This window comes from Thermobia domestica, chromosome 15, assembly GCF_964235325.1.
Source record: "Thermobia domestica chromosome 15, izTheDome1.hap1.1, whole genome shotgun sequence".
NCBI classification, from domain to species: Eukaryota; Metazoa; Arthropoda; class Insecta; order Zygentoma; family Lepismatidae; genus Thermobia; species Thermobia domestica.
The window spans coordinates 162432430-162504518 of NC_137468.1; positions in this window are offsets into that span (position 1 = coordinate 162432430).

The following is a 72089-nucleotide window of genomic DNA, read 5'->3' on the forward strand; positions in this document are numbered from 1 at the left end:
TAAACTTAAAAAAAAAAATTTAAAAAAAACAGGAAAACTCTGCCAGACCACTGTGATAAAACAAATAATGAAGACTGTACTGACATACAACCCGAAGTAGATGTTGGAGAATGCGAAAGTTCTACTAAGTGTAGTGCCTCGGAGGGCGAAAGTGAACCAGAGGAAGGTATTGCCTCTTTTTCTGAAGGCCAACCTTATAAGATGTTCAACGAAAATCATCCGTGTAAGTAGTGTTACTTGTGTTACTACATGTTGCTACTAAGGTATAACATGCATGTTTTTACTTTCCAAACACTGTTTACTGTACACAAATATTTGATAATCCTCTCAGTTACTCAAGTATTCAATTATATTACTCGAGCATTCAATAATCTTAAATTAATTAAAACTCATACGCGTTCGTCTTTGTCAAATCATATTCTGGAATCATTTATGCTTATGGTCATTGAAAGGGAAGTTCTGCAAAAAAAAATCTCTAATGATAAATTATCGGTGAAATTGGGAAATCTTCTGTCTTTAGAAAAGTACTGCTGTAAAAGTTGATTTGATAAATGAACTTCATTATTCACGTATTTTATAAGAATTTCAAAACGTATCAAAGACATGACTGACAAATGCGTTATCACCTCTATGTAGTCAATAAGTATGCTAATTTTTACATCAAAAGTTCGTGCTGTTCGTTCCGTTTTTCTTTCTTGATATTGAGAGGGTGATTCCTAACTATCGTTAGTAGAAAAAAATATTTTTGGCTGTAATGATAATATATGGTGGCAATGTTCCAATTTAATTAGTGTTTAAGAAGTCAACAAGAAAATATTTATCAAACTCAGCGTGCTTTATCAAAAATGTTTTAAAACCGTTTCTCGAAACTTTCTGTGGGTTTCAAAATGTTACTTTCTTCTTTCTCACCTCCATAATTGGATGGTTACTCAATGTTCTTCATTATATATCATGTAAACAAATTTACAAAGATAGACTATTATTTTACGCGATAAAATTAAGTTTATTATAATTTATTCACTCATTTGCACGTACCATTCATGAAAATTAAATTCCTCACAATTTTGAAGATGGGATCGTATCATATTCAGATTTCTTTCAATATCAACAGTCGCTGCTTTGAAGGAACATGTATGATTCATTGCAGAGATTTTCAGACTATAGAAAATAAAGCGAAATAATACTTGGCTATAGATACGCAAACACGGGGGCGGGGGTTTAGCCATCCAAGTCTCGAGCTAAGGGTTCATTCCTAAAAGGGCAATCCTGACTCCAGACCAATTCGGTATTCATCAAGGCCCTTGAGCATCATTCTCCGGGTGGGCCCTTGTACTCCCAGTCCGCCTCTGCTATTCACAGTACGTTTTTAATTTCCGCAAAAATGGTGAACCATTCTTACTTTCAGTAACAACTATTTAATTTATGGCGTTATAAGTGGCAAATAGATCAGATCACTTATAACATCTAAATTGCAACTTTGAAAAACCATTGGATACACTGCAGCACTGAGATTCTCCGCTCTTCTGTTCTCCGTGCTGGCCCAATAACTACGGTAAACACACCACTGCAGCCCCCAGCCAAAATCGGCACTGCTATCCTGGTCAGGTAAATAATTTAAAAGTTCATAGTGCCCTCTACTTACTGATCTAACTACCTCTATTATTTTTTGAAAAATTTTACATAACAAACACAAAACGTATTTCCAACCTAAAATTTTCATTATTCATTATAGTAATTAATATTTTACACATGTGTATTAATATTTTACACATGTTTTTAAGCATGTGTTATGCTTAGAAGTCCTATTTTAGCATTCATGTCTCGTACAAACCTCAAATTTCATTAAGATATGTTCAGGCATTTAGGGAAATACGAGTGTATGCGGGTGAAGAATTTTGCAACTGTTTATAGACGTAACTAACATTTATTTGTTTATTTATTAACGTAGACACAGATACTGTTTTGAAGCCATATTTACACTAAAAGCATTAACAACGGGGGATAAAACGAAATTATCTGACAAAGTCGGAGAGGACTTAAACTTAACGCTCTTTCTCAACATATCTGTGATGCAAATGAGAAAATAAATCTAAATAAAAGTTCTGAAGTGTTTTCGGCCACAAGATTCAAGCTTAGCCCCTCAAATTGCTAGGTCAACACTAAACATTCGGCCGAGCCAACAGTTTTTGTTAAAATTATTCGAAAAATTTAAAATCTTTGTTAGTCAAATAATATGCAAATCGGGTGTAAAACGTTTTATGTTGCAGGAAGTAGCAGGAAAATAGGAGTTGAAAATTCAGAAAATAATTGGGATTCCTAAAGAATTAAATTTCAATACTATAGTTGAAAATTTAAAGCTAAAACTTGTAGATTCTGTGAGAATAGAAACATTATATTCACTTTATACTTTACTGATATTATTCAGATCTAGGACACTTCGCCAAAAGTTTAGAATTTAAAACTTTAGAATTTACTAATATGTATATGAGTACAAAGCAGTTGATTCAGGGATAGGCCGAGCTTCTGTTGTTTATGGTTCTACCTTTCAGAAATTATTTAGATATTATAGGATGGCTGGCAAATACTTAATATATGTAGATAACACAACATTACATGAGGTTATAAATACTTAACAAGTTCATAATAAAAAATATAATAATGACACATTAACATGGTATTGTCTCAATTTTCAAATACTCTTTCAGCTGTTGTTTTAAATTTGATAAAAGTTTGTAGTTCTCTGATACTTAGGGGAAAGGTGTTCCAGGCCTTAATACATTGGTACCTGATACTTTTGATGCCATAATTTAATCGTGGTTTTGGTTTTTCAAGTTCATTATTTGTCTTTGCACGTGTGCTGAGTGATTTATTTCAATAAATTGTGTTGAAAATATAATTGCATCTTTCCTGAGGATTCTGTAATTAGGCAATTTATCCTATAAAAATAAAGTTTATCTAATTTTAATATGTTCAGTTCGTGGAATAGCGGTTCTGTACACGCAAGAAAATGTTCATTTTTTTATTATTGTGTTCCTTATTTATTACTCTCATTGAAGAACAAGGAGCTAATATTTAAGCTCAGCACTTAAGTTTCCATACCAGGCTTCGATTCCGTATGAAAAGTATGGGTGGATAATATATTCTTGCGATCGATTCCGGAAACATTTTTGATATTTTAAACAATAACCCAGTGTGTACCGAAACTTTTTTTCCTGATTTGAGAACAATGTTTCTCCCATGTGAAATACTCATCAAACCAAACACCTAGGCATTTTAAGTTTTCAACAACTGTTACTTTTTGAGAGCTTATTGTAATAGGACAGTCATTAATGTTTTGCATGTCTATTTCCAAAGAATACGAATTTAGTTTTATCAACATTTAAAGTTAATTTATTAATTCGAAACCACTGTGATAATCTATCCAACTCAAAATTACCGGACTTCTGTATTGTTTTAAGATCTGGCCCTTTCATGAATGTAACTGTATCGTCCGCAAACAAACAGAATTGGGAATTTTTCAATACACATGACAAGTCGTTAATATATAAAAGGAATAGTAATGGCCCTAATATGGAACCTTGAGGAATTCCACAGTTTACAAGTGCTGTGGTTGATGTGTGTCCATTCACATTAGTGTATTGCAACCGATTCTTTAAGTGGGTTTTCATAAGATTGAAGGCGACTCCCCGTATTCCATAACATTGTATTTTCTGCAGTAATACTTTGTGATTTACGGAATCGAACGCTTTTTTCATATCCTCAAAATAATCAAGAAAACATAATCTAAGATATAAAAACCTCATTATGGTGCTACAGTTGGATATTAGAATTTTTAGTACTACTTTTGGGCCTTAAAAAGATTTTGTGGTTATCCATCCTTTTGGGCTAAGAGCACGCTGAGCCATGAAATATGTTATAAATATATAAATATGAAATATAGTCATACTCACTCGCAGAATTAACATTGACAATGCCGAGTACAAGTTAGTTGATTGTTCCTTCGATGCTAAATAATTTTGGTTTTATCCAGATCAATTAATGCTCTGTTGTAAGTTGGCGATGCAGAAGCCGGTGAAAACGCAATGAATTCGATCCCCTGTTTTCACATAACCTATACTGTTTATATTGACTTCAATTTGCTTTGCAGTAAATTGATGGGAACTATTATATACTCTACTGAGAAGATCGATCGTTTGTTTGCACACCTGCATTGCTTTTGAAAAACTGTACTCCACGAACTCCCAAGTTTTGTTGTAGTTATCTATAAACTATAAGCACAAAACGAACTCAAAACAATACAGAAAATTCATCTCTAATTTTGCAACATAAAGTTATTCCGCCCACTTTGGAGGTTCTTTTTTGATCACTTCCGACGGTGCAGAAAACATGGATATAATTATGCCTAAAAATAGAAATGTAGATAACCACACCTGTTTCTAGTAACAATGTTGTCGTTAAGAAACGTGAATCGACAGATGTTTTAAAATAATACAACGGTGCAATACAAATGAAATAAACGATTGATTTTCCAATCATAATTTAAATGCATTTCATGAAGACAAAGAACAAAGGAAGTTCAAATTTACAGTGCAATTCCACATATTCAAATTCAGATACATTTAAAGACAATACATTATAAAAAATGTTAAAATAATATGTAATTATCTAGTGTACGTGAAGTAGGTAAAACAAAATACTTTTCTAAACGAACTGAGTATCTTTAATAATGCAAAGGTTCATTTGCAGAGACAAAAAGGTATTAATGATTTTCTATCTTGTTCCACGCCATCAAGTCAGGAATGCCATAATGAACCACTCTTCGATTCGTCTTTATATCATCCCATCTATCGGTCTAATTAAAGACCTTATCCCCAAGAGTTTTGAGCTACGATTCTAAGAAAAGCTTCTCTGTTACTATGCTCTACAGGTACTCCAGTAGTTCTTTCAGAAAAAATGTACCGGGGGGGGGACATACTTAGTATTCGGAAGGGCACAGCTTGTATTTATTATTACATTATAGACATATTATTTTGGTGTTCTCCGGAGGGGGCACTTTCAGAGCTCGGGGGGCTGTGCTCCCCCAAAACATCTCTGAAAAAAAAAAAACATGTTATCAATCGATGTGTGTTGTGACACACTGGTGTGTCACGCAGTCCTCTAAGGTGTGTCGCGAAATTTTAGAATTTAAAAATCATGACGAATTCAACAATAATTAGCTTTACCGAGCGAAATAGCTCAAGTGGTAGAGCGTTGGCTTCGCATTCGGGAGGTGGTAGGTTCGATTCCCGCTGCCGACCATCCTGACGGGTATCCCAGGGTTTTTCTCAGTCCTACCAGGCAAATGCCGGGATGGTACCTACTAATCAGGCACTGGCAGATACCTTTCCAAATCCTTTCCATCTTATTGTTGTTGTTAGATACCCAGTGTAAAATGGCGTCTGAGCTGTATCTGGTGATTGTTAAATAAATAAATAAATAAAATTGAGACAGACTGTACCAGTAAACACTTTCAGCGGCAACAGTAATGCTCAGTGCTATGTAAAACCATTATAAGAACTAAGAGAACCACTGTATTCCTCATCAGGGTTAAGTTTCAAAGTATGTTCTATAGCAGGCATGTTCAAGTGAGAATAGGGGCTGAACCAATTACAGAGGACTTACTGGCGATGAGGGTCCTATGAATAACATTTACACAAGAGTGAACAGCCTCAGGGGTGTAACTACGGAAGGAGGGGGCACAAATGGGGCCCTGGCTCACTAAACGGAGTTCGATTGTTAGGTATTTATTTAAGCAAATGACGAATACTTATAATAGAACAAATAGAAGTGTTTTATTATTATTATTATTTTGGTTTCATGAATATAAAACCAGTTATTGACTGAGTTCTGTTTATCAGTTTATATATCGAATTTTACGTCTTAAACGACTATTCACATTAAGAATTCACTAAATAAAAAATCGAAACTCTAAGTACTCTAAATTGTTGTTAATTTCAATTAGAAGCTTATCAGGCCCGCAACCAGCCACAGAAGTTTGGGGGGGGGCATGAATATGTTAGAGGGGGGCCAAGTCATTAAACATTTTCTTACCAATAGCAAAATTGTGTTTTTTGTATTAAAAATAGCATTTTGTGTCAAGGTCTGGATTGGCCACGAAAAGTTTAGGGGGGCCAGGCCCCCTAGCCCTGCTCTGGTTGCGGACCTGAAGCTTATGTACTAGACTCAGTGGTGGATCTAGGCCGGGACCGGAGGGGTCTAGGCCGCCCCAGTTGAGTGACAAAAATAATTTAGCTATTATTTATATAGAGTACAACACCTCAAATCCGAACCCCGGAAATCCGAAAACCCGGCAAATCCGAACACGTTCTCAGGGGAAAAAATTAACTACAGCTAGAAAATGAAAAAAAAAGATTTAATCACACAAATTTAGTTTTTTTTAAGGTTTTAACATTTTTAGACTTAATGCTTAGTCAAAACGTTATAAAATACAGTCAAGTTTAGATAAAATAGGAAATAGTTTACGTCTACTTACGTATTTCAAAAAATCCAAAACAATGAAATCATTTTAGGTTAACTGGATTACGATTCACATGAAAAATTACAACACAAGATTAAACATACACTGATTTTTCACTTGAAGTCAGTTATCTCTAACTGTCGAAGATTAGAAATTCAGTGACGAAATAAGTACGTAATATTATTTCCCGGGTAATCCGAACCCCCCGAAATCCGAACAGGCTTCAGCCCCAATTAGTTCGGATTTGAGGGGTTGTACTGTATTTTGAAATGATATAGGCCTATCTATGCTTGAGTTCTTGCTTCTGAGTCTGAGTTCTTGCTTCCCCTCCCCCAGTTTTTACCAACTAGATCCGCACGGACTACACTTCTTAAAAACGAATGCCCACATAAAGTCTTTCTATATAGCCTATAGTATCGGAAATTTGAACATTATAGAAATTGTTTCCTTTCCCCATTAGAAGAGGAATTGTCGAAATATGTATTCTCTTATTTTTAATTGAGAGTTGAAGTATTGAATTCCAAACCTCCATCTTGAGTGAATCCTTGTTACACTTGCTCCCTTTTCTTCATTTATCAGCGGAATTTTCGAAAATACTGAAATACATGTTCAGTTATTTTTAATGGGAAACTCATATGGCCAGTTTCATCTTCCTAATGTGAGACACTTCATTCTTGCAAAAATGACCTCCCTTAGGATAAGCTCCTTTAGGATACGTATTTCAAAATATTCTTTCCTATCCCTTGTTTTCATGGCAAAAGATGTGTCATGTCCAAAGTTTGTTTCTAGCTATAGTACTATGACGTTTATATTGATGGGTGAATCACTTTTTCTCTTTTATAAGCATAAAAAATGAAAGAAAAAATGAAAACCGCGTCAACACATTATAATAATTACGAACTTCATAATAATACAATAATTAGTATAATATTGATCAGTGCAGGGTTAAAAGTGAAGAGGAACGCGGGCGGGCGGCCTCCTCCAACTTCCACAAAATATCTGTTCGTCCCCCCACTTTCTAAAAAATACAATGGGCAAAGATAGGCACGAGGGACGGCGTGATGCCACGCACCCCCTACCTTTTCAGATCCACTTTTACGCCTTACACACACATTATACCCATACATCAAGCGTTATGTAGTGTTACCGGCTCAAATATGGGTCATAAATGGTCGGTCAGAATATTTCATGGGCTTTTGTGACATTAATTTTAGCATTTTCTTTCTATACGTAGAGGTTTATTTGATTTGATTTTGAGTTTAGGATCATTTCAGCAGCGAGGCCATATCAGGCGTGGACCTATAACTTAACGTGGGATCCAAACCGCATGAGCTCTTACCGAATCGTAGGAGAGATAGGTAAGAAGGAAATTACATTCTTTCCAGTTTTCTTCAGTTATTCCACAGCATTGAAATACAGATGAAATTTTGTAAGAAGTACTTAATTAAACCTCCTGGTGCTATAGCTATGAAAGACTATGTCCAATCAGATGGATCACATTCTACTGTGTAATGAATAACAAGCACATTGGCTCCCAGGCACCTTTATTTCTGGATTTCCCAGTCGAAATTTCCGACCTATTAATTCATGAAGCCTCATGATGATCAGAGCAGAAAAATTTAGTGTTCTAGTGAGAATGGAACCAGGAACCATACACGCCGAGGTCGCACACGCTAACAAAGCAGCTAAACAAACCCTAATAATAATAATAATAATAATAATAATAATAATAATAATAATAATAATAATAATAATAATAATAATAATAATAATAATAATAAAAATTTAAACATCCACTTTCTTTTTAATGCTCTCTATTCACACTCGGAGATGGTAAATTTTGATGTACATGGTAACAAAAAAAAAAAAAAAAAGAGCTCTAAAAGGCTAAATAGTACAGCAACTAACTTATTAAAATCTTGTGTATTGTAAAAGATAGAGCATATGGGAAGTAAATATTTTTTTTAAACATATCTTTTTTTTTTTTTTTGTAGAGTCATAACATCGGAGTCACCAATGAAAACACTATATGAACCCAGAATCCATTTCGGTATCACTGTACGAAAGAGGAGGGGGTGACTTAAGCTTAAAAAAAATGAAATCTTTAAGTTTTACGTCCCACGGTTATGCCTGCTAGGCTAAAGGAGACGGTGATGATGAGAAATGAATAAAATGGTGAAATGAAGAAAGTGGGAGGAAACGGGAGAACCCCGAGAAAACCCATGAGCACGATGTTTGTCCACCACAAAGTCTAAGCGCCCTGCCTATGCCATTGATACTGAATATAATCATCATATTTGTCAATCTCTTTTACCGAACTGGATACACATACAGTAATTGCTATTTTATTAACCTGCTATACTGTTTCAGAACAGTGTCTAAGTAGTCCTATGTTTTCTTCGATTTTTCTCCATTTTTACTTTCGAGCTACGAAAGGATGATCGTGAAAAAAAGAATCAAATTCGAGATTTCAACGGATTTATAGGTTTCGTGGCTTATATATGCCGAAAAAGGTGATTTTTAGACACCTGTCCGTTTGTCCTGAAGTACACTCAACAGGAGGTCATATTATTCAACGTATCTCAATCAAATTTTAAACCAGGGGCGGCAGTGGCTCAGTAAAACGTTCGCCTGTGAGGTGCTTCGGGTTCTTGGTTCGATCCAAGCTCGCGCCAAGTGAGCTTTGTGGTGGACAAACACAGAGTACGTGGGTTTTCTCGGGATTCTATCGTTTCCTCCCACTTTCTTCATTCGACCATTTCATTCCTTTCTCATCATCACCGCCTCTTTTAGCCTCGTCGTCATAATCGTGGGACGTAGAACTTAAAAGATTTTAAAATTTTAAACCAGGGGTGTCGAATTTTAATCCTACCCCTAAAAATAAGAGTAGGTTACTAGAAGGTGAAAATCAAAAATTCTATTTTCTCGAAAATGGCTCTAACCATTTTGTTTGTATTTCATAAATCAATTATTCATTAATAATTCCAGGCTCTGATGTAAGTCGTTTCTCTGCGAAACTCGAAAAGGTACCCCTGAAGTGAGTTTTTTTTTTTCTGAGAAATGATTTCTAAGGAACGACTCAGGCGATTACGTTCATATTTCGTAAATAAGTGTTTCATTAATAACTTGACAATATGGCATAGCTCTCTTAGCTTAAAAGAATATACGAGGGGTAGTTTGTTCTTAGCATGAGTTTTTTTTTAAAGGCGATTCAGCCTACACTGCAAAAAAATAAAGATACTACTTTTAGACACAGTAGGACATTTTACACATTAGCGACACTCTTTCAACACCTCCAGATTACACATATTCAGCCCTTTTAGATACTGTGTTTTTCAAGTTAGGTCTCATATGTATTTGCAATGCGTCATCACTATGTTTTGGAATTGTTTGCCGAAAAGAAGTGTTTTAAATATGTTGTACTAAATACTGTTGTTTGAGAATTAACGCTTTAGGGCACGCGAAGCACACTTTATAAACAATATTTCATCAATTTTCTCCCTCAACATCTGTACTAAAAGTGTTCAAATTGTGTTTTATTTTTTACAGTGTATTTTGTCCATACTTCATAAATAAATAGTTCAATAATATCTCTATAATGTTGCTTAACTCACTTCTTATGAAAACATTCACAAGGGGTAATTGAGTTTCTTTTCAAACTGTTTTCAAAAAAAGATTCAGCCGATTTTGTTCATAATTCATAAATAAATAATTCATTCATATCCCCATAATTCTGCGTTAATCACTTTCATTAGAATATCCACAATGGACAGTTTACTGTTGACGGTGAGTTCTTTTGGACAGTTTTGGAAAATACGACTCATACAATTTTGTTGATATTTTGTAAACAAGTTTTTCATTTAATAAACCTAACATGCGACATAAGTCATTTCGTTCGGCAGTTTATGTGCCGAGTTTCGTCTTCAGATAGTTCGTGAGATAGTAATTTTTACATTAATTTTGATCTCCATGCCTTTCTTTGGATATATATGATAACCAAAGTGATGTGATAAGAAACCCAGTTTGAGGTAGGTTATAATTGTATTCAAAACTTCGTTTCGGGGGAACGGGTGGCTCAGTGGTAGAGTGCTTTCCTCTGCTGCGTTGAGTGTTTCGTTCGATCCCTGGCCAAGTACGTTTGTTGAAGATTGCATCGTGTCCATGGGTTTTTTCAGATGCTCCCGTTTCCTCCCACATTAACATTCCACCAACTCTTCCATCAACATTCATTTGCCTTAGTCATCGTCTCCTTTAACCTAAAGGGTATAAACGTGGCACGTTAGACTGAAAGGAAACTTCATTTCCAATGGTTCAGCTGTTCTTCTGCTTTTCCATTCCAAACAACCGCCATCAGGATTCTGCCGCCTACAATGGGACAATTTGTCCATGAAAACTGAGCATTAAATGCGCCGGTACAGCCGTCGGAAAGTTGTCTTGCCGAGCAGTCGGCAAACAGCCGTAAAGGCGCAGTAAATGCGCCCGCCGCTGTCGAAAAGAGGCCGGCATAAGGAGTCGGCAGAGAGTCAGAAAGACGCATTTCCGACTGTTTTGCCGACTCTGACGGTCGGCAACAGTTGACAAAGAGTCGGCAAAGAGCATTTTATTTTACGATTTTCGACCGCTTGTCGCCTCGGCAAAAGGTCGGCAACTTTGAACAAGTACATCGTCGTGCCACCGTCGACGGCGGCATTCCCTCTTTCCGACCGCGATTTTCTGATGGGGACGTACTGTCAGGTATACATATATGAGGGGTGTTTCCTTTCTAATACATTTTCTTATATTTTCGGAAATTCAATTTTTCTGTTTTTCGTTTTTCGAAAAAGTTTTTTTGTTTGTTTGTTTTTTGAAGATTTTTCGTTTTTTGAAAAATTTTTCGTATTTTTTTCTCATTTTTCGCTTATCGTTTTCCGATAATTTTTTATTTTCCGTTTTACGAGAAAAATCTTGTTGTTTTCGTTCTTCATTAAGTTTTCTTTCAAACAATTAATCACCGCCCTTCATTTCGTTTCTCTTTAAAAACTCGGAGAGAGAGAGTAATTATGTCGCAAACAATCGATGAAACTGATCCGATCATAATAAAAACTACAATAGCGTTAGACCTGGATAAACTTCGTAACCAAATGTAATATTATGGTTTGCAGGACTAAAGTTCCCGACTTTCTGGACATCAAATTTGGATTTGGATTTAATGATAGAATATTTTATAACGCATATTATAGACGAAACTAATGTAATCAGGACAAAAATTTATGTGGTTGTGAACTTCGATGTATTTAGTACGCGCATTAAATATTATGGTTTGTGGGCTTTCGGTTCCACAATTATTGTCCATCAACTTTGGGTTTTAACTTAATGACGTCAAGGAATTTCATTAAAATACGTTTGATTAAACTTGTCTGATCTTCAGCAAAGTTGGCGTGATCGTAGACTTGGGAAAAATCTACAGGCCTCTTGTACCAACAGAGAATAACTTTTGTTATTGCATATTTTCTCCTTACTCTATCTAATGTGACGTTCACGAACAATATGATACTCCTCCCGCATACACGATCCCTCTTACTTCACAGTTGTACGAACTGTCCTATTTGGGTAGGGGATAACGAATCTACGCAATTTGACTGAAATTTTCCAGACTCTGGTGGTAAACTACGTACAATGCTAGATTCTACAATGAACTAACCTAAATGTGCATAACTTTTTAAGTATTTGACACCACAACCTTCCTGTGAATTTATATCGAACATTTGAGAAAATGTACGCGCTCACTTTGCACCATTTTCGCAAAACGTGAAACACAAATCTCAATTAACAGCTTTTGTCGACACACGAATTTAACTTAAAAAATTGTCAATTATGCGTTCGTTACAACTTGCCACTCACCTTCATCTTTCCGACGTGGAACCCCACGCAGGCTCTCATACAGCGCGATCTATCCTGACTTACATAAATAAAAGGCAACGAACGATGTTTTTCTTTTACCATGGATCTATATATTGAAATATGTCCCGCCTCTGGGCAATATTGTAGTTAAACAAAGCTTAAAGTTTAAGAGTTCATCATAATTTTTATCTATATATCATTAACTTTGTATTATCACAATGAAAATTTTGATCAAGGTATATTACAGTTTCATATTAATAGGTTGTGTAATTATTGTAAAGCACCAATTTTTAAGTTTACAAAAAATTCGTTTGTCTTAATTTTCTAGAAAACTACTAATGAGGATTTAAACTCGTCACGTCATTTTCTTCAGTTTGATCACATCTATCAAATGGCATATATTTCTCATTTCTGGATATTTTCCCGTTAAGCGTAATCTATATAAGGTAGGTGCAGGTTGTAGCGTAATTTATAAGCATACATAGGGACCTCGGTTCGTTTAATTAAGACTCCATGAATACCTACTATGAGACTTTATTTTGTATATATTTTTTTCCAAACTGCCAATTAAACAACAAATATAATATATTTTTACCTTTCTGTCTCTCTCTCTCTCTCTCTCTCTATATATATATATATATATATATATATATATATATAATATAAAACCAATTAACTAACAAACAACAAGAAACATTAAAGCTCAATATTCTTTGCCCAATAGGAGTAAAGTTTTATTTCTCACCGTAGTTAACCTTAAAGGAGCAAAATTTTATGCAATATAACAAGAACCAAAATTTTAATACTGCAGTAAGTGCACGTTTTGATTATAATGATTTTATATAACTTAATAGAATCTAACCAATAAACACGAAGTGAGCAAATATATAGCAAAAATATAATGAATTGCTAAAATGACATGTACTACGCCGTACTATCAAATTTCCGAACAAAGTGGCCAAAAAATATCAATATTCATTCCAAGTTTTTAGCACAAACTTCGGATTTCCACTAATCGTAGGAGAAAAATAATAGGTTTCAATTTCGTAAACTTTAACCAAAATAAATAGCCTCCTAAGCTATTGAATATCTTAATTTGAGCTTTACTCCATTTTCAATCTTTTCAATTTAACTCATACTATAGTAATCTAAAGGAGTAAAAGGAAGGCACGTCTTCCTCTATGCTTACCTGTCCGAATAACTAACTAGGGAACGCCCAGTCGAACAGGTTTACGGTTCGGCCAACAGATGTCAGGTCAAACAGTGACATCTTAGTCAAGTCTTAGACTCAGCTCACTCTAACGTTAAGTATGAGAATCACCTAACCAAAGCGAGCATTTACCGTCACAATAGCTGGAATTCAATTTCTCTCCAAAAAACATTTACATTTTCCTTTCTTTTTTGAGACCAACGAAAATTCACACTACATAATAATGTGCCTCCCGCATTTAAAAATTTTTTTGAAAGTTCTTCAGATAGTGAATTTGAGTTGAGATTATACAAAGTTCATGTTTTCACTGTAACTCGAAAAAGAAAAATAGATCTCTCACTTGATGTTCTCCCAGGCCTGGATTAATTACATACATACATATTCTTCTCATTCGAGATAATTCACTGGACTCAATTTACGGGATCTTCAAGTTTGATCTTTGCATTTGCTCCTTGTACCAAATAGACAGCAATGACAATAGGACTGGTTACAGCATGACAAACGTCGTGGACATGACAAATCTCGAGAACAATATGTTCCTGCAGGATACATAAATAAAACAAACAGTATTTTGACAAAAATATCCATTAATATACACTATTTACATAGGTTCTCTATACAGGCTCTGAATTTTCCATTCTTTATTTTCTTAACCTGAATTATCATTGACTGCACCATGTGACATTCTAGGAGGGTAATACTTTTTAATATACATAACATGTCGCTTAAGCTTCTTAGTGGGATCGTCCAGAGATTCCAACCAAACAGTGTTTTTTGTTGGATATTTCAAAATACGGAATGGGCCAGAATATTGTAACGCTAACTTTGGATTGAACTTTTTATCCAAAGATGCCTTCATTATTCTTTTCACGAGAACAAGTTCTCCTACCGGAAAAGTACGAGGGATTCTCTTTTTATTATATAATCTTTCCTTTCTAAGCCACGCCTTTTCTATGTTAGCCGTGATAGTTTTACTGAACTCTTCTTTATTCGTAGAGGATTCAACTATCCCTAGGTCTAATAACCATATAACATCCATAGGGTTGAACATTTTTCTCCCCAAAAAAATCTCACTAGGAGTTCTTTTAGTTTCTGAATTTATACTAACGTTCATAGTGTATTGAACTTGTCGAATGAAATCAACCCATTTCGTTTGGTTTTGATGAATATAAGATCTTAAAGTTAGACGAATAACCTTATTCTGTCTTTCCACTAAGTTAGAGCTAGGTGAATAACTAGACGTTGTTACGTTTTGAATACCCCTACTAAAAAGAAAGTTTTTAAAGGTCGTAGACATGCAATATGATCCTTGATCATGTACGAGCTTATTACATAGCCCATAAAACATGAAAATCTCTAATTTATCACAGATTAGACGTGAACTTAAGGTTCTCAAGGGTTCCATTACTACGAATCTACTAGCAGCATCAACTAATACAAGAATATATTTGAAACCTTTGCTGCTCGGAAGAGGCCCTAAGGTATCCAAGTAATAGGTGTGACAAGGATAGATGACTTTCCTAGAATAATATTATCCGTATTTAAGAGTATTTCGATCGTTGGATCTTTGACAGACAATACATTGGCGTCCATAGTTTCTAATTTCTTCAAACATATTTTTCCATGTAAATTTTGAGGCTAATTTAGCTATCGTACGGGAAATTCCACTGTGTCCTCCCCCACTATTTCATCATTATGATATTTAATAACAGTTTTAACCATGGATTTTGGTACTACTACTCTTAAGCCACCATTTACTCTACCATTTGTTTTCTTTAATAAAATATTATTTTTAGAACAATAATTTCTAACAGTTTCACCTCGTTCAATCTTTTCAATGACTTCTTTTAATTCTGAATCCTCACGCTGATATTTATGTAAAGTTTCATTTAATAAATGCTCCTTCCACAAATTAAAATAAGATACATGTACCTCTTTGCCTTCAATTTCATCAATTTCATCAATCTCTTCAGATGGAGCAGTAAACTCTGTATATTTGTCTGAGAAAACAGTAAATTTCTTAAATAAATACATATCAAATTTAGACAATGCTAGACAGAGGGCTTTAGTCTCCAATTCGAAAATGTTCTTTGACCATTCACTTTCTGAAATTGCTTTAGACCAAAAATAAACGGGTCGAAGTTTACCTGTATCATCATACTGTGACAAAATAGCACTATATTTTTTACAACTACTATCACAATGAATAACAAAAGGCTCTCTAAAATCTGGAACTTTTAGAACAACATGTTCAACTATTGCCTCTTTAATCTTATTCAATAATTCATCTTCTACCTCTCCCCACCGAAATGGTACCTTTTCTGATTTTAATTTATATAAAGGTGCTAAATATTCTGAATATCCAGGTATAAATTTCAAATAATATGAGACAAAACCTATTAACCTGGCTAATGCTCTCCTATTTCGAGGCTTTGGTAAATTCTTTATTATTTCAACTCTATCTGGATCGATTTTCATATTTCCGTCTTCAAATTCATACCCAAGCTATGTTATTTTTCTCTTAAACAGAAATGTTTTCCTAGGAGAGATGGTGATACCCCAGTCTTTTAATCGAGCAAAAACCTTTTCTAGAATTTCCTTGTGGGTTTCTATATCATTTGTGTGTATACAAATATCATCAACAAATAGATCTAAATATTCATCAATTAAATCTTTAAATATCTTGTTAAGAACTCTAGTTAATGCAAATCCGGATTGACAAAAACCCATCGGCATGGTTTTGAAAGCTAAGAGCCTAGTAGCAAACACAGTATATTTCTGAGACTCTTTAGCTAGTTTTAATTGAAAATAGCTAAGTTTTAAATCTATTTTTGAATAAATTTTATGACCTCCAATATTGGCTATAGATGCTTCAACATTAGGGGTTGGATGCCCTGAAGCTACCACCTTTTTATTAATATGCGAGTAGTTGACTACAAGCCGTTTAGATTTGTCATTATTAACAACTAAAAAACACAGCGAGACATATGGTGAACTATCTACTTCCTCAACTACACCCCTATCTATCAAATCATCCACAAGTTTCTCGAGTTCTTGCAATTTATGTTTGGCTAGTGGATACGGTTGAATCACCGAAGGACTTTTATCTTCTAGCTGGGTTTCGATTTCAGTATCTTTAATTGTACCAAGCTTATCAGTAACGACATCCGGATACCTAGAAATAAGATCTTTTACATAACCTTCAAGATTTGGCGAATATAAATTCGTTAACACATCAACATTACCTATTCCTTCATTATCCAATTGATCCGATGAAGAACGAGTTGGTTGGAAATTCCCCTCAGCTTGGCTCGATGTAACTGGAACACCCTGCTGACCAACACCACTGGGACCAGCCTCACCGTACAAGACAGGCAACGAACTGGCATTTACTCCTTTTCCTCCAACATTAGCATCCACATTTCTCACGGTAGACTCTCTTCCCCGACGAAAGACATTTTGAGATTCAGGATTGTACCCCCCATGAAGACCTCTGCCGGGTGAGCAAGGTGACAAGGGTCGTTCCTAGGCAACCCTGAAATTAAAAACTGGAGCACAGAAGTTGTTCTCACAAGATCTCTCAGAGTTATAAGCAAACTTTACCGTAAGATTTTCTTGAGGAAAATGCACCAAGTTCCTAGCATAGTCCACATAGATTTGGTGTCCATGTAAGAAAGGTGTACCGAGTAATAGGTTAAAGTCAGTTTCATCAACTACTGCAAACCAATCTACGAATTTCTTGCGTTTTACAAAAATATTATTTGCACTAGTTCCTTAATTGTTTTGTTACCATGAATTCCAGAAATTGAAATGTTCACAGATTTATCTTTTGGTTTACATTTTTCCTTAAGTTTATTTAAAAATGATCGGCTGACCAAATTAATAGATGATCCACTATCGATCACACAAAAAACGTTTTCATGACATACCGACACCACTATTTTTGCCACATTTTGTTGATCAGTTAAGTTTAAAGAGGAAAAGGTTCCACTCGCATCATTTTCACAGTTTTCAACTTGTTTAGGATTATAATTACACGTAACGGAACGATGAGTAGATCGACCACAAGCATTACACCCACCATATATCTTGGCTTTCGAAAATGAAGGTTTTTGACCAAAGAATTTTGGTTTAGGGCGAGAAACAATATTACTCCCAAAAGAAATATGCCCTGGTTGGTTATACGAAACTGTACGAAAATCCTGAGAATACTTTAAGTTTGAATCGTACGAACGAGCAAAATCTAGCAAAAGTTGTTTGCTGGTTGGAATTTGCGTTAAAACAAGAACATTTCTTACTGAAGGTGTAACTAAATTGCATACAAGTGTACAAAATTCTTCCTCACACATAGGAATACTCAAAATGTTCAAAATACAAATCTTTTCTTGAACGAAGTCATAAAATCGTTCAGAAGTTCTCATAATACGGTACAAATATTCCTGGGTGAATTTCATACGCGCTATAGTAGACACAAATAACTGAAGTAACCTTTCTGATATATGGCGCCATTCTAAGGTTTCATTTAACAGTACTTGCATCTCCCTATACGCATCACCTTTAAGCTTTCCTAAAACCGAAACCAAAATCACTTCATTCGGTGCAATTCCACGAGATATCAAAAGTTCCACCTTTAATAAGAACTGACAGAAAAGCAAACTATCACTTCCGTCTACATACAGAATATCATGCAGTTGATTTTGAACAGATATATACACAGTTTCAGATAAATACTTATCAAACTTAAAGCCGTATCCCAAAGTTTGGTTTCGTTTTGGTTGTGCACATATGGGTCCACATTGTAAAGATCTACCCATCATGTTACTTCTACTTTGTTCACACTTAGGTTCATTACTGATATTTCCACCACAAAACGTTTTAACATATGTTGTTCGATCACTTTCAGTCGAAAAAGATTGAAAATTTTGCATAGGATTCTTACGGAGCGTCAAACTTGTGCTAGTGGGTCCTCTATGTTCACCTACATTTTCATTTAAATTAACACATCTCAGAGCTCCAAAGGTTACATTTTCACTATTTCTTTGACAAGGTCCTTTATTTCTACTAGAGACCTGCACGGGCCGGGCGAGGCCCGAGGCCCGAAGCCCGGCCCGGCCCGCGGGCCGGGCTTGGGCGGGCCGACTCTGTTATTTCTTTGGGCCGGGCCGGGCTTGGGCTGGCCGACACTGTTATTTCTTTGGGCCGGGCCGGGCCGGGCTTGGGCTGGCTGACACTGATTTCTCTTCAGGTCGGGCCGGACTGGGGCCGTTCAATTGCAATTCTTTAATAATTATTGACTTTCGTTAAACGATAATTGGAATAAAGCCAAACGTTGAAGAAGTGTGTCCGTGAAAAATGTTACAAAGAATGCAATAGCTATTTACAGTTTGTGTTGCTTAGTGGTTCCACTTTCACTATAGAGGATTGCAGGCATTATGCAGAAAAATTGAGCTCTGACCTTGACCTTCACTGAACTCAAAATATAAAAAGAAGAGGTGTGATTGTTTTGCCTGTCGCTAAACAATATTGCCATCTTCACTTTATGCTAAAAATCAATTAAGTTAGATTTTTGTTACAGGGAATGGAGTTTTTGTTCTCTCGGTGACAGACAAAGTTCTAGGAGGCAATGGTACCATTCGGGAGGCAAGCGTCAGGTTGTGAACCAGAGTTTAGAAAATGTTTCTGAGGGTTAGGTCAAATTTAGTACTAAATTTTGAGAAAGATTCAGGCTCGAGCTAATTTTTTAAAAGAATTATCGGGCCGGGGTCGGGCCAAAAACTTTTAAAATTTATCGGGCCCGGGCCGGGCTTGGGACAAGAATTTTGAAAAACTCATCGGGCCGGGCCGGGCTCGGGCAGAAAATCTCCAAAACTTTTCGGGCCCGGGCTGGGCCGGGCCTAGGTACGTTCGGGCTGGATTGGGCTCGGGCCGAAAAATTCGGCCCGTGCAGGTCTCTAATTTCTACAAATGTGAGAATACTTTGGGCTCTCTACACACGAAATTACATTCTCATCCATTGTAATATCGCCTAAAGTGTGGCCACTCCATGTTAAATCAGTACCAAAAGAGGTATAACTTTATCAGTATCACTCAAATTGCCAAACTGATCCATATGGAATTACAATTTAGAAGATTTAACAGTTCCAAAAAGGTTTTAACTTTTAATAATTTCGAAAGACAAAAATACACGCCTACTAATTTCCTCATATAAAGGCATTACAATACTCTCTATCATGGAGCCCTCTCGGCCTGCAGAGAACCGAGTTATTCGGACAGGTAATAATTATTTCTATGTAGCGTAATTTATAAGCATACATAGGGACCTCGGTTCGTTTAATTAAGACTCCATGAATACCTACTATGAGACTTTATTTTGTATATATTTTTTTCCAAACTGCCAATTAAACAACAAATATAATATATTTTTACCTTTCTGTCTCTCTCTCTCTCTCTATATATATATATATATATATATATATATATATATATATATATATATATATATATATATATATATATATTTAATATAAAACCAATTAACTAACAAACAACAAGAAACATTAAAGCTCAATATTCTTTGCCCAATAGGAGTAAAGTTTTATTTCTCACCGTAGTTAACCTTAAAGGAGCAAAATTTTATGCAATATAACAAGAACCAGAATTTTAATACTGCAGTAAGTGCACGTTTTGATTATAATGATTTTATGTAACTTAATAGAATCTAACCAATAAACACGAAGTGAGCAAATATAGAGCAAAAATATAATGAATTGCTAAAATGACATGTACTACGCCGTACTATCAAATTTCCGAACAAAGTGGCCAAAAAATATCAATATTCATTCCAAGTTTTTAGCACAAACTTCGGATTTCCACTAATCGTAGGAGAAAAATAATAGGTTTCAATTTCGTAAACTTTAACCAAAATAAATAGCCTCCTAAGCTATTGAATATCTTAATTTGAGCTTTACTCCATTTTCAATCTTTTCAATTTAACTCATACTATAGTAATCTAAAGGAGTAAAAGGAAGGCACGTCTTCCTCTATGCTTACCTGTCCGAATAACTAACTAGGGAACGCCCAGTCGAACAGGTTTACGGTTCGGCCAACAGATGTCAGGTCAAACAGTGACATCTTAGTCAAGTCTTAGACTCAGCTCACCCTAACGTTAAATATGCGAATCACCTAACCAAAGCGAGCATTTACCGTCACAATAGCTGGAATTCAATTTCTCTCCAAAAAACATTTACATTTTCCTTTCTTTTTTAGAGACCAACGAAAATTCACACTACAAGGTTAATACGCCATGTTAAGAATATTGTATTTTTATGGCCTTAATTTTCATGAAAGAAAAAGAACGAAACAAGTGCGTTGCAAAGTAGCCTTTTCCGCGTGTAGAAAAAATGTGGTAACGATGCGACTCACTTCTATTTTGCACCCAAGGTAAAAGAAACAACTATTACAAAGTGCCGTATTTACCAACACGTGCAGGTAATTACGCCAAATCTTGAATATTACTAGAAACCTGTAATAAATCTTGCAACTGCTTACATCGTCTGTATTATTGTGGCGATGAACTCGAAATAAGGTTATCTTTGCCCTTACTTAAGTGCAGTTCAAAATTTGGATTAATAGACATGTTTCTCCTCTTGGGTTGCTTCGATAGCAACAAAAGAAGGGAAATACGTAAAACGATGAAGATAACTAATATTGCCATTACTGCGCAATTTTTATAGGAAGTTTACTCAGTGAAAGTTATTGATGGCAATCAAACAGGATACCCAATACTCAATCATCAACAATGCAATAATGAGAGGAACATTAATCAGTATTTACGGATGTTTGGAAACTTCTATGATACATGACATTGAATCATCCGTACACGTGTATATGTACCATGCTTCGTATCCTGAGTGCGGCACTTGCTAAGAACCAATGAGAAGGCAAAAGGGCAATAGGTTTCCATATTTAGTGAACTGACGCAAAGTATGGTCTGATTATCACAAGATTTAGGTGTGTCCCTCGAGAATACTTAAAATGGGCCTCATGGCCTTTTGTAGAGGATTCTTTGATTGAGATCAGTTATCGGGTGTTCGAAGCTGTAGAATTCACAGTATTAAGTTAATCGGAGAGCAACTTTTTACACAGTTGTACAAGACTCCAATCAAGGTATGTGCCAAAGATTACTTATACAAAGATTAAGATAAAACCATCTTAATTTATAAGGATGTCATATCACACTTCACAATGATTTGTCTACCTACAGTAAAGCTTTCACGATTAAGAACAGCAGTCGTATAATTGCATTTCGTCTTCTATCCTCAAGGAAATAGAGATAATAAATAAGATGTTACTTATTCATTATAAAGCAGAATGTACGTTGAATGTTGCTTCATTAATCATGTAATAAATTTCAATTAATGTTAACAGGAGCCTTTATTCTTCCCCTAGATTAAGTTCCCTTTATTCCCAAGTATTTCTTGGTGTAAATTTTAGTTTAATCTCCTTTTGTGTCAACCGATAAGAATTAGCGTAAGCAGTTCTCTAATTATGTGGGAAATAAACGAGCAGGATGAAAATAGAGACCTGCACCATCGTCACAAAATGGGTGCTCGTCCAATTCTTTTCTCCCCTTTTCATATTTTCGGGTCGAAAAATTTTGTGGTGCTGCTATAACATCCCTATTTTTATGTTTCAGTGTAATGTTCATTGTGTATGTTAATTCAAGTTAATTACTTAAGTTGTTATGGATTCTAATCGCAATTAGTCATTTGATTATATTATTCATAGTGAAATAACTCCCCCCATATTTTTTGAATAGTGGAAACAAATTTTAAAGAAGTAATTCGAGATGTCTTTCCATTGGATTCCCTTTTTGAAATTTAAGAAATCTTCGCCAAAGTTTCATTATTGGTATATTGCAAAATTGGGTGAAGCAAGTTGAAAATATTGTAGGAAAACTCTTGCTCAGGAATCCGCGCTCACGAAGACTTTGCGTTCCGAATTGTGTCCAATGGCGAAAGTCGCAACAGACTCGCCAGTGTAGCAAGCCAGTTTGCCAAGTACATGTCATGAGGTAGGCGAACCGCGGATAGACCATCCTCAGCAGTATAGTTTACCAGATCCTATGGATAGGCAACCGATAACGCAAACGCAGCGTTATACAGAAAATTTAGGGAAGTTTGAAGAAACTTGTAGTAAAATGCCACCCTTGACTCCTTTAGATAGTACACAGTATAAACCGGTGGTTGCGAAACGTGCGATTGTCCTTAAGCCAGAAAAGCTGACTGAACCTTCTAATGAGTCCTGTATTAGCCATCTTCAATCCGGAAGCAGATGCTACCGAGTTGTATGTAGATGCATGCGAATACGGGATTGGTGCAGTATTAATACAAGTTAACATGGAGAAAAACGTCCTATTGCTTACTATAGTAGAAAAATCTCTGATCATGAAGCTAAATCCCTAACAATCCCAGAAAAAGAAACCATGGCTTTGGTGCAAGCTGTGTTGCATTTTCATGAATATTTAATAGCAGTACCTCATTTCACAGCATTCACTGACAGCTGTTGTCTATGTTACTTGAGAAATATGGAAAATCTAAAAGGGAAATTTTTGCGCTGGTTCATTATGCTCGAAACTTATAATTTCACAATTAAAGCGATAAAAGGTAACCCTTCGAATCGGCATAGTGATTGTATGTCAAGATATCCCACACAGACTTTAAGTGAAGAAGAAAATGCGAATCGAGAAGAAGGACTTTGTATAAACACCATGAAAATTGAGGTTAATGATGTAACTAAAGCTCAGAAAGAAGATGAATATTTTGGTAGAATACGTGAGTTAGTAAAAACTGATTCTATTAATACTGAAGCTCGTCCTTACGTATTGGTGGATAATGTTTTATATCGCAAATCCGGTAAGGAATTAAAGCAATGTGTTCCCCGAAGCATGGTCCCAGAAGTTCTATACGCCTCACATACTTCATGTTTAGAAGGCGGACATCTTGGAGAGCGCAAAGTGTTTTCCCGTGTCAATGAGCGATTTTATTGGCCCCGGATGGGAGCCGATATCAAAAATTATATCAAGACTTGCCGGGAATGTCAAGAACGAAAGGACCCAACCACTAAACCATTAGGATTGCATGAACCCATCAAGCCCATTGCACCTTTTCATACCCAAAATTTAGACGTGTTCGGCCCTCTGCCCTCCTCTTATGGTTATAAATATATCATTACTGCTGTCGATATGTTTTCAAATTATGTGGTGGCACGACCCTTAAAAACTATAACAGCTAAGAATGTTGCAAAGTTTCTATTAGAATATATAATCTGTTATTTTGGCCCACTGCGTAATATCCTAAGCAATCTTGGTTCAAATTTCGTAGCGAAAATGACGCGCGAAGTTACGTCTATATTAGGAATAAATCATAAATTTAGTACAGCTTATCACCCCAGGACAAATTCACGAGTGGAGAGATATAATCGTACTTTGGCAAGCTATTTGAGTAAATATGTGTCTACTTCTTCCCAAAAGGATTGGTCTCTATTTGTTAGAACCGCTTGTTACGCTTACAATACTGCGAGACACGAGCACCATCCTTATTCTCTTTTGATTGCTGTTTGGTAGAAAGGCTGTGTTAGGTATCGACCTCAAGACACCATGTCGAACCCCGTATGGGAAACTAGTGAAAAAGAATCTTAGTCGTAACAGAAAACTGGCTCAAAAGGCCTTAATTAGTCAACAGCAAAAACAAAAGGCCAAAATCAATAAACATAGGAAGGCCCATACTTTTAAGGAAAACGATTTAGTCCTCATTAGAAATTTGGCAACTAAACCTGGATTATCTCCTAAATTAGTAAGAGCTCCATATGTAGGGCCGTATAGAATTATACGAGTAAATCCGAAAAATGTGCGTAGTACAAAAGGTAAATGGAAAAGATCAGCCAAAGAAGGTGAATGTTGAACGAATGAAATTATATTATCCAAGTTCTATGATTCCAAACCGGATCAATTTTGTTCGACCATCTCACACTGCACGGTCTACTTAAAATAAGTTATTATAATAAGTTATCTTGATAGGCGTTGGAACTTCTAACGTGAAATTCAATTATAAAGCAGGCTTTCTGAAAGAAATAATATAATTATACATAAATAAATAAATAAATAAATAAACAAATAAGTAAATAAATCTATACATATAGAAGGAGTAAATAGTGAAAGCGTTGTCATGACAAAGTACAAGATAGTTTTAAAATCCATATATGGTCAGAAACCCTGCTACAAAAAACTTAGGGATATGTACAACTAAGGAAGTTATTTCATTTCCTTAAGAAGTTATTACATTCCTGGTGTAGACAGACAGACCAATAGATAGACAGACTGACAGACAAAAAAGGAAAACACCAAGTGAAAAATGTAGATAGAGAATTGTAGACATTAAAAGATTAAAAATCAATCTTCCGTTAGAAAGATTATAAGTCATGAGCAACGATAATGAGAATGTAATTAAAATAGAATACGCCTTTCGTATTTTGTAGGTCCAGATAGGGTCGTCAATAATATATCCGGCTACTTCTATCCGGATGTCAAAGGAGCCAACAGCGATTAGAAGTCCCATTATTACGCCAAGTAAGTGTGACAAGCGGTGTTTGGAAAATCATTTTCCTTCTATTTCTCCCGTAACAAAGAGAGCTCCTAGTATAAAGAATGAAGTAAAAACTGAATACGCTCCGAAATGACTGGGATAACGGTCAATAATAAATTACCCTCTATCACCATTCCCCCCTTTTCTGGGAAATTACATGAGGACATATCTCAATTTCTTGACGCGTATAAAACTTGCTCAACCCTATGGTTGTGCTCAAAACTTGCACTACTCTTGGACGCCATCTTGATTAGTGCGTAGTGATGTAAATTCTCAAGCTGTTGATAGAAACAAGATAAAGTGTGATGAAACCTGCGGTAAGTGTAAGAGAAATGTTAAAAATGGCATTTTGTGTGTATCATGTGACAAATGGTTCCATTTCAAGTGTGGAAATATCAATAATGGTGACAGAAATCATAAAATGAAGGAACAGCTCGAGTGGTTTTGCCCAACATGCACAAAACATGGTGGACCAGTAAACATTGATGCTTCTATTTGCGATACCGATAGTTTGTTAGAAATTATACGTGTTCTACAAGAAGACTTAAAACTACTAAAAATAGAAAATGAAACTTTACAACAAAGAATTAAAGCAGTAGAGCTAAACCTTGAGAAGAAAAATCCATCGAAGTTTGAGTGGTCAAAAGTAAGTACTAGACAAAGGGGGTCTATATCTCATACGGGAATGACGCCAGAGTTTCCATTAGTGTGTGAAAATAAATTTAGTGTTCTACAGAATGTTGACTGTGAAACTATGAACAACTCAAAGTGTTTGAAACAGAACGGAACCAACAGTAAAAGAAAAACAATGAATAACGCCAAACTTACAGTGAATCCGGCCTTCAGTGCGGTAGACAAGAAAATAAGTGCAAGGAATAAACCTGGAACAGAACCTCAAGTTTTTGTATATGCGGATAGCAATGGGAGGGGTATAGCTGAGCAAATGAACCTCAATCTAAAACACAAATTAAAGGCACAAGGAACCATTAAGCCTGGAGCAAAAAGTGCAGAGGTATTAAGTGGAATTAACCCTAAAATTGCAAATAAGGAGAAAAACTATGTTGTAATGTTAACCGGTACAAATGATGTGGCTTGTAACGAAGGAAATGAAGTTATTAAGAAAATTAGAGGTAAGCTTACTGAGCTAAATTACTGTAAAGTAGTGGTGGTAAATATTCCAAATAGGTATGACCTTATGGAAGAATCATGTGTAAATCAAGCTATTAAGGTAACTAACGTGAAGCTGCAATCTTTGTGTAAACACTTCAGAAATGTGAAAATGGTAGATGTGAGTAAATTTGGTAGGGAAATGTTCACAAGGCATGGTTTACATTTAAATAAAAGGGGAAAAGAATTGTTAAGTAATGAAATTTGTGATGTAATTAACAGTGATATGAGTAGTAAATCTAGGTCTCAAGCAGCGTTGCCAATACCTTGGGAAGTATCTCAAAGTAAGAAGAATGTGGATGAGGGCACTTCTTTTTTAGTTCAAGGGTAAATTTAACACAGCGAGTAGGCTTACGTATCTTTCATCAAAATGTACAAGGGTTTTCCATTGGGAAACAATTAACGATGGAAATTTTGTTGACGGAAATTCTGAAAGATGTAGATATTATTTGTATAACCAAACACTGGTATGCACAAAACAATATAGCAACTATAAATTTACCAAATTTCAAGCTAGCAAGTAGTTTCTGTCGAGAAAAGAAATCAAGGGGTGGTTCAAGCATTTTTGTAAAACATAGTTTAAAATTTAAAGAATGCACTAAGTTTAAACATATAAACGATGAAAAAAATTTTGAATGTTGTATTTTGGAGCTCCCAGTGGAAAAAATTGTAATAATCTGTATATATAGGACACCGGATAGTGAAGTTGAAATTTTTGTGCGTAACTTAGAAGTAATACTCTCACATTATAGTTGTACTAAATACAGCCCAGTAGTAGTAGGAGATCTAAATATGGATTTTTTGAAAGATATTGATGTAAAGATAAAAACATTATTGGGTACGTTTAATTTAAAACATTTAGTAAATAAACCTACTAGGATAACTCCAACCAGTATATCAGCACTAGATCAGATCATTCTAAACTCTGACCACTTGAGCTCAAGGGCGCAAGTGATTAGTACCGGATTTTCTGATCATGAAGCTCAGATTGCTGAAATATGTGATAAACGCTTCTCTGTAACTCAAAAGTGTAAGAAACATAGTGTAAGAACTTTCAAAGTTACAAGGGTATTCAGTAATCAGAATATCAACTATTTCAATTATTTACTTAGTCACGAAACATGGGAAGGTGTACTTTCATTAAACAACGCAAATGATATATATAATGAATTTATAAAAATTTTTGCTTACTATTTTGATATAGCTTTTCCTAAAATGAAACTCGTGTTAAAATCCCAGAAGAAGGGACAATGGGTTACTCCTGAAGTACTAAAAGCAAGTGCTACAAACATAAATTTACATAAACTTAGTAAGGTTTTTAAAACAGGTTGTGCAAAGTCCTACTATAGACAATATAAAAAAAGGTACAAGGAACTAATTAGAACGACTAAAAAGAACTACTACCAACTTAAACTTGCTTATGCATCGAATAAAACTAAAACCATGTGGAACATTATAAATGAAGAACTAAATAGGGGCAAAGAGACACCATATGTGGATACAATAATACATGAAGGGAACAGTGTATCAAACCCAAGGGAAAAAGCAGAAATATTTAATATTTTTTTTATAAATGTTGTCGCAAAAATTATGGATGATGATAAAGTAAATAAATGTAAACAGAATGGCTACAAAGTAGTTACTGTAAATAATTTTAAACAAAGTTCAAATAAATGTGAAAAAACAATCTTTCTACAGCCAGTATCAGAAGATGAAATAGCAAATATAATAAAATCTCTCAAAAACAAAAATACAGCTGGAATTGATGAAATCTCAGATAATTTATTGAAAAGATGTTTCAATCTGGTGACAAAGCCACTTTGTCATTTAGCAAATATATCACTTACAAATGGTGAGTATCCAGAAAAGTTAAAAATTGCAAAAGTTAAGCCATTGTTTAAAAAAGGTGAAAAGCAAAACATAAATAACTACAGACCAATATCTCTCCTACCTGTCGTTGGAAAAGTTTTTGGAAAAAATTATGTATAACAGGGTAATTAATTTTTTATTGAAAGAAAATGTTATCTCAACAAAACAACATGGCTTCCTTAAAGGTCGATCTGCAAACACGGCAATATTTAATTTCATTGAGAAAGTAAGAAATATTGTAGATAAGAAAGAAAACTGTATAGGAATCTTTCTTGATTTGTCTAAAGCTTTCGATACAGTACAACACAGTTTACTTTTGAACAAACTGGAGAACTGTGGAATACGTGGTAAAGCAAGGGACTGGTTTAGTTCGTACTTAAAAAATCGTAGGCAGGTCGTAGAAATAACGCATAAGAATAATAACATTGTAGAAAGCTATTTATCAAATGAATTATATATAAAATCCGGAATTCCACAAGGATCTATTCTAGGGCCATTGCTCTTCCTTTTATATATTAATGATTTTGAAAAAAGCATATCTTCGGCAGATGTTACCCTTTTCGCTGACGATACCACTCTGCTAGTGAGTGGAAAAAATGAAAAATTATTGGAACAGAATGCTAGGCAAACACTAAATGAAGTATCTCTTTGGATGAAGAACAATAATCTTTTTGTTAATGTTGAAAAATCCATTGCTATAAATTTTCATAACAAGTGCAGTAAACCAATATACCCTAACCTATATCTGAACCAAAATAAAATTAACTATACAACACACTGTTCGTTTTTAGGCCTTACTATAGATCATAACCTGACATAGGAATTTCATATAGAGTCAGTTATTAATAAATTAAATAGAATATGTTATGCACTAAGGATTATTAGAAAGAAGGTAAATTTAAAATTAGCTAAAACCTTGTACCATTCGTGTTTTAATTCTACCTTGCAATATGGTATCATGTTCTGGGGAAATTCAAGTCAGAGATTTAATGTTTTCAAAATTCAGAAGAAAGCCATAAGAATACTTTGTGATAAGAAGCCGAATTTTTCTTGTAGACATTTGTTTAAGGAGGTCAATATACTTCCTCTGGATAGTTTATATTTGTATCGTCTCTTTTTGTATTTGAAAGAACACTCATCGGCATTCGTAACAAATAAGGATGTACATAATCATAATACGCGAAATAAGAATGATTTTCATTTGTGTAATCACCGGTCAGCAATATATCAAAAAAGTGTAAGTTATGGTGGTGTTAAGTTGTACAACATGTTGCCTATTGATATAAAGTATGAAGAAAACATGAAAAGGTTCAGACAAAAGTTAAAATTATTTCTATTAGAAAATTCTTGTTATACGATTGAGGAGTACGTAAATGTCATGACAAGGTAATATTACTTTATTTTACTCATGTATTTTTTTTTTTTTTTTTTTTTTGGAAATATGACGCATGTTACACTTACTTGAGGACTTTCCTCGTACTTGTAAGTTCATACAAAAGAAATAAATACAATACAATATGTATGTGGAGTGACGAAGAACAACGGAAATACTTGCCCGCGTACTTGCAAGGGAGTGCTGCTGATTGGTATTATATGAAGGAGTCGCTATCGACTCTGGCGAAATTTGAAGATCTGGAAGGTCAACTAAGAAAGGCCTTCGCAGCCTCCGCTGAGCTTGGTGAACCATTTGCCTTATTGGCAAGACGGAATAAATCACCCCATGAAAGTTTCTCCGAATATATTTATGCAGTATTAAGATTTTGTAATAAAGTAGATCCTAACATTAGCCCATACGATTCCATTGTTTCGGTTCCTGGTCAATGAATACTCCTCTCATCTTCCTTGGTCCACTTTGTTCTTCTTCTAATCTTAATGTGATCCTATCGTATCAGTACTATCTTACTATAGAAGTTCTACAATGAAGCAGTGAGAAAGATCTTATTTTTTTGTTATCATTATGTTTTGCTTCTTTTTACAGATAAAGCTTTTATTCTTGGCATTGGTTGTGAGTATTTATGACTTTGCTGTTTATTTGCAATACACCATTATAGAATATCATATTTTGTTTGTTGTATAAAGAGTATCATAATTACGTACATAATTATATTAGCAAAATTCACGGATGACAGATTGATATTCATTATACGATACATTATACGAACTCAAATATTACTACACAACATGGCTGAAGCAAACAATGGAATAACCAAAGTCAAAGATGAAGATAAAAATATAAAATGTAAAAAAGAATCTCCAAAGCTGAAATGAAGTTCCAAACTGAAAAGTTTTAGTCCATAAGAAGATAAACAAACAAGTTCACTGTACTGTGACTTAAAGAAACATCGATATTACATGAAACATGAGGGACAAATAAGAAAAAACACCTTTGTCTTCTGCAGCCAGTCTTGCACAAGCCCTGGCGTATTTCGCTGTACCATGCTTGATATTGATTTAGTAGTTATGGAATCGCAAATACTGAAATTACACTTACAAAGCAAAGTGTTCCTAGACGGACACGAAATAAGGCGTACATTAATGTAAACAATCAGCAATGTTCTGAGTCAGCACGGTACTAATAACGGATTCTTAATTCCAATTGAAATAATAACGTCCTTCCACGGAACCTTCCCGAAGCAAACAATACTGCACGGCGTTGCGGTCTCAGCGCTGTCTCCCGGAGTATTCGTCAAATTGCACTTGTCCAAGACCGTGGCACATATTGGAGGTGCAGTTGCACTGGAGTATATACCTGCAGTTACCTTATATAAAAATGAAAGTGAGTACTTTGTAACTTAATAACTTTTGAACCACCCGACCGATGTTTCTCAAATTTTCAACATGAATAAGGTTCGGGCCTCGGATAGTTTTTATCATTTCATTTTGACGGTGCAACTTAGAGAAGGGGTAGATATTTAAAAATGATCGAAACTGACCGATATTAGTGTCGAATCCATAGTTTTCGGGGTCTCTGAGACGAACAGTGACGCAGTTTAAATCCAAATTCAGTCCTTTATGGTCCAAAATGAAATTTATCGTCCCCGTGCGAAGGACGGGTATTCTGCTAGTGTTAAATAAATGAGGTTCTTTCTTTGTTTCGATATTAAAATATTAACATTACTTATTAATTACGCATGTATTATACGCAGTGCAGGAGAGATTCGTTTCTCTTTTTATCAATCATTTCAGAAAATTACATTGAGCGCTTCGAATCATTAAGGAGTTTGATTTACTTCTATGCGGGAGACAAAACATCTCAAGAACTTCGCGATGGGTAACCGTGAATTTTAGCCAAGATATTAGGGATTGAGTCTCTTAATGTAGGTGGTAATCATTTCCAGTTTTACCTTGATCTCTGTAGAGCAAAAATGATCATGGAGAGCGAAAAGTGGGAAGCGACATGAGAACACTTCTATCTACCAGAACTATCCGGAAAGTATGTAGCGTTCTACAAAAAATATACTAAAACAGTTTTATTCAAGGCAAGAAAAATTTGTTTTACATGAAAGAGCACACGTTAAACTATTTTACGAGATAGTTTCCAGCAATTTTCAAACACTTGTCGGAGCGGCTTACCAACTTTCCAAACCTTCCTTTAAAAAACATACCGCCAGTGTCCGGCAAGTACGCACTGCCAGTACGATTGAGTTGTCGCGAGTGCACTATGTCCTGTGATCGTTTAAATGACAATACTCGTTGCCATACTGCTAGTGCCACCAAAACGTTAATCCGACAGTTCGGTTGATGATTGATAACGCGCTGTACAGCCCCATATTGACGCCGTCTAACTACTACTTGTTTCTGCACCTGAAACGGGAGCTCTGCGTTAAGACCTTTAAAAGTGACGACGACGAAAAATAAAACGGTGTGAAGTTATGATTCTCTTCACTGCCGGGATGTTTTTTTGAGGAAGGTTTGAACAAGTTGGTCAGCCGTTATGACAAGTGTTTGAACATTGGTAGAAACTATGTCGAAAAATAGTACAGGAATGTTCTTACATGTAAAGGTAAATTTGGCTTGAACAAACCTGTTTTAGTATTTTTAAAAAAAACGGTACTTACTTTCCGGATATGCCTCGCATATCCTTAACTCTCTACTAAAATCGGAAATGATGGAACTCCCGACTTGAACATTGATCTCCATACAGCCAAAACGATAAGACATAGCGAGAAATCGATTTAGCGTTCTAAAAATAAGTACCATGGTCTCTTTTAAACCTCTATTCAAACCAGAAGTGGCAGAAATCAGACACTTTCGGTTGATTTCGATTCCCGGTGAAAACTCATGTAGTTCGGATCACATTTTAAGGTGTAGGACATCGTCTCATATAGTCTCGCTGCTGAACGGAAAGTCAAGCTTCAAATCAAGATTGAACCAATAATTGACGGTGAAAAGGTTTACAGAATTATGAATTGGGAAATCCAACGTTGGGACTTAACTGTATATTCACATACAATACACTGCTCACTGTTTTTTAAAGGCGGGATCTAATATTATTACGAGATTCATAATTCTATTTGAGTTTTTTTCTGAGACATTGTACTTTCCGGGTCTTAATCTTCACAAAGAAAAAGAGGGTTTAGGCCAGTGGTGGATATAGAAAGCAGGCACGTAGCCAGGATTTTGTGAAGGGGGGGGGGCTCCGTGACATGAAATACTGTGGCCATCACACCAGGGCTTGATCATTCTAAACAATTTTACTGGAACATATATTAGTTCGTTTAGCCAGGATTTCGTAACGGGGGGGGGGGGTCATGAAATTCTGAAGACCCAGGAGCTCGATCAATCTAAACTACTTTACTATCAACATATATTTTTTGTAAGGATATGTTGGAAAGTATTTTAATAAACTATGAAGAAATCTCGAGTAAAATAAAAATAAAAAAACGTATTGAAAAGGATTATGCAATATTTATATCCTTCCTCTGTTTATTCAAATATATTAATTTTCTTTTCATTATGACCTCAACTATTATAGAAAGTACATATTCTCTATTATAGAAAGTACATACTCAATAATATCTTGTAAAATATTTTACAATATCTGCGTTCCTTCTTCTGTTGAATCAAATGTTAACAGAAGTTTCTTTCCACATATATTTTTGTTTTTATTATTCCGTCAACTACTGTCTGTTTCAAATGACAAGTTAAAGGAGCAGTAGAAAATTGTTTTCGAAATAACATGTTTGATATTGGAAGGATGCGATGACGAAAAATTATGATAAAAAATGTCCACTCTGTTACACAACGGCACTATGCTTTCGGAAGCTTGAAATCTCCCTGACTAGTAGCAGAAATTCTGAGAATTCTGAAACTTTTCTAGAAATTTCAAATTCCCTGGCTCTTCCAGGATATCTCGCTCACCTCGCAACCATCATATTGCAAGTAATACAAATTTATATAAGAAAGACTAACCAAAAGCTTCCTATAGTTTATTTTTAACGCTGATCCTTCTTTTTCTCATTACATTTTGTTTCATCCTTTCCTATTTTTTCATTTCTGGTCTCGAAGAGTGGGGCCGGACCCCTCCCTTGGCTATGTGCCTCTAGAAAGTAAAATAGGTGGGTAATAGTCAAAACCCAGATTGTGATAGGTATATCATGAGTTTACTATAAACTTTCAAAAATATATAAATAACAGCTTAAATTACTTTTATCACCCAAAAAACTGGGGGACAACTCCCCCGCCCCGGGATAGATCCGTCATTGGTTTGAACCGGTTCAATGGAGGTTAAGAAGAAATGAAGGGGATGCCTGTAGCGTACCAAATGACCAAGTACGTGATCTGCAGTCCTTCACATCAAAGAAATACTCCACCATTGAGCTATTATGTACGATGACCATCAAATTTAATCTCATATCTTTTGTTTTCGAAGTGTGGGTTGCACTTTTGCCTTTCTAAAGCTAGGTTGCCACTTTACAAGAATCTTGTAGCTGTCATAAAAAGTCTTGCAACCCTACAATATTTCTCCATGTAAACATAGTCTTGAAAGGCACATAAAACATTCTTTTTCATCTTGCAGGGAATCAAAACATGTGCAACTTCTGGGTCGTCTTGCTTGCTACCTGCTATCATCTTCCCTGGCAAAGAAAAAAAAACAGTTTTGCCGCTTCCGATACGACGGATTCTTTTGGACGGAGAGGGACGCTGCGCCAAAATACACATTTTTAATGAGGAGGTTCACTGTTTGTCCACTAGAGTGCAGTGCTGCATGGGTGGAGATATCTTTCTTGCTTTCAGAATGTTGCAATGTGTAAACAGTAAATAGAAAGATGGAGTTGCAAGAATTTTTAATGACAGCTACAAAATTCTTGTAAAGTGACAACCCAGCTTAAAGCTGAACTAGAAATCGTTATCTTTTCACTAAAAATGATATCTACATACTATAGAAACAACATATAGATAAATACTCTAGTTTTTCACCTTCTGTCCACATGCATATGCTAAACAATAGCAGACCTACTTTCGCCTTTGAAACGATTAGAAAGATAAGGTTATCTGATGCAAGCAACAAATAAAGTTTCTAATAACATTAAAACAGGAACTGGATAGAACACAGAAGTTTCTTTACTAAAATAAAACGGATAAAATGAAAGGAATAAAATTGCTAAAGAGATCGTATTTTCTGATAATGTCTTTCCAACTAATACCACTGCAACACACAATTTGAATATTTACATTATTGTTGTTTGAATAATGGAAATGTAATATCATGCAAAGCTATATTTGTCTATCTATACGGGACCGCGCCAAGGTTGGACGACGACAAGCCTGGACACTTTTTGTGTCCAGGCTTGTCGTTGTCCAACCTTGTCGTCAGCGACCCAAAATGAGATATGCCAAAGCATCTCTGGGTCGATCCCGACAAGCCTGGACACCTTCAGGAATGTGTCCAGGCTTGTCGTTGGCCAGCCTTGTCGTCAGCGATCCAAAATGAGATGTGTCCAGCAGGGGCGGATCCAGGACCGACTTCTGGGGGGGGCGGTGGGTTTTCATACTGCTACTTTTAAGGGCACAAAACTTTGGGATGGGCTTTATTTATATATATAAAATAAGAAAGTTTCTTCTTCTGGGGGGGGGCGATCGCCCCGATGGCCCCCCCTTGGATCCGCCCCTGGTGTCCAGGCTTGTCGGGATCGACCACGACAAGCTTGGACACCCCAGGAATGTGTCCAGGCTTGTCGTCGTCCAACCTTGTCGTCAACGACCCAAAATGAGATGTGTCCAGGCTTGTCGGGATCGACCACGACAAGCTTGGACACCTCAGGAATTCGTTCGAGACTGGTGCAAGAGGATAAATTGAGAAGTGTCCAAGCTTGTCGTTGTCCAGGCTTGTCGTCGTCCAAGCTTGTCGTTGTCCAACCTTGTCGGGAGCGACCAAAATTAAGTGTCCAGGCTTGTCGTCGTCCAACCTTGACGGCGTCCCATCTATACATCTAAGTATGTTAAGCAAATACCTTCTACAGCGTCACATAGTTTTTAATTGATTTTTCCCATCCTTCCTTGTCTACTTCAACAGTATCTATTAGTTCATATTGTAAAAATGTTCAGGCAAGACATTGTCTTTCAACGTAATGTAACAATGATTTCTGAGTAGTATGCTGTTATATTGTTCTTCTAAAGTGTGTTTTAAAACAATTTTACGAGTTTAACAGTTAAGTTAAATTGTTGCTACGAGTTATATATACTGGGTTAAAGTAAGTGGTTTATCATTTTAAAAAAAAAAAAAAGAAGCTTTATTTCATCAATAACTACACATTAATGACTGAATATACTAAAAGACACTCGAAACTTACATTTGTTGAAATAAGTACTTGTGTTCCATATTCCATATATATGATATTGATAGTCACCGTTAAAACCTCCTTTACCCATGATGTTAACGAATAATCGTTCAAAAGTTATTGTAGAGTAACTGACGTGCATACACGTTAACATTACAATCGTGTAAGGTTCACTAGTGCGATCATGAGCATGTACGTACAAGTTTTACTCCCACTCTTATAATTCGATGTGTCTTCCTATCGTTACACTTACACAGCATTGGTCTGGTCTGTAACCTAGCTGTGGCATATCCTCATTGATGATCATCAAATGAGCAGAAATGCAATTTCTGAGCACGTGCAATATTACTTGCTACGGACGAGCGTAAACAAGGTCTTTCCAACACTTCCAAAGGAAAATACGCACATAAACAGCAAAATACAGTCGATCAGTGTGACAGATTTAAAGAGTTTTTCTCGTGGTGAAAAGAACAGGTACTTTCCTTATCGGCTGGACTTATCTCTTTGAACCGACCCATAATATGTTGCTGGACGATAATTCATTCGTTCCAATATCTAGCTCTGCTCAGTAAAATCTTTCTTAAGAAGGGCAATATCATACACTCATTTCCCTTATGATCGAGGAACTTCCCCGTTGTATCTCTTGGTGAAGGAAAATCTTGTAGCATGTCCAGGGTCTGTGCCCAAGCATTTAAATGCAATCTCATGTCCCACTTTTGGTGCCAGGAGGCGTCTCCGCAACGCAAGGTTCCGATTTGCATGGTATGACCTCAATCCGACAAAGTCCAAATCATTTTTATATAATTCCAGACCTACCTACTTCATATCACGGCAAATCCGTCCATTCTGGAGTGAGATAAACGCTTGCTTCCTGCTTCCCAGGATACCCTGTCGCATAGGCATGTCTAACTCTATAGAAAGGTAAAATATTCTAAACAAAGGAGGAGAAATCTCCCTTACTAGCGATGGGACGCTAGCAGCATTGCTTGGGGAGATCGGTTGACATTTGAAGCCACAATTCTGACACGGGAGGGTCCCACAAGTTGTCGCTAAAATCTGATTGCCACATAGAACAACTGATAGAGCATCATGAGAAATTAACATGAGCAAAATTTAAGGTGCTATGGACCAGAAGGATAGGAGCTACGGGGATTCAAAATTTGAATATCCATAGAATTATATCATGGAATTATGTACGTTTAAAGTAAATATCTTGAAAACCGTTAAAGCAATCAAAACAAAAGTTACACAATATAATGAGAACAAAATGCCCTATCGAAAACCATGAATAGTATTACCATAGGTGAGACAGTGTTGCCAACTCCGCATAAAAATATTTTATTATAAATAGCACGATACACAAATTTGCACAGATTTAAACACTATTATCACTAAACATAACAGTGAAATGTAGTGGTACAGAGTTGCACACTATTGAAGCTACATGTGCTGAAAATGTACAATGGAGAAGTCTGATATGTGGCAACAGATCGTAATAAAGGAATCTGGATCTCATATTTTGAATTTAGTTCAAATGCATAACACAGGAAGTATAACATAGCAAAATGTCAGCAATGTCACAAAATATTGATGCATTTGAAAAACGAAATTGAGTGATGCCATTTCTTCGTCCTGTGTCAGCTTCGAAGCTATATAGGAGTGCAAAGTGGGATCCGAATCACTATGAAAGAGAAAGATAACCATGAAATGTAAGGTGAAAAGTACAACAAAAACATTTCTAAGGCGGGATTGGAACCCGCGATGCCTAATATGTCGGTTATCTACCCTTCTAGACCACACTGCTATCCGGTCCGACTAAAAACGAAATGAAGTAGTTATAGAAATAATTATATTTCCAATGTGAATATGTTAATATTACAATGTATATACAAACATAATCATATGGTATGTAGAAGAGGAAGTAAAAGAATGTGTCACATAACACGAAAGACACAAACCAAGAAAGTACTCTTCCAAATATTGATAAGATAACCTGGAGAACCAGTTTACAGAATTAGAGAACACGTGTTTCTTTCTTCTCATGTATCATTTTGTGTTTGCGAGTTGTCTGCTTATTCATCGGGGCTACAGAAGTATATTCCAAATCCTTACTTTTTCTAATGCATTCCTTTATTACCCTTTGTTCCCATATATCAGACTTCTCCATTGTACATTTTCAGCACATGTAGCTTCAATAGTGTGCAGCACTGTACCACTACACTTCACTGTTATGTTTAGTGATAATAGTGCATTTTAAATCTCTGTAAACTTGTATATGGTGCTATTTATACTAAAATATTTTATGCTGAGTTGACAACACTGCTTCACTATGGCAACACTGTTTATGGTTTTCAATAGGGCATTTTGTTCTCATTATATTGTGTAACTTTTTGTTTTGATTGCTTTAACGGTTTTGAAGATATTTACGTTAAACGTACATAATTCCATGATCTAATTCTATGGATATTCAAATTTTGAATCCCCGTAGCTCCTATCCTTCTGGTCCATAGCACCTAAAATTTTGCTCATGTTAATTTCTCATGACGCTCTATCAGATGTGCTATGTGGCAATCAGATTTTAGCGACAACTTGTGGGACCCTCTCGTGTGAGTAATCACTACCACATCGCTCAATCCAGTTAAGCAACGAATAGAAGCAAATTTGCTGCCACCTAAGCATTGCAAAACTACCACTGGGCTCGGTTTAGCTTGAAAATTCAATAGCTGCATAGGGACTTCAGTTGTAAAAGAGGAGAAAGCTTCGGGTGTTTGATTTATGCTCTATTTCCTTTGTAGAGCTATTTATCAGCGTAGTGCATTTCTTAAGTACTGGTTACTATTCTTAAGTGCTTAGTTGTTAATCAAGTGCTAAGAAATCTTTCAATTTAACGTCCCATGATTATGTCTCTTAGGCTAAAAAAGACGTGTGATTATGGCAAGTGAATGATGGTGCAGAGACGGAATGGGTCAGTGGGTCAAGATTTGTGAGTGGATCAACAGGACGTGACCCACTGAGACTCACCACCCACCGTGACCTACTCTGACTCACCGACTTACTCGGATCCACTGACCCACTCTGCTCAGTGCATTGAGGATAATATATTCTGAACACTAGTGAATTTGTCTACGTTTTACTTTAAAGGCCTCCATTTTTCTGCCTTTTTCATTTGTTTCTGTTTACTTATTTGAGATAAGTGAAAAAACTTCAGGCACCTTTGGGTATTGATATAAGTAATTGTAATAATAGCAATAGCACTTACTAGTTGGTTTCGAGTCACAGCCTGTGAGTTTTAAAATTAGCTAACTACTGGAAAAATATTTTTGAATCACCTGTAATATATGAATTATTGTATAAAAAATGAATGTAACTATGTGTGCCTGATCATCATGGCTAAATTGCAAAGTCAAATGAATGACTTTTGGTATATAGTTTGGCCCCAATCCCAACTTGTATGTCATCATATCGCTTTCATTATAATACATATCCTAAGAGGAAACTAGGAGTCTGACTTTTTGCGAAAAATTTAGTATCTCACAACCCGTTCAACTTATGGGGCGTTTACACTTAGTCGATTTGCGTTCGATTCAGTTGAATTGACGTCACTTTCAACTTAATCGACCGTGTAAACGGGACTTCAACTTAATCGCTTGTTGATCGAAGGCGACTAATCGATTGGCAACTGAACTGAAAGACGTACTATTTTCTGTGGTTGAAATAATTGAACACATCCATCGATCTGATTCGGCCTAGTTGCTTCGATTTAGTGGCAAATGCAGCGAGTCGATTTAGTCGTGCGACTAAATCGACCAAGTGTAAACGCCCCATTAGGGAGCTGAAATCCAGTATATTAATTCTTTATTAAAAATAAACAGAACATATCCTCTTCTTTATGAGGGGGCACTTTTTATATATGGGAAATTGGTAGTGGGTTAATTTGTAAAGAAAATCGAAAACGATCGATAGTAGTTGACAAAGAAATTGAGAAACAAAAAATATAGTGTTTCACATTATATATCCACTGCTTTCTATTATAATAACTGCTGAAGCGTGTGTTTATTATATAAAGCGTTCACAGCACAAGGCAACCAAGCCACAAAGTTGTGAGAAAAATAGACATAAAATTTGTACTGTAAGCTTAATTACACAGAATTTTTTTAAGTTTGTACAGTATGCTTAATTATATGGAAAATTTTACACCTTTTTTTCCTTTACGTTGATCTACTTTACCTACATTTGAGACTTTCAAATTTCATCCTATTTTCACTGAAAAGTATCTATAATTCAACAAGGAAGTAATTATATGTGATAACTAAATTGAAATTCATCGTAATGTGGCTCATGACAAATACATTACCATTTTATATCGTACAGGTCAGGTCTACCGGTATTGTAACAGAGCGGTGCTTGAGTGATTGACCATAGAAATTCAAACTCCGATCAATGATAATTTCACAGCCATATTTTGTTACAAGTGTAAACTCTTTCGTCAGTGGAGAGGAGGTCGTGGATCATGGATCGGAGTTGATGACGATGGGGTTTTGGTGGGTCAGAGTGGGTCGTGGGTCAAGTTTTCATTGCCACACGCCATCTCTGTGATGATGAGAAGAATGGCAAGTATTGGTAGAATGAGAATATGGAACGAAATGAGAGTACTACCACAAACTTACTTGGCGGGGATTGAACAAAGGACCTCACACACTTTTGTCACTGAAGCACCGTGCCTCCCCCCGCCAAGTTCTTAATTGTGATCCAATTTAACACATTTAAGAAGAGTCATAAGCATTTATGAAACACCCTCATGAACATACAGCATACATTATACATTACCTACAACATACAAAATTACAAACTTAAATTAGAATTCTACTAGTTCGAATATAACGAAAGCAATACCGGAGTATGTAACACACTTACAGAATAATATACAATTCTTATCTTGAGCTAAATCTAAATTTCGCTTTCATTTTACAGACGTCATAAAGATTTTGAATAAACTTGATTACACCTTCGGTACACTGGTTTGTTACGGAGGAGAATTGTAATCATTTATAACAGCTGTTACTCCTTTGACAACCACAACAGCATAGGCGCCGACTTTGGGGGGGCAGGACACTTTTGACCCCCCCAATATTTAGAGGTGGGGTCCTCGCCCCTCCAATATAATCCGGCCGAGGAAGAATTAACAAAGAGGAGCAAGAATTTCTGTTGTAAACTTCGTCATTTCTTTAATTCAATGTTATGAATAGCCTTCTAGGAATGGGTACGAGTCGAGCTAAAACTCGACTCGACTCGAATTCGAATCGAGTCAAACGTAATTTTCTCAAGTTGAGTTCCGAACCGAGTCGCTGTATTTTAGGTCGAGTTTCAAGTTGAGTCAAGTTTGATAAATGGCTTGCTCGTTCAGCTCGTTTTAACTCATTTTAAAATCATGTCATGATTAGACTGGAAAGCGAAAGCCATGAGAAATGTAAGCGATAAAGTGGAATACTTTTAGTATTGTTCACGAGAGGGGACACTGCTTGTATCTCGTTTCGTCTCGATAACGAGACGACAAAGGATTTTATAACGAGGCCTCAAATGTCGTTAGCACCAATTTAAGTATATACTTTAGTTCTTACCATCAAGGCTGAGACCTGCACGGTCGAATTTTTGAGCCCAAACAGAAGCTCAACCTGGGTAGTGATGTAAATTTGCTCGGCTCAGTTCAACGGAGCGAAATGCTCGAGCCGGCATAGTTCGGATGAGCCATCGATTCGCCCCAACTGAGCTATCAGCTCTGTTCGTCTCGGTTTGGGTGAGCCATCGGTTTAGATTTGCTCCCCCAGGCTGACAACCCTAAGCCCGAGCCGAGCAGTTTTCAACATGTTTGGCCAGCGCCCTATAACTTTTAACAATATTTGGCCTTAGCCAAATCCTTGCTTCTCCGGAACTCAAATCCAGAATCTCGTGAACGATGGCCATGCCTCCTAGACTTCACAACTACTGATGTCGACAGTCAATTAGTTTTTAGTATTCAAATAGAAACCACCTATCTTTCATGTTTATACACAGTGTTATAATAATAATAATAATAATAATAATAATAATAATAATAATAATAATAATAATAATAATAATAATAATAATAATAATAATAATAATAATAAGTTGTAGTAACAGTAGTATCCTTGATAATAATTACACTGTCTATGTAGGATAGTTGAAGAGAGTACTTGAAACTACATAAAATTTAGCTCCATTTGGCTCGTTCTAGCTCGACTCAACTCGCAACTCGACCTGAATTCGAGTCGAGTTGGAGGAAATTTTTCGAGCCGAGTTCTCGAGTCGAGCTTAAATATGTCTGTTTCGAGTTGAGTCGAGTTTCAAACAAAACTCGCTGGAAGTCGCTCGTGGCCATCCCTACAGTCTTCTTATTCGATAGAAAAGGCGGTTTTCAGACTGGTGTTGAATAGAGCGCTGAAGCTTCAACCAACACTCTGGCAACACTGACCTGACAAGTGAAGATCAATGCAGTGTGAATTTGGAGCGGAGTAGCGGATCGAGATTTGGGGGCAGGGGACCTTCATCAAGCAGTTAATTGAAAACGGTTGAATACGATGATGATCTATTTATTCGTTGCTTGGACTCCCCACTATTTTCTTCAAGTCGGCGCCTATGCACAACAGTATCCGTTTTTATGTTCGATAGATATAGCTCTTCTAACATAATTTCTCTTCATTTATTCTTCCAATACTAGGACTTGATATTCTGGATAATCAACGCATTAATCAAGACGAAGAAAAGCCACAAATGTTGAATAGTAACAATACGATTAGTCAGGGTAAACGCTCTCCAAGACATTCACTATTTTAATATAATGGACACCTTTGTTCCCAAAACTGCGAGGACGAAGGACTTTAAATTTATTTTAAATGTAAATGTTTATATATCGGATAAATCTGTTTTTTGGACAATGACAACATTTCTTCCACTGTTTCATACTACCTTTCTTTGTTGTTTCATTCATTTTTATGATTTTAGTATAAATAAGGAAAGATAATATTGAAAAAGTTTTATTTTTGTACTCTAAATTATCAGTTTGTATTGTTTACTAACGTATTTTCAAATCTTTCAACAATTCAAAGTAACAATGATCTAATTGTAGAATTTGTTGCTAGTTAGCACATATTACTACGTGCCTGAAGTTGCCCCCCACCTCTCCCAAATTACACCAAACGTTGCACATCGTTAGTGCATCGTTAGTGCACGTTAGTGCACTCAGAACTAACGTTAGTGCTATCAGCGTGTACGAGATATTGAAGATTTTTGGTGGGGGGGCCAACTTCATATGAAGTTAGCCCCCCCATCCACCTTTATGCAGACACATTTTCACAAAACTTAGCAAATCGTTAGTGCATCGTTAGTGCACTTAAACACACTAAGCACTACCGTTAGTGCTACCATATTTTACGATTTATTCAAGATTTTCGGTGGGGGGGCCAACTTCAGAAATATTAAATTGTATACAAATAGAGGTAGAAACATGGGGTTAACGGCAATCGTTAGTGCATCGTTAGTGCACTTAAACGCACTAAGCACTAACGTTAGTGCTACCATATTTTGGGATTTATTCAAGATTTTTGGTGGGGGGGCCAACTTCAGAAATATCAAATTCTATACAAATAGAGGTAGAAACATGGGGTTAACGGCAATCGTTAGTGCATCGTGAGTGCACTTAAACGCACTAAGCACCAACGTTAGTCCTACCATATTTTGGGATTTATTCAAGATTTTTGTTGGACGGCCAACTTCAGAAATGTCAAATTCTATACAAATAGAGGTAGAAACATGGGGTTAACGGCAATCGTTAGTGCATCGTTAGTGCACCTAAACGCACTAAGCACTAACGTTAGTGCTACTATATTTTGGGATTTATTCAAGATTTTTGTTGGACGGCCAACTTCAGAAATATCAAATTCTTTACAAATAGAGGTAGAAACATGGGGCTAACGGCAATCGTTAGTGTATCGTTAGTGCACTTAAACGTACTATGCAATATCGTTAGTGCTACCATATTTTGAAATTTATTCAAGATTTTCGGTGGGGTGGGCAGCTTCAGTAATATCAAATTCTATACAAATAGAGATAGGCACATAGGGTTAACGGCAATCGTTAGTGCATCATTAGTGCACTTAAAAGCAGTAGGCAGTAATGTCAGTTCTACCATATTTTGGGATTTATTCAAGATTTTTGCTTAGATGTCAACTTTAGAAATATGAAATTCCATACAAATTGATGTAGAAACATGGGGTTAACAGCAATCATTAGTGCTTCGTTAGTGCATTTAAACGCACTAAGCACTAACGTTACTGCTACAATGTTTTGGGATTTATTCAAGATTTTCGGTGGGGTGGGCAGCTTCAGAAATATCAAATTCTAAACAAATTGACGTAGAAACATGCGGTTAACGGCAATGGTTAGTGCATCGTTTGTGCACTTAAAACACGAAACACTTACGTTAGTGCTACCATAATTTGGGATTTATTCAAGATTTTAGATGGGGGGCCAACTTCAGAAATATCAAATTCTGTACAAATAGAGGTAGAAACATGCAGTTAACGACAATCGTTATTGCATCGTTAGTGCATTTAAATGCATTAAGCACTAACGTTAGTATTACCATATTTTGGGATTTATTCAAGACTTTTGGTGGGGCCAACTTCAGAAATATCAAAGTCCATACAAACCTTTAGTGCTTTCTAGAATAGCATTAACTTTTTGTTAGTGCTTGAAGTTAGGGCAAGTTCACCGTGTCCTCCAAAGATATTGTACTTGTAGCACCTACACTAAAGAAGTACTAACTTTAGGGGTTGGTGCACTAAGAACCACTAACAATTGCACTAGAAGATATCATTAGTGCTTTTGAATTTGGCGAAAATTTGATGCAATTAAAAATTCCCAATAAATTTCTTATGGGAGTTTCGTGACATGTAATGTCCATAACTACACTAATATTGAAGTACTAACGAAACTGTTAGTGTTTTCTAGAAGCACTAACAATTCACTAACGATTACACTAGAAGAGATCATTAGTGCTCTTAATTTTGACGGAAATTTGATGCAATGAAAAATTTCCCATAAATTTATTATGTGAGTTTCGTGACATGTAACTAAACTAATAGTGAAGTACTAACTAAACAGCTAGTGTATTCTAGAAGCTCTAACAATGCACTAACGAACGGCACTAAGTTTTTAGTTAGCGCTTGAAGGGGAGGCGCTAAGTTCACTCCGGCGTCAAAAGGTATTTTAATTGTAGCACCTATACTAATGAAGCACTAACCTTAGGTGTAGATGCACTAAGAAAAACTAACAATGCACTAACGATTGCTCTAGAAGAGATCATTAGTGATTTTGAATTTGAAATTTGATTCAATGAAAAATTTGCCATACATTTCTTGTGAGTCTCGTGATATGTAATTGGCCATAACTACACTAATAGTGAGGCACTAACTAAATTGTTAGTGCTTTATAGAAGCACTAAGGAATGGCACTATTTTTTCCGTTAGTGCTTAAAGCAGCGTTTCCCAACCGGTGTGCCGCGGCACAATGGTGTGCCGTGAATGGGCCGCTGGTGTGCCGCGAGGAATCGAAACAAAATTATTAATTTTATAGGAATCAAATTGCAAAACGTAGGGCAAAATGTATATTTGTATTCCACATTACTATGAACCTCTACTATGAATCTACAATTTTAAGTTTCATACCGGGTTACTGTTCTGTACATTTCTAATGCTGAAAAAAGTATTTGTTATCATTGTTATGACCATTATTGCTTCTTTATTGTTGCAGACTATTTCGTAACTTGAAAATTTAAGATATCATTCAATCCTTTCGACAAATTACCTACATTTGTGTTTTAAGAGTAAAAGAGATTTGTTTGTTCGTTCGTTATTTAGTGATCTTCCTTCTTAGTAAAAGGTTGGATACAGTTTTTAAAAAGAAAGCGTATTTTTAAAAACCTGAGTCCAATATTTCATTGAAATTGTTTTTTATTTTGAAATTAGAATGAAAAATAAGCATAATGATTTACCACGGGGAAAAAAACCAGTGATAGAGTTTCCTTCTCTGTGAGAAGGAGATCAATAATCACAGAAAAATACCGCTGTGTTTTATATTTACAAATTATAATATCTGTAAGTGTGCCGCGAGAATCCAAGTAACACATGTAGTGTGCCGCAAGTTGAAAAAGGTTGGGAAACGCTGGCTTAAAGTGTGGGTGCGAAATTCACGCTGACTTTCTCAGTTTTTTTTTTTTTTACTTGTAACACCTACACTAATGAAGCACTAACGTTAGGCGTTTGTGTTCTAAGAAGCACTTACGATGCACTAACAGAGGTAATTAGTGCTTTTGAATGCGACGGGAATTTGATACAATGAATAATTCCCCATGTGTTTCTTATGGGAGTTTTCTGACTTATAATTGGCCATATCTACTGAAACAAGACTAAATAGTAGTTATGTTTAGCTTCATATCATCTATCGCTTTGGTCATAATGAGACCGATAGATGACTAGATTTTGGGGTATCTTCTCCACCACCAGCAACTAGCGCTGGAATATAAAAATAAATCTCATCTGAAAGATAATTCTACAACTAAAGCATGTGGGAAATGTAGCTCATGGTATTTAGAAATCATAACTCATACTCAAATTTGCTTTTAAAAGTGCAGCAGATAAGGTAAGGGAAATAAAGTAAAAGAGTAATTAGTCTGGCGTAGTCACTTATTGTTTCGACGAAATAAACAGTACCTTCTTCAAAGATAGTAACTCCATTCTTCTCCTCTCCTTCTCGCTGGCTCGTTGCTGTTCTCCCAACTCCAAACGAAGTACCCCGAGAAACACTCACCATCCAGTTTTGTTTCCCGGACTGAGGTCCCAAACCACACCTCCTGATTTCCTCAATACCAAATATGGTCACTCCATAACTCACCTCCTCCTGACACCGTGTTCGTGATGTCACATGAGTCAAAACGTTTGAGAGTCGAAGACCTCACACGCTGGGGACTTCACCTCCTGATCCTGAATTGTCTTTTCTGAGGAATTTCAAGAGCAAAGCTAAACCTCAGCGAAAAGTAGGAAATACAAAATACACACTTAATAATCGTTGACGTAGTTACCAGACAATAACTTTTAGTTGAGGCAATCGAATGAGTCAGCTAGAGAAGAGCTAATTGGCGCTCGAAATATGTACAAATAAGTTGTATGTGAGCAATGTCCTCAAACGCAGACTAGTGACACTGCCAAGAAATGGAAACGTAGCCAGACACAAGTAGAAAGTTGATAAGTTGCACAAAGGTAGGAAAACAAACAAGGGTAGTGACTTTATATGAGGTTAAAGGAATCTGCTATTGCACTTATCTTTTAATAAAACACAAAGGTATACAAATATGCTTCTAGGAAGCTTGAGACTACATAATTGAACTTTCCGAGGAAAGAAAAAAAAATAAAAATAATCCAGCGAAGTAGATGACGTAAATCCAAAAGTCTGTCGTTGGAATCGAACCAGGGACCTCCGACGTATAGTATCGTAACATGCCCTCCCCGCAAACAAGATGATTGAGTCTAAGAACTGAATACATGGAAGATCTAGAACAATCATCGGCATCTAAAAGAAACTTAAAAAACACATGTAAGTATACATTCATATTTTTCTCAATATTCAGAATTTACAATTAAAAAAAACAAACCTAAAAGCGTACTTAGTTAGAACTTCGAAGTTAAAATAAAAAGCACTAGATGGCATAGGCGGTATCGGACGATGAATCCATGCATCCAGGCAGACGACAAGTTCTCAAATAAGCGAAAGGGGCGACATCTCTCATACAGCAGTGAAAACAAAAAACAAAGGAAAGTTTAAAAAAATTGGGAGAGAAAAATAAAATTAATTTAAGGTAAGTCCTACAAATATACAACAACAACAACAAAAAACAATATTACACTATAAATATATGTATAGTCTTGAAGTAGGAAAAAAAAATTGATATTGAAGGAATAATAACTAAGCCAAAGTAAACGGAAACAAACCCGGTATAAAAATGTGTAAAGCACAAGCAAACTTAAAAGAAAAATAATGATAATATTTCTATTATGTTTGACTTTCCTTACTTAAACGAAAGTTAATAATAGTATACAGCAAACGAAGGGCAGTAATAAAAAATTAATTAATTGAAATCCAATCAGCCTTGCACTAAAGTTTTTTTTTTTTAATATAGAATGAAATAAATAATGCACAATGTAAAGTCTCTAATGTAGATCTCACTCTAATGGAAGACAAAGCTTAATAATTTACGCATAACTAGGTAACTACCCATAGAATAGCACAGAATGTTGGCGGAACAAAACCGGGGGGCAAAGAGTGGTCCTATTAATCTTTAGAAAATTGAACCATGAAGGATTTAATCTTCACAGTGTCCGTAGAAATGGACTTATCGCGGTCCATATTCGCACTTGCCGACAAGAAAAATAGGACACGATAGACCACCACCAAACTACTCCTAACCTAACGCGGCCTATAATTGAAGATGTCCAGATGAAATATCCAAGGTGAAACCACTGCTCGGGGCGACGTAACAAATACTGCTCGGGGCGACGTAACAACAACCAGTCGGCAGGATCGAAGATCACAATAAGTCAAATCCACTAGGCGAGAAACTTCCATGTCCAATAGCAAGGCTGAGGCGTAGATTTCTCAATTGTAATCCATATCAGAATGGCAAAATAAGTCCAGACGAAGCATTGAAAGTGAAAAGTATGTTCGTAGTCAGAGGTAGAAGTTTAAACACTAATAAAATCACAGTCTATAATGTAAATAAAATACGATCTGTCGTAGCATACAAATTATGTAGTATTATTATTAATAAATATCTTTGTTTCTTCTAATCACATTAAATTCAAAGTTTATACAAAATATGCATATACAATAAAGATGATACTACTCCACGTCTACATTTTTCTTCTCTTTCCAGAAATGGGACGTAAGCTTCAATGCATCCAAGGATTTCCACAAGGTAACTATAATCTCAATATCCTTCAAATAATATAATCAAAATACTGATGCATCATATGCCACTACGAATTCTTAAAACAATATATATATATATATATAAGTAAGCAATACAACTGTACAATGTTAATACAAAGTTATTATATCAACGCCTATAAATATCTCTCTAATAATAATAATACCTAATCCCAAGTTGCAATAAGTTCCAATAAATATCAATAATATGTTATATAGTCATGTAAATAAGAGACTGAAGGCGAAGGATGAACGTTAGTTCTATTACTTTCACTAGTAGTTGGTGGAGGGGGTGGAGGCAGGCTAGCACTTCTAAAAACTTTAGGATTTCGACGTAACATGGGGCGTCGCTTATAAATTTTAAATAACAGAAAAACTGCTAACAACAGTAATAAAATTTCCACAATATGAACAATGATCCACAATACATCCTGATCCAAAGACATAGATTCTGCTCTAGCGCCTTTCACACAGAGAGTACACAAGAAAAACCCTTGTTTATATAATAAGTAACCTATAGCTAATGTCAAAATAATATTCCAAACCACGAGAAAAATAGGAATAAAATTGTCTCTATAATAAATTGGAGTATAGGGAACCACAGTAGCAACAGAATAGCTGGAAAGATTTAGATGAGGTACAGAATAGTGCCAATTGAGATTTAATAAATTTGAGGAATTGAAAACTTCATGAGTTTTAAATTTCTGATTAAGGTGAACAAAACTATTGGCAGACAAGAAAGCCGGAAATAAATGCACTACAGTAGGCGTAACTAATTCCGTTTGAAAACAAGGAAAGACGGCTTTCGCAAATAAATGGCTATTAACTCTTAATGTCGTACCACAAGGCAGTTTAATCATAATCGAACCATACTTAGCTTTATCTGTAATGTCTATGAGTTTAGTGTTAGTACCAGTCACTAATTGAACCGTAGCAGGCGGATGAGTCAACACATAAGTATGTGGTTGTAATTCCAGCAATTGGCTTTGAGAATTGTCATGACAAATATAAGAGCAAGATGAAATTATATCATGGACAGTTATACCAAAATATCCTTTATATAAACATTGCGCTAAATGAGAAGACACAGAAACATGTGATGGGATTTTACATAAGGGTGAAACTTGCAAATTACATGACAAAAGGTCTGATCCAGTAATTGGTAGGGCTAAAATATGACCCTGAAAGATAACATAACTGGGTGAAATACTAATTGAACATGTTTGGTTATGATAACCAAATGGAATGGCCTTAACTGAAAATAATTTAAATTGCACATCTTGTTCTCTAAGTGGCACTTTAAAATGCACAAAAATGTAATTATCAGTAATAGTGCACGAAAGTAATTTCAAAGTATAATATATATCAATATCTTCAGCAGGAATAGCCAAAATCATACGTTGTTTAGTTATAGATTCCTGTAAAATGTGAAGCTGAGCTTGCAATACTTCATAAGGCACCAATACGGGATCTAACTTCCCTGCTCGGCAGCTTTGAATGGACGTTTGATAACGCTGAAATTCTAATACTTTCAAAATGTGCATCGATAACTGATATAATTCACCCAAAATCGCAAAAACTTCCAATTGGTCCTTATTTGATAAATTTTCTAAGGTCCTGGCCAAAAACTTCGATTGATCCAACAATGTCTTAGAAAAAACTTCCATCTTTTGAAAATTCTTACCTAATTTCGCCTGGAAATTCGTTAATTCAACAGACGCATTCTGAATATACACAGAATTCCTCAATAACTGCTGTCTTAGTTCGATAACTGTAGATTCTAATTTATCTTGTTTCTTCTGAAAAGACGATAACTGTCCTTGGGTAGCCACGTTACAGCAAAATGAAAAAAGGTTCCCTAAAATAGCAATACCTCTCTTAGAACGCGAATGTTCTCGGTATCTATAAGGTTCATTAATTTTCAAAAAATTACTCGCTATATGTGAATGTAATGCGTCAAGACTATGAGCTAAAGAGCATGTCTGAATAGAATACGAAGAATTATCGGCACAGTGTAATGATTTAAATAATGAAGACGCAGGCAGGGATTGCGGAAAAGTGAAACTTACGTTAAACATGATGGGAATAGCATATTGGTATAATATGTGGCCATGTAACTCGTTAAAAAAAAATCCACTTGAAATCGACACATCAAAATTGGCAGAAGTACCAAAGGCAATGGATAAAACCAGGATCATCTGTAAAAAAATACAGACGAACACACATATAACACCCAAAATAAATAATTAAAATAAAATTAAACTCAGAACAAAACTCAAATAAAATTCAAGTGCGTTAACGTATAGAATGCATATATATATATATATATATCTTAACTACCATAGTGTAACTTGATTCATTAAATAATAAAGCAAATAGATGCATTCAAACAAAGTAACTCAGCTTAGTAGCATTAAATCAAACTGCTATACTTCTCATAAAATGTTGAAATTACTTAAAAACCATAACGTAGCAGTCATAAAGACAAAATTGTAATAAAAATAACACTAAAATTGATACTCAAACAGGTATATATTGTAATTAATAACACAACTAAGCAAAACTTATATCATAAAATGCGCATATTGACTAAATTAGGATATATATATATAAAAAAATACGTCATAATCAGGAAATTAACATCAAAATAGAGATATCTAATGTCAAAATTAGGAAAACTGCAGTTTAAAGTCTTAATTCGGTGAAATTCAAACGTCACAGACCAGGGTAAAATACACAATTAGGTCAATATGTAATATATATATATATATATATATATATAGATCATGATCTAAGCAATTATACTCGAGTAAAATAGTCATAATGAAAATTGCAAAATAAATAAATAAATAAATAAATAAAATAAGTACTAGACCAGCTAGTATAAAAATGTCATAATTGGTAATTTTTTTTTTTTTTTTTTTAGCTTATGATCTGAATAGAAAATAAACTAACGTCAAATCAAAGTATAATAAATATCCAAATTGAATTTCTTTTTTTTCCTTTTCAGGTAAGTGAAAGGAAAACCCTTCGTCCAGGATCTATATAACCGAAGACTAGTGATCAGTGAGAGTGTGTGCGTGATACAGTGCCGTGCGTGCGTCATTCAGTAATATGTGAAATATTAGTGATATTTTTTTTAACTCATTAGTAATATATGTAGGTAAGAATAGCTGTAAGAACTCTACTAACCTTCATATATGCGCTACTAACCACTGTTTTTTTTTTTAAATCCGCACTGGGAAATAAGCAAACATATTATTTTCATATAATTTCCGGTTCTCTTTATCAAAAATACATAGCACAATACGATCGAAATCTTGCAGATTAGCTTCCAAAACATTTCGAATCGTGGATAAAGCAATCTTCATTGCCTGAAACTTGTCAAAATTGAATTTCCCAGTCCCCAAATTAGGGAACGCTATCGTCCGACAATTATTCTCCAAAGCGCGTTGTAGACAATTCGTGTAACATTGTCGTAAAATTCTTTTATTATTATCTCTAGGCGCGCAAGTGAATAACACATATTCCGCTGGTAAATTAAAAGCCGAAGAGATCTTAGCTTCACCAGGTTTTAACGAACCTAGCTTTTTACAAACTTCAGCTAGTTCCTTCCCTGCCCCTCTGTGAATTGCTCCGTCGACTCCAGACAAGGGAGTAAGGGTCTCATTCGCTGCATTAACCACGATGTCACACTTCAAATCTGCAATATTACCATAATATACACTCACTTTCCTGTTAATGTCCTCATTATAACTATATAATGGCTTCTTGTATGCGAATTTCTGAGGCGAATCCATTAAAGTTGGAAGCTCCAACACATCCACAACTCGCTGAATTTCCACGGGATCACTGAGTGCAGTGGTGAATGTTAGCTGGTTAAACTCTATATTATGTCCAGAACAATTTTTGGCAACATTAATCACTTGCATGTCACGTATTTCTTCTCCTTCTTCCTCGCCTGTCATCGGTTCTGGGGTTACATCCGGGTAATATGGTTTAAGTCTAGTGATGGCAATCGACTCAATTTTTTCTCTTCCCTTTGAAGTTTTGTACTTCACAAAATAAGCATTTTCATAATCTTTTCGTACTATAACAGCAGGTCCAAAAAATAATCCTGAAAATGCTTTGGCATTACCTCTCCGTCTTGAAGGGTCAAAAATCCATACACGCTGTCCTTCCGTGAACTGTACGGATCTATGATGTTTATTGTAAGATCTCTCTGAAGTACGAAATCGATTAAAAAGTTTATCCTGAGCCTGTTCTCTAATGTCAACAAGAGTGGCTAGACGCTCTTGATTCACACTGTGTACACACGGTCCATTAATGATAGCCTGGTGTTCTAAATAAGGATCCACTCCGTGTAACAGTTTAAATGGGCTAAATGACGTGGAATGGTTCACAGTGATATTATGGGCAAAAGTGACGGCAGGCACGTGATCCACCCAACTACCATGATTGTTAGGATCCACTTTCCTTTTCAATAGTGCTTCAATATGGCGGACAGAAGTCTCAACAAGACCATTGGTCTGGTGAAAGTAAGGATTAACAAAGTTCATTCTAATATCTAAAATATTACATAGTTCTTGAAACAAAGAACTCGTAAACGCCGTAGATCTATCTAAAATCACTTCTTTGAACAGACCAAAGCGTAAAATTACATGATTGTACAAAAAATCTGCCAAAGCAGCGGCTGTCTGTTCACCCAACGTAGCCGTCACTACATAACGAGTATTGTAGTCTATTGCGATTGCTAAATATTTGTGCCGCAGAATATTGGCATCAGAATACCTCCCAGCTACATCAATACCAATACGAAAGAAAGGAGGCACGCTAGGCATAGTTTGTAAAACACCTGGAGGCGAACCCGGTACCTTTTTAAAACGTTGGCACACCTGGCAGCTTTTGCATCGCTCAATGACGAACTTTTTCATGTATGGAAAATATACTGAATTTAACAACAAATTATATGTTTTTGTAAATCCTGAATGTGAACTACCCAAAGAAGAACTATGAGCTGACTGAAACACTTTCTCACGTAAGGAGGCAGGAATAGCTACCAACAACTGTGTACCAGTTGGACGTCTATGTTTTCGGTACAACAAACCATCCTTCATCTCATATCGCAGTGCCTGTCGTTCAATATCGTAATTTTGCGGTATTTTCCCTTCTAAAAAGAGAATGATATCTTTGTAACAGGAATCCTTCCGCTGTTCTTCCTTTAACTTATCATCTTCTTCTATAGTAAAGACCCGGGGATCTTCTAGATTCTTCTGTTCATCCTCTTCGTCTCTTGTGCAATCTACATGGCGACTAATACTGTCTACAAGACTATTGGAAGCACCCGAAATATGAGAAATAGTGTAATTATAGGTCTCCAACTCCGCAAGAATTCGAGAAAATTTAGCCACATTCTTAGTTTGACGTAAATAAACCAGCGATCTACAATCGGTACGCAAATAAAAGTGACGTCCTAATAAAAAATATCTAAAGCGTCTGAGCGTAAAGATCAAAGCTGCTAATTCTAAATTAAATGGGTGATATGATTTCTCGTGTGGCCCTACAGCACGAGAACAGTAAGCTATTGGAACCAAAGGAGCATCTTTTTCATCACTTTCAGGTTGCAGGACTGCCCCAGCCAGACCGCGTTGTGAGGCGTCCGTGACGACGTACACGTCTCTTTCTGGATGAAATTTCATAAGAGTAGGCGCAGACAAGATCACTTCTTTGAGCTTCTCAAAAGCTTGTTGTTGTTCACTCGTCCATTTATATGGAACATTTTTTTTCAAGAGACGCTGTAACGGCTCCGCTATAGACGAAAAGTTGGCAACATGGTTTCTAACAAATGAACACAACCCTAAAAAACTTTTCAATTGTTTTTGTGTTCTTGGACGTCTATAATTTTGAATCGATTCAGTAATACGTTCAGAAATAGAAATACCACGCTTAGAAACGCGGTGACCCAATATTTCCAATGAAAAATGGCCTAATTTGGTTTTTTCAGGAGATATTTTCAAACCTCTACGTCGTAATCGTTCAAATAATTCACGTGTTGTATTAATAATACCATCCATCGTATCGTCTGACCACAAAATATCATCAAGATAATAGAATACCTTATTTTCATCTAATCCTTCTAGTGTTAGTTTCATTAAATCATTTAACGCCGCTGGAGAAGTAACTCCTCCCATAGGAATGGAAGTGAAACAGTACTGCTTAAGTCCAGGGACTGAAAAAGCAGTTACTAATTGGCTTTTTTCAGACAAAGGCACTTGAAAGAAACCTTGCGAGAGATCTGTCGAACAAATCAGGTTTTTACCACTAGAACGCACTAATATGTCCTGAATTGGTGGTACAGGAAAATTAATAGGCCTTATTTTAGCATTCGTAAATCTCATATCTGCCACGAACCTCCAAGATCCATTTTTTTTCTTCACTAATATGATGGGATTATTGTAACTACTATGACAAGGACGAATGACGTTTTGTTTAAGTAACTGTTCAACTTGCTCATGAACAGCATCACGAAGATGGAACGGGATGGGAAACTGGCGGATGTATACTGGGTCTTCATCCTTTAACTGAAATTCGTGAACATAGTCCCGTGCCTTTGAAAAATCGTCCGGGGACCAACTAAACACATCTCTGTACTCCGTAACTAAATCATAAAATCGTTGTCTGTCATGTTCAGAGAGTTCAGGGTTCACATCCACCCTGGTACAATCAAATTTATCAAATTGACTCTTTTGAAGACCAGTATCTTCTGTAACATTACTACAAAAATGTTCTTCCCTATTCAGAACAGCATGCCCTAAAACTTTATTCTTCCATAGCAAAAATTGCTTGTCAGTAGGATTCGAAACCCAAATATGTGAATTTACGCTGTCAACCGCAGTATCTCTTAATAAAACATGTACAGCACCCACTACGAACTTATTAGGTACCAAATAATCTCTATTTCCCAATAAATCAAAACATTTCTTCACTTTAACACATGTTCGCGAACGTGGGGGCAACCAAACAGACGAAAAAACCTTATACACAGGAGATACGAGCGTAGCAAATTCGTTAGATACAGAATTAACTGTACTATCGGTGGGCAGAGTAAATTTAGGAATCCTACCAAACCGCGTAACTTCCAAGCATAAATCATGTAAATTTAAATTTGCCTTATGTGCTAATAAAAAATCCTGCCCCAATAGGGGTGGGTGGGAATACGCTGGGATAACCCGAAAAGGGTGACAAAAAACTTGAGATCCAAGCTTGAATCGAACCAAAGCTATCTTGTTAACAGACAAAGTATTCCCTGTCACGCCTTTCAAAAAACTATGTGTTGCTTGAACTTTAGCAAAACGCGGAACCATGGCCTGACCAATACAAGACACCTGTGATCCAGAATCCAATAATAAAGGACTCTCTTTCCCATTAATAGTAACATTAACATGAGGAAGCGCACGATCAATCTGAATAGGGACTTTAAAACGTTGAAGAGCTGATGGCCCTGCGTCATCAACTCTATTGATCAGTTTAAATTACTTCTACAGTGGGTGGCAATATGGTTTTCTTTTCCACATTTATGACAAATAATAGGACCCCTCTGCTGTGTCCTATTCCCTGCATTGTTATTGTGACCACCCCGGGAACGATTTTGCTGAAACCGTTGGCCATTGCCCCGTCTATTATAATTACGTCCATAATTGTTATTACTATTGTTATTATTAGTATTACGTCTCGAAAACGAACGTTGATCATCTGTTCTCTTATTTTCTGCTTGCAAAGACAATTGCGTTAATTGCTTTTGTATAGCAGCCAGCTGATCTTTAACCTGATCAGTTTCCTGTGTATTCGTAGCTTGAGAGGGCAAAGTCCGTACTACAGCCTGGGAAAGCTGACTTTGCGGAACAGAAGCCGATTGAACTTGAGTATTCTCAGGTGGATTACATTGCATTAACTGAGAATTAGCTAACAACGGATTTTTCTTAATCAGCTTTTCAATTGCTTTTCTTTCTAACAACACGCGCGCCTTCTCCTCGTCCAACAAATCTTGCACTAAAGCTTCAACAGTAACATATTGTTTTTTTATTGCCAATCTCATATACTCCGGCGATAATCCATCGATTATTAACTGCACTTGCTTAGCTACTGGCGCGTCCTTATCGTTACGTAAAATTAAATTACGCTTGGCGTAAACGTATGATAAAATACTCTCTCCCTCATTTTGTTCTCGCATCCGCATTTCCTGTTCTGTAAGTTGAGGCAAAAGCGCGTCCTTGAAAGCAGCTATTAACTTCTGTTTAAACTGCTCGTATGACAATTCCGGAAAATCTGCTTGTTTTGACGTAGTGTCAAACCAATAGGCTGCTGACCCCTTTAAAAGCGAACCCAGAATCCATTTTTTCTTTACGTCTGTCCAATTATTTACCTGAGCCAATACTTCGAATTGATCGATGTAGCGAACAATATCATCGCCCATACGTCCAAAAAATGGTTCTGGCCGAAGGATATGACTCAAAATGCCAATATTATCCTGATTTCCCCCAACAGCCATGTCTACAGTAAACTCAAACCTGTCAGAATCTAATGAAGAAACAGTGTCAATACTCGAAAGCGAATGCGTAAATTGTAATTGCTTTTTAATCTTATCAAAACATTGTCGCGTAAAATGTATGCGACCCGGAGATGATGTAATAATCGGCTCAAAAAATTCAGTAGCATCTAAATCATCACAAAAATCAGATAAAAACACATTGTCCTCAGCAAAGTAACGCAACATATAAAAATAATCTCCAAATAAATGTAGTCAGAACAAAAAAGTGAAAACGCCAATTTTTTTTTTTTTTTTTAACCCAGCTGCACAGGTACTACAGAGATCAAACCTAAAGCATCTCCATCATGAAACAAGACTAAATAGTAGTTATGTTTAGCTTCATATCATCTATCGCTTTGGTCATAATGAGACCGATAGATGACTAGATTTTGGGGTATCTTCTCCACCACCAGCAACTAGCGCTGGAATATAAAAATAAATCTCATCTGAAAGATAATTCTACAACTAAAGCATGTGGGAAATGTAGCTCATGGTATTTAGAAATCATAACTCATACTCAAATTTGCTTTTAAAAGTGCAGCAGATAAGGTAAGGGAAATAAAGTAAAAGAGTAATTAGTCTGGCGTAGTCACTTATTGTTTCGACGAAATAAACAGTACCTTCTTCAAAGATAGTAACTCCATTCTTCTCCTCTCCTTCTCGCTGGCTCGTTGCTGTTCTCCCAACTCCAAACGAAGTACCCCGAGAAACACTCACCATCCAGTTTTGTTTCCCGGACTGAGGTCCCAAACCACACCTCCTGATTTCCTCAATACCAAATATGGTCACTCCATAACTCACCTCCTCCTGACACCGTGTTCGTGATGTCACATGAGTCAAAACGTTTGAGAGTCGAAGACCTCACACGCTGGGGACTTCACCTCCTGATCCTGAATTGTCTTTTCTGAGGAATTTCAAGAGCAAAGCTAAACCTCAGCGAAAAGTAGGAAATACAAAATACACACTTAATAATCGTTGACGTAGTTACCAGACAATAACTTTTAGTTGAGGCAATCGAATGAGTCAGCTAGAGAAGAGCTAATTGGCGCTCGAAATATGTACAAATAAGTTGTATGTGAGCAATGTCCTCAAACGCAGACTAGTGACACTGCCAAGAAATGGAAACGTAGCCAGACACAAGTAGAAAGTTGATAAGTTGCACAAAGGTAGGAAAACAAACAAGGGTAGTGACTTTATATGAGGTTAAAGGAATCTGCTATTGCACTTATCTTTTAATAAAACACAAAGGTATACAAATATGCTTCTAGGAAGCTTGAGACTACATAATTGAACTTTCCGAGGAAAGAAAAAAAAATAAAAATAATCCAGCGAAGTAGATGACGTAAATCCAAAAGTCTGTCGTTGGAATCGAACCAGGGACCTCCGACGTATAGTATCGTAACACTACATTAATGGTGAAACACTAACGAAACTACTTGTATCTTCTAGAGGTACTAACAATGAACTAACAAATAAAACTAATTTTTTCGTTAGTGCTTGTAGTGGGAGAAAAGTTCACGCTAATTTCGAAAGTTTTCTTTACTTGTAACATTAGTGCTTCCTAGTGAACCAACACGTAAGTTTAGTGCTTCATTAGTGTAGGTGCTACAAGTAAAAAACCTTTGCGGGCCAGCGTGAACTTGGTTCCCACTTCAAGCACTAACGAAAAATAAGTCCATTCGTTAATGTATCGTTAGCGCTTCTGCAAAACACTCATAGTTCCGTTAATGCTGTAGATATGGCCAATTATATGCCACAAAAATTCTATAAGAAATTTAAGGAGAATTTTTCATTGAGTCAAATTTCCGCCAAAATCTAAAGCCCTAATGACCTCTTCTACTGAAATAGTTACTGCTTCATAGTGGACTAACACCTAACGTTAGTTCTTCATTAATGTAGGTCCTACAAGTAAAAAAAAAAAAAAAAAAAAAAACTTTGGAAGCCTTCATGAACTTGGCGCCCCCATTTCAACCAATAACGAACACTATTAGTATAGTTATGGCCAGTTACATCTCAGGAAAAACGCATAAGAAATTTAAGGGGGTTTTTCACTGTGTCAAATTTCTACCAAATTAAAAAGCACTAATGATCACTTCTAGTACAATCCTTAGTGTATCGTTAGTGCTTCTTCGTGCAGCAACCCCTAACGTTAGTGCTAAATTAGAGTAGGTGCTACAAGTAAAATATCTTTGGTGGTCAGCGTGAATTTGCGTCCACTTCAAGCACTAACAAAGTAATTAGTGCATTCGTTAGTGCTTCCTGAAAATACTGACACTTTGTATGGAATTTGATATTTCTGAATTTGGCCACCACCAAAAAAAAATTGAATAAATCCCAAAATGTGGTAGCACTAACGTTAGTGCTTAGTGCGTTTAAGTGCACTAACGATGCACTAACGATTGCCGTTAACCCCATGTTCCTATCTCTATTTGTATAGAATTTGATATTACTGAAGTTGGCCACCCCACCGAAAATCTTGAATAAATTTCAAAATATGGTAGCACTAACGATATTGCTTAGTACGTTTAAGGGCACTAACGATGCACTAACGATTGCCGTTAACCCAGGGCCGGCGAGACAGGTCGCGGGCCCCGGGGCTGAGCAGTTCCGGGTCCCTTACATGTTTCCTTATAACTTTTTACGTACTTACCACTTTGGACGGAGATAAAATGAACATTAAGGTTTATTTTGAACTCTTTATTAGGCCATTAATGCGTTTAATTTACATGTTAAACAGTATTGCTATATCTCCAAATAAGTGATTAATAAGAATTCCGAACCTAGCCTATGTTCACTGTTCGCTGAAAAAAATACTCATTAATTCACTATTTATAATTTTGTTGAGACCCTATACTTGCTGGTTCTAAGATTTTTGAAGGCTTCAAAACTAAAATGAATAAAAAATAATATATTTAATACAATGGTATCAAAATACAGAAAAAAGTAACTTATCTATTTGTAATACCAAAAGTTCCCCTCCAATGCTCAATCAAATGCTCAAAACAAACTAATGTGTGAAGGAAATACAAAAAGAACGTATTAAATAGTTAATAAAAGTTGAGATAGTAAATGTTCTCAGCCATCCAACCTACCTTGTACTATGAATATATTTGCACAAATTATTGCTATAAATAATTATATAGAAGTAAGCTATGGAGTTAGTCTTCCTTAACTAGAGACATGAGGCATTAGGCCTAATTTAGTTATTTCAATGAAATATTGTTTAAATTAATTATAGTGTGATTAATAATGTGATATTAATAGTAATTGTCTGTAAGAGAAATTTATTATATGTATTACTACTAGACAACTGTTACAGTTACAATGTATCCTTTTCTACGTATAGTTACAACAAAATTCCCTTTCTGGCCTTTTTCAGGGCGAATTCATCAATGATAGCATCCAGTTTGGTACACTTGACAAGTTCTGTCTCCACTGCCAACAAGCCTAAGCTTGATAATCTGTCTTGACACATTGTAGAGCGTAAAACATTTTTTACTCTGTTTAACACAGAGAAAGAGCGCTCTGCACTAGCAACGGTAGCAGGGATTGTGGCGAATATACGAAGGGCCACTGTCAGATTTGGAAATAAAGTTTCTAGATTCAAAGTTTTGATGTTATTTAGGAGATCCCATGGTGAAAGCGTTTTCTCACCAAAATTGGCCGAATATATCAATTTCAGGCTATGCAGTTCACCAGAAAGATCATTTCCTAAATCTTTTGGGTATCGCTAGACTAATGCAGCTGCTTGTTCTTAGATCTGGTCACCTGTCATTTCTTTGCAAGACCACAGTACACAAAAATTGTTACCCAAAGAGCGCACTTATTGCAAGCGAACTGAGAAAGAATATACAACATTTAGTAATTCTTTATCCTCGGCCGTCGGGCCCCCTTTGGGGCCATGGGCCCCAGGGCTCTGGCCCCTCCTGCCCTCCCCTCTCGCCGGCCCTGCGTTAACCCCATGTTTCTATCTCTATTTGTATAGAATTTGACATTTCTGAAGTTGGCCCCCCACCAAAAATCTTGAATAAATCCCAAAATATAGTAGCACTAACGTTAGTGCTTAGTGCGTTTAAGTGCACTAACGATGCACTAACGATTACCGTTAACCCCATGTTTCTACCTCTATTTGTATAGAATTTGATATTTCTGAAGTTGGCCCCCCCACCAAAAATCTTGAGTAAATCCCAAAATATGGTAGCACTAACGTTAGTGCTTAGTGCGTTTAAGTGCACTAACGATGCACTAACGATTGCCGTTAACCCCATGTTTCTACCTCTATTTGTATAGAATTTGATATTTCTGAAGTTGGCCCCCCCACCGAAAATCTGGAATAAATCCCAAAATATGGTAGCACTAACGTTAGTGCTTAGTGCGTTTAAGTGCACTAACGATGCACTAACGATTGCCGTTAACCCCATGTTTCTACCTCTATTTGTATAGAATTTGATATTTCTGAAGTTGGCCCCCCCACCGAAAATCTTGAATAAATCGTAAAATATGGTAGCACTAACGGTAGTGCTTAGTGTGTTTAAGTGCACTAACGATGCACTAACGATGTGCTAAGTTTTGTGAAAATGTGTCTGCATAAAGGTGGGGGGGCTAACTTCATATGAAGTTGGCCACCCACCAAAAATCTTCAATATCTCGTACACGTTGATAGCACTAACGTTAGTTCTGAGTGCACTAACGTGCACTAACGATGCACTAACGATGTGCAACGTTTGGTGTAATTTGGGAGAGGTGGGGGGGCCAACTTCAGGCACGTCATATTACTTGCTAGTTCTTACATATACTTTACAAAATAAATAATAAGAATGATGACAGTAACAATGACGGAAAATGCAACTAGTATTCTTTAAGAATAGAAACATAAATTTCAACAATCAAAATAATTATTCTATTCGTGTTAATATCATTTTTGTTTTTCATATTCACACTATTGAGTACGAAAATTGAAAACGAATTTCTTTTGTTATTGGATTAATTCACATTGTAAAAATACAAATAATCATTCTCTATCTGTTCATTTTAGAGAACAACATACATTAGTAACAATTCAAATCTTTCGTAACAACAGATTCTAAATAAAAATTCATTAAAATGAATGTAAAACGTTTAAACAAAGGTATGCATAAACTAAGTTTATTTTCTTTTTAAAAGAGTCAAAATTTGTACATCGGGTTGAGAGGCGGCAAACATCTTTCACTCTAGAGGTGGCAAAGCATTAAATCCTACTGCCTGTGTGACAATTTTGTAAACTATTTCCAGCCTGCACAATAGCTTCATAAGCAACCGCTATTCATTTGAATTATTTGTGGTAAAATAAACATTACAATGGAAATCAAGTTATCTTGAAACGTATAAATATTATAGATATGGACTCATAGAAAAATAATACATTCTTATTTTTAATCCTGTAATTGTAATATAATTTATTTTTTCAGAGAATTCTGAGTAACTATGTCGTCAACAATTCAAGAATTCGCCGAACAACGGTACTACGGCCAAGTATAGAAATCTGGAGTTCTCAGTGAAACGTCGAGGAATTGGTAAAAACGAAAGATTCTCAGTAATTACTGAAACCTTTCTGTTTGTAATAAGTTGAATGGAAGAACGAGGCACATGCACAGGCGGTCCTAAGTGACTGGAAAATAAGCTTAAGCCTTCGAAATTTCCCCTTCTGTTGTTCTGAGTAGGTGCAAAATGAGCCGAAGCCGTTTAAATTGACTATCCCGTCTTCCTAGGTCAGTGTAAATGAGCTAAATCCTTTTAAATTGCCTACCCTGTCATACTAGGTGGGTGCAAAATGAACTGAAGCCTTTTAAATTGGCTGTCCTATTGTCCTAGATTGGTGAAAAATGAGCTAAAGTTTTTTACATTGCTTCTCCTGCCATCCTACGTGGATGAAAAATGAACTGAAGCTTTTTAAATTGCCTGTCTTGTCGTCCTGGGTGGGTTAGAAATAAGCTGAAGCATTTAAAATTTCCTCTCTAACGTAACTTGTTCGGTCTGGTGTTACTTCGGACTCCTCAATTTTAACACAATGAACAGATTCTACTTGTTATTTACAACAATTCTTCAAGTGAACACCTTTCCCACTCAGCATTTCATAGCAGACACAGGACCGGAAGACGATTATTTTATGGTATGCAGCTACATTTGTGATCGCTACAAACATAATGGACAGTTTACAATTTTCTATGAAAAGGATACCAAGAATGCTGTAAATGTTTACGTACGTCATTTATTTTATACCTGTCAAGTAACCTTAATGTATCAAAATCTGGAAGGAACTCAATCGCATTCTTTCAGTTCTAATCAATATATTAAAATGTCACAGGGTTTGTTCTTGTTAAAAGAACACAAGAACTTTACTCAAATAATTGCTAGGGCTAAAAAGCTACCTAATTGGAATGGAAGAGCAGACATTTATGTTGTTTTCTTAAATGTGGCACACCAAACTAGTGAGTTACAAAGTGTACTTAGTTCGTTCTGGTCGGAAAAAGTACTAAATGAAAAAATTATTCTAAAACGACATGACACATCTTCCTTAGACGTTGTACATTATAACCCTTTCGAATATAAGTATGTGACAGAATCCTTTAAAAACCGAGGTAATAATTTTTATGTGAATAGAAATTATAATTTGATAGAAGTAATGACAAGAAATCTTCATGGTTATGAAGTTATTATAAGTGTATACAATGTCATTCCATATTCGAAGTTAGATCAAAGTGAAAATGGAACTATAAAATATTACTTTATTTGTGGAAAGTTGTTGGAGACAATGGTAACATCTATGAACTTCACGCCTGTTCTTGTTGAGAAACACCAATCAAGGTTTCAAAATGTCCGTCTACCGAATGGCAGTTGGACAGGGCCTTTAGGAGAAGTCATAACGTCATATTCAGACGTCTGTCCAATGGCAATGATAATGCTATATCATAGATATAATTTACTTGACTATGCCAAAGTATTCTTCTTTGATACATTTGGATTCATGTGCCCAAAGGCACAGTTATTACCAGAATGGATGCGTGTATTTCTTCCATTCAACAGACACATGTGGGCGTTAATAGAGACTATGCTATTCTACACTTTCATTTGTAAACTGTGTATATGGTGGTTAATTTTACGGGATTGTTCATTACGTACTATTGCTGTTTCGTTCTCTAATACACTTTCGATATTTTTGCAAGGAAATATATCTCTAATACCCAGGAATCGAGCTTTGAAAACTGTGTTAATATTTTCTCTTCTGGGGGCAGTTGTTATGAACTCATTGTATCAAGGATCCTTAGTTGGTTATATGGTGACTCCACAACACGAAAAAGACTTAAATACTTTAGAAGATATAATAAGGTCAAAGTTAGTAGTTACTACTCTTCCACAATTTTTACCAATACTCAAGTCTTATGACTCTCCCATCATAAAGAAACTGAATATTAAATCTATCGCAGCAAACACACTGAGACCTGTCATAGATAGTATAGCATATAAAAGAAACACAATAATGTTTGGATTTAGTTCAGGTTCACATTTTCAACAAAGACGTTACAAGACACCGGAAGGATGCTATCTCTTACATGTCTCAAGTCAGACTCTGGGACGCTTCCAAGCATCATTTATTTTATCCAAACACGCACCTTGTTTGCCCAGGATAAATACTATCATTACAAGATTAACAGAAGGTGGATTTGTTGGTAAATGGCTATATCAATCATTCAGTGATTCAGCATCCGGAAAACCAACTGTTACGAGTAAAACAGATGTATCTCTGACCCTTGTACATCTTCAAACACCTTTCTACATAATTACATTATTCCTATTTGTGAGTATTCTAGTATTTGGTGTAGAAATAATTTGGTACAAAATATCTGTGAGGAAAAGAAGTTAGGAAAACTGTCAAAATGGTCGTATTTGCTAAGAGGAAAATGCTTTTAGAATAGTGATGTTTTCTTTTAAACATTTCTTTGAACATTATTTCAGATCGTTTGTAATCTCGGCTGTGTTGTGAGAAATGTCAGATAGAAATATGATGGAGTGTCAATTTACTGTTGGGTTGTGGAGCCAACTGTTGAAGTTACTAGGAAGATGTATGAAACGTTTCTAATCAACAGTTAAAGTGTAGTTATGTGAAAAACATTTGCTTATCCTGTGTCGTATGAAGGATGAAGTAATAAAATAAGTCGACAGTTATTCTACTGGATCATTGTATAATCTAGTTGTAGTATTAAAAGGAACACTGATGTGAAAATAAATAAAATATTCCGATTGGAAAACTTAGTAAGTAGGGAAACTAAGTCAGACGATAGTTTTGGTTTAGCATGATTGTGCAGTATGTTTGACACATTTTGGTTGATTGGTTAAATTGAAGTTAAGCGTCTTTTTCAGGTCGCTACCGGTACTAGAGATTTTTCAGCTGATATTTTTTTTATAATACGAGTTGGAGGGTACAAGTAAAGTGTGCCCTTATTTGCAGAAGTTAAAGCTTCATACCTTTTTTTGACTTCGACACATAAAGAAGTTGGTAAGGCACCACCACTCTTTGACTTCCAGGAGGCAGGCGGGAGGTCTCTCCAGGCATCCAGTTTAAAGAGAATGCGTCTCTCTTGAACAAGATTAGAATGGGAAAGAAGATCTACACCAGCTAGAAGCAAACTCGAGCGGTTGATAACCAGAAGCCTTATTGACTACTAAATCGTGGATTTACGAATTGAGAGAGACAAGGGCTATCGGATCTAATCCATTTGCAAGACTTAATTCCCATATTTCATCTTTTGTCTCCGAAGATAATCTCTTCCATGATGTCAACAAATACCGGTACTTTTATCATTATCCCTTAATTCACCAAATCACCTAATTATAAGCCATGTTCCACGCATTTTCATTTTGTATATTTCCTCTACAAATTGAAGCTGTTGGAAATTGCTAAGTTTTATCTATTTCCTTTATTGAAATATTTCCGGAAAATACGTGTAAGAAACTTACGTATTTGCCAATTTGCCAATCCATAATTTGACTTCTTAAATTCATATTTCTTTTCTATTTTCTATAATATCAGATTTCCCTGTACTTATTTAATGCCCAATATAAACTGAACTCTTGGTTTCCAAGATATTGCCCTGAGCTTCGTAATGTACAGCTGAATGACTTTGACTTAGAATTTTAAATGTTTGGAAAACCAAATATGAACACAAACTAGTTATTGAAACAAGGCTAACATATTGCCGCCAATATGAAACAAGCCACCTAGAGGACAATTTGGGTAGGAAGTAGTGGAGGAGTAATCCATTGGGTTGAAATCCGTTAAGTCCTTAAATCCTACTGAGTATTTCCTTGTGCCATTTACAATACAATCTGAGATAATTTAATAAGGTATGCTGTCTCAACCAACTCCAAGCTTAAAACCTGTCTTGCTTCCGAGCTAGAAATAATATCTTATCCAAAGTACTGCGTCATAACAAATTCCAGCTGTAATTAGTGAAAAGCAAGAGAAATATTCTCAGGTAAAAGAATGGAATCGCAGAGCTACTTTTTACATTGCAATTAAGAGAAGAAAGAGTTCATTCATCAAGGAAAAGACATAGACAAAACAGATTGAAACTTCACCCAAGTAAGGGAAAAAGACATTAAACAATCATCGAACGACAATCTGACATTTCAGGTGCTGTATTCCTGGAAAATTTTGATATGAGCTCTTGAAAAGCTAAGATCATATCAGAACAATTACTCAAGTACTATTTTGGAGTTGAATGTCCAATGATTATACACCAAGGAGGTAGGAGGGAGATGGTAATGATGAGATGGATGCTAATGGTGGAATGACGAAAGTGTGAAGAAAACGAGAACTCCAAGAAAACCCACGCCCACAGTATCCGTCCACCTCAAAGCCCACTTGGGGGAGGTAGGATAGAACCAGTGTCCTCACGAGCTAGAGGTGAGTGTTCTACCACTGAGCCAACGTGGTCAAATTATTCAAGTATGCACAAAGAATTATACTAGAACAAAATGCGTTTACGAAACATGCTATCACAAATAAAAATAGATCTCCTAATTTTCGCACATGTGACAAAGCATCCTTCAAAGCACCGGTATTCGAAAAGAATCACTATATGTTGTTTTGCAACTAGTGAACACTGAACTTGGTACGGAAAGATCGAAGAAGAACGAAGAAAAGGCATTCATATCTGGAAATGTAATTCGCAAGAAGACATACTCGAGTCCAATATATACAATACACGTGTTAAGGGCTGTCAACCTATAATAGACAATCACTTGGATGATGGTTGGTACTTATACTATCAAAACTATCTCTAAAGACCGTCCTGCACAAATCCACCTCTCCTACTTCCTTCAGAAAAATGTAAAATGTATGTACATAATGTAAAAACTCTATATGTTTATTTAAGAAAACATTTCAAACACTCAAGCAAATTGGATTCTAATGTTATAGATGAAAGTAATGTTGAAGTTCAGGTACAATGCAACATTTCAATTTATATTTCAGCCTTCTCTACTTTAAAATACAAGTTACTTTAATTTCGTTTCACAATGTGAAACTGAGGTATACTTGCAAACTATGAGAGTTCAATAATCAAACTGGAAGCAGTACAGGGCTGTTATAAAGTCCTTGCTATAAAACAAATGCTTATAACCTTTTTCTTAAAAAAAAATAATGATATTACAATGAAATAAATATTAAGATTTTTATTGAGACTTACATTTTGTATCATCATCCATATAGATACACCGCCGTCATCATCGCCCCACCTACAGCTGGAATCCGTTGACATCCATACATTCCTACAACCTCCAGTGTAGTCCGTGAATGCTATCCCGTCTGGCGTAGTGTGTACTACCGTGGATCACTTCACTAATCTTAGCTTTCAGGTCCTGCAAGTCTTTTGTTTATTCCGCATACACCTGTGTCTTAACGTGACCCCATAACCAAAAATCATAGGGTGTGAACCTGGAGACTTAGGGTTGGGGCCTCTGTGCCGAATCTACCTGCCAGGTAGCTCACAGCCAAGGTAGTTCCTGACATCTTGTGCAAAATGTGGGGAAGGGCTCCATCTCCTTCGTAGTGGATATGATCTTTGACTCCCAACCTAACCAATTCGGGCATCAAGAAATATGTAAGCATTTGAAGGAATGTTTCTTCTGTCTGCCAATAGTGTTTTCGTTGAAGAAAAATGAGCCTATGAGGTGGTTCATTGATACTGCACATCACACATTCACTTTCGGACGTTGCATATTCATGAGGTTATCAGTTCCCTAAACAAGACAGTTGTGCCTGTTTACCTTCCGTGAAACATGGAAAACTGCCTCATCTGAGAGCATGAGTAACTACAGAAGTTCCCTGTCATGATCCGGTCGTTTTAGCATCTGTTCTCAGAATTCCAGTCTTGTATCTTGGTATTCTTCTGTCCGTTCATGCACAAAGGGTATAGCCGGATAAGACAGTAAAAAGTATCCTTAAACGGATTGCTGTGATATTTATACCAAAGATACCTCATATCCAAGGATAACTATCGCCAGAAAATCAAATTCCTTCGAATTTCAAAGTTGTTGAAAATTCGGAAATCAAACATTGTTTTTATCCTCGGACTTAAGTTACGAGGATAAATAGTGTTGCCACGAGACGAGACGTTTCGAGACGTAAACGAGACGAAACACGAGACGAGACAGAATACTTGTCCCGTCTTGAAAACGAGACGAGACGGGACGTCTCGTGAAATGTCTCGTCTCGTCTCGTGTCTCGAAAATGAAAACGCTGGCGGGAATGGCCAAGATTGAAATTGCCAGTGGTCATATAGATTGCAAAAGGAAAATCCCCTTTGTGAGAAAACATGTTGAAAAGCCTTCATAGAAAAGTGTCCTCTGTCTATTGAATGAAACAATCGTGATACATGAGCTTCCAGGAATAACATCCTTAATGTCTTGTCCCCAATCCCCCTTGATGTAAACTGAGGAATTCTCTTTTTTTATTTCTGGCTGGAATGATGACAAACAAAATCAAAGACAGGGAAGATTTTTACAAGGTCAAGAAACCGAACTACCATCTATTCAATTTGAAAACTGGGTAAGGTCTACACTCATTACAGGCTGTAGTTGATAGTTCTGACTGAGATGGCGGAAGAGAACAGAACAGACTACACTTGTCTTTATTCTCTGGTGGCGTTATTATTTTTGCTATATGAACCGAAAATGGCAATTGAAGTATGTCATCTTGCAACTAAAATTTTGTCTTCTCTCTCCCTCCCTCCTCTCTCTCTCACACACACACACACATACACATAAAAACGCACTTTTACCATTTTACCAATCGCTCGCTTTTTATACAGCAGTCATGTTGTAAAATTCACCTCTTCGTTTGGAAGGCGGGCGAAGGACAAAGTAAGGAAAGATATTATCGACGAAGCCTTCAAATTGTTTGCTTTCAGCAAATTTATGATACTAACAATAACACTTTATGTGAAGAGGTTTTACAGGGGGACCTTCGTTTTGTTACGCGGAAATGTCTGATCTGACCGGAGTGTGAAATTGCCCTCTGCTTCCATGTTGAGAGGAGGAAAATACTTCCCTTTCCTAGTGAATAATATTCATTAGGACCTGAATTATCTTCAGAAATGGTTTCTTACAGAGTGTAAAGAACATTTGGTATAATATTCATGGAACTCCGTTGAAAGCAGAAAATATCATGAGAATGATCAAAATTAGAACATTGAAGAACATAATTAACAGAAAAGAAATAGGATACCCAAACCATATTTTTAAACCTGCTATAAAATGTATATCCTATATTTATACTAATTCCTTACTCCCGTGAAAGTATTCTGGGGAGGATATTCTCTCCAATTTTTTCAGACTGAAATTCTTAAATCCCGTACGATTTCGCTCCCTGACACAATACGAAAAAACAAATGCTGTTAAAATCCATACACATGACCCTTCCGGGACTCAACCCGGGGCCTTCTAGCCGATGGTCTATCGCCGCAGACCGCTAGGCTTGGTATGAAGATGTACGTTGTATGATTGCGAATAGATCACGACAATATAAGAAACTTTAATCCAAAATGGCCAACCAAAAGTAAACTTTTTTTTTCAGACCACTAGCTAATCTGGGTGTACTGTCATGAGTTTGTTACACTAACGGGGCAACCACCACATAGTAGCACACACCCCGCGGTTATGGGAACAGATTTGAACCATGGAGGTGAAGACTGGCCCCAAGCATTCTTTCGTCCGATGTGTCGTTCAGCTCTCATTACTGTGGCACTTTAAGTAGAGTTTACTGTGCAGTAACATATAAAATTTCCATCAAATACTTTCCATTACTCAATAAAATTATTTGGTTCCGAGCTTTTTTTTAAAAAAAAAAAATAATTGCAACAAATCTAAAGATGCTAAAATGAAAAGTAGTTTTTGGATTGGTATGGGTTAACACTGTGAAACCTAAACGCTGGAATATATGAAATCAAAGTGTACACACATATCTATCTCTCTATATATCTATATATCTTTCCATCTCTCTCTCTCTCTCTCTCTCTCTCTCTCTCTCTCTCTATATATATATATATATATATATATATATATATATATATATATATATATATATATATATATATATATATATATATATATATATATATATATATATATACTATAAAGCAAGTGGGCTGATAGTATACGATAGTTTCGGGAATAGTGACACCTTTACATCGAACTTTGCTTGTCGTATAAACATTATTTGACATTAGTGTCTTCATCTTCGACGTACCTATGAGCAATTTACTGTATATTCGTGTATTGAAACTGGTGAAACAAATTTCAATGTTTCAGAATGTAAAAAAAAAAAAAAAAAAAAAAAAAAAAAAAACTAGGGTCGAGAAGCCTCAGACAACTAACTAACTAACTCTATGGCTTATGGAACCCGGAGGTTCAATGCCGCGTTCACAAAAGCTCTCTACTGACTTCTATCCTTAGCTAACTGCATCCAGTTTCTACTTTGTATTCTAATCTCTGCGAGATCCATCTTAATATTGTCCTCCCATCTGCGCCTAGGTCTTCCTAATGGTCATTTTCCGAGTGGTCTTCCAGTCAAGACTGAAAGCGTTTCTACTTTCTTCCATTCTAGCTATATGACCTGCCCACCTAAGCCTCCTAAACTTGACGACCCTAACAATGTTGGGTAAACCATATAAATTATGTAGTTCCTCGTTATGGAGTTTCCGCCATTCCCCATTCCCGTTCCTCTTGGATCCGAATATTCGTCTCAGGATCTTGTTCTCAAATACTTTCAGTTTATGTTCTTCCCTCAGAGTAAGTGACCATGTTTCGCAGCCATACAAAACAACAGGCATGATTACCGTTT